The following is a 72,089-nucleotide window of genomic DNA, read 5'->3' as shown; positions in this document are numbered from 1 at the left end:
ACATAAAGAATTGAATAACAACCATAATACAGGGTTACACAACTTGATCAAAACATCATTTGGACCACTGAAACTTTTGTTGAATCAACTAGAGATAAGTATCTCTAAACCTATTAAACCACTTCAACTCATCTATAACACAGTGTCCAAACCAACTTATTTAATCTGACTGCAACACTGGAATACATAGAAGAATATGTTGACATCAATAACAAAACCATTCCAACAAACTTCTCAACAATATCCAACAATCTCCTCCTTTGGTATTGATGGAAACATATGAATGTGAAAAAAAATCAATGGACAAAGAAAAAAAGCAGCAACCCATAACTCTCAACAATCTCCCCTTGAGATTAGACTAGGATATAGTAGTTTTTCACATGCTTCTCTCCCCCTTTGACAATAATGCCAAGGACACATACAACACAAATATAGATTCTCTACCCTTTACATAAACACACAAATCTAAACTTTTGAACCACAACAATGACTACTCCCCCTGAGTAGCAGCCACACTCATCAATTTAGATCACAAAATATCTCTATGAAGCTCACCGGACTGATGTAACTCCATGCATCTTATTTCTCATCAAGAGGGGAAATCACCCCTAGATTCTCTTTTAGATACTCAAAAGTATCTTTAGGAAAAGGCTTCATGAAGATATCTGCAATCTATTCCTTTGTAGATACATACTCCAATCTAACTTCCTTCTCATTCACCTTCTCTCTCAAGAAATGAAACTTGATTGATATATGCTTGGTCTTTGAAAGCAATACCAGATTCTTAGAAATAATTATATCACTTCAATTATCATAGTATATAGAAGTAGGATCATAAAAAATAATGGATATATTTCAACATCTACTTCATCCAAATCGCTGGCATACAATTGCTAGTAGCAACAATGTATTCAGCTTCTACAATAGACAAAGATATAGGATTTTTCTTCTTACTTTCCCATGAAACTAAGCTCTTACCCAAGAAAAATGCACCACCAGTAGTACTTTTTCTATCATCAACATCACCTGCCCAATCAACATCAGTAAAAGCACTCAAAGTGAAATCATTATCTCTAGGACACCATAAACCATAATCAACAGTCCCTTTCAAATATCTAAAAATTCTTTTCATAGCAACAATAGGAGATTCCTTAGGATCAACTTGAAATCCAGCAACAAGACAAACAACATGCATAATATCAGGTCTAGTCTGAGTCAAGCACAATAATCCACCAATCATAGATCTGTGTCTAGTCTAATTTGCTTTTGGAGAATCATCATCCTTAGTCAGTTTGCATCTAGTCACTATAGGTTTACCTATTGGAAAATGCACCCTCCAATGATAAATTGTAGGTGATTGAAGGTATTGTCATTTATGGCAACCTTACAATCCTATGGCATTGGCAAACACCAACACAAGCACAGACACCGGTAGCGGCAAAGATGTTTACCAGCACCATTGGTGACAAGATTTTGTTTATTGTATTTTGTATTTAATGTTGGCATATGTATAAGAATCAGATGACATGATGATATTCTTTGTTGTCATTGATGTCAATATGCTGAGAAGTGAACCAGTATATTGAAGTTAAGCAACTGGCAAAGAGAACTGGTATGGTGGTGTAAACCGGTATATGTGCAATAAGTGAAGTGGTATGCTTGTCCAAGTGAACCAATATGATGTTGTGAACCGGAACCGGTATGTAGGAATGAGAACCAATACATGGAATGTGGTAGGACTACCAGTTGGTAGTCTTAGCTTCAGGGTTTCTGGTTGAAGTGTTTCAAGCCTGTGTGATTCAACCGATGACATTATGTGATGAGTTAGCATTGTAATGGAGATTAGATCATGTTGCCACGTCAGTCTTGTGCACATGAAGGATCTTGCATGAAGGAGATTGATCCTATCTACCTTAGGAATGTGCAAAGTCTTTGCAAATGATGGAGAATGCGTGATGGGTTATCGCCTCCATGAAGTGGTAAAGAATGAATGATGGAGAATGTCTTGAGATCTGTTCAAGATCGTTGTATTCAAATGCAAAGTTCTTAATGGTTAGGATTGAATCGATCAATTACTCAACCTAAGTGTTTAGGGTTTAGGGTTTATGCTGCCGACCTATCTGTGTTCTATAAGGTCAATGTTGTGTTTCATGTTGAGGGTGTTGGCAAATGTTGTGTGTGTATCTAAGTGTAGAGATACTTGATTCTTTCCAGACCAGATGAGAGGATTGATACGTGCATAGTGTGTGTGTAGAAGGAAGGAACTAAAGTGGATCTACATTGGCATTGAGTGCTATTACCAGATCATTGTAATACCTGTTGATCTTTAACTACTTCAACAGCTGTAAAATCCCTTAACTGGGCAGCTTTAACCAGCTTGCTGTAAATCCTTTAACAGGGTGACTCAAAGCCATTGAGTTCATAAAATCCTCTGACAAGGTAACCTCTAAATGGGTTTAACCCTTAACCAGGTATTCTAGCCATCCCTTAACCAGGTGATCCCTAACAAGATCGGTTCCTAACAGAAGCTGTTGTAACAATCTTTAACCAGACTAGGCTCCTAATAGAGAGAACTTCTAAAGAGTTCAAAAATAGCTTGTGGGTATTCATCCCCACCGTGGTTTTTCCTAGTTGGGTTTCCACATGAAAAATATGTGTGTCATGTGTGATGCCTCTTTCATGTGATGCTTTGTTGTTCTCTGTTAAGCGGTGAATAATGTTGTACTAGTAAGTTATTACATTTCTGATGATAGATTATGTGTTTATGCATAAGGACAAAATGGAAATGAGGAAGTAGGTTGTGTGGAAAGCTAAGAAGATTGACCGGTTCATGTCTTTCATAGTCGCACTATGTTTAGTCGGTAGTAGTTTGATTTGAACTGGTGTTAGAGATTGCCAGTAGTTTATAGTCTACAATCAAACCAGTTAGGAAAAAGATTTTTATGCCTATACTGATTCACCCCCCCCCCCACTCTTAGTATCAGTTTGGTACTCACCGTTCATCATTGAGTTATCAATTGGTATCAGAGCATCCTTCAGGTCCTCTGTGTTGTAAGCTTAACCGCTTGAGGGAGAGATCCTATTGTAATGATGAAGAGGGAAGGTCCAAAGTTCAACAGAGACAACTTTAAAATATGGAAGGACAGAATGAAGATATACATCAGAAGCATGGGTGCTCAACATTGGAGCTATGTTGAGAACATTTATGTTATCCCTACCAGTACTCTCACCGATGACCAAAAGAGAGAGATTCAAGAGAATGGAAAAGTCATGGAAGCCCTAATTAGTAGCTTATCTGACATAGAGTTTATTGATGTCTAGGATAAAGACAATCCCAAAGAAGTATGGGATACTCTTGAGAATATCTATGGCGATAATGAGCATGTAAAACAAGCTAAGGAAGAAAGCCTTAGAGGGAAGTTTGAAGACATGCAGATGGTTGAAGGTGAGACCATTCAACAATATCGTATACGAATCAAAACTGTTGTTGGAGATATCAAGAGTGAAGGTGGTAAAATGGAAGATTCCACCATTGTTAGTAAAGTTTTGAGATCCTTATTACCAGTCTATGCAATAAGGGTTGCTTCTATTTAGGAGTTGAGATCTATAGACAAGACTAAGGTATCCCTAGACTCCATCATTGCAAAGTTGACAGCCTATGAGCTAAATAGTTTTGATGGCAGTGTTCAGAAGACTAAATCAACTTTTAGAGCATCTATTGCATCGTCCAAAAAAGGAAAAGAAGCAAGGACCAATGGTGAACCAAGATAGAGCAGAGAAATGGATGATGAAGAGATTCTGATGGAATTTGAAGCTCTTCTTGCCAAGAGACTTCCTAAGGGAACCGACAAATACAAAGGTAAGATTCCTTTGAAATACTTTTCTTGTAACTGGATAGGACACATTACTATAAACTGTCCTAATGATGATAACAAGGACAAACTAGAAAGGATCAAGAAATTCAAAGGAGGAAACTAGAGAAACTGTTTTGTAGCAATTGATGAAGGTGTCACAGATGAGGAATCAGAAGATGAAGAAAATGCAGATATTGTGTTTGTTGCAGTCAAGGAAGATGTGTCAGACAAAAAGGCTCTTGCCTCCCACTTTGATAATTAAAATGAGTGGATTATTGGCAGTGGTTGCTCTCACCATATGACTGGTGATCAGAGTAAGTTTATATCCCTGGAAGAGTATGATGGTGGTGTGGTTCATTTTGGTAATGATGCACCATGTATGGTCAAAGGCAAAGGGTCCATCTCTCTAAATGGAAAGAGCAATGTTGACAATATGTATTGGGTGGAAGGTCTCAGACACAATCTATTGAGTGTTTCCAAGCTAAATAATGGTGGGCTCACTCTAGAATTCAAAAATGGAGTCTGCAAAATCAAAGGAAAGAATGGTGAACTCATGGCCACCGGTATGCAGACCAAAGGTAACTTATTTCAGCTAAATGCAAACATAATTTCATGTCTTATGGATAAGTTTGATGATAGCTGGATATGGTATAGGAGACTCTGCCATGTAAACTTTGATAACATAGTCAAGGCCAGTAAGATCAAGGTAGTTAGAGGACTACTGATGCCGTGCAAACCTAAAAAATCCTTTGTGCAAAGAACGTCAACTAGGAAAATGTCTTCCTCAACCTTCAAAGGTAAATCTTTCACTATAGACAACTTACTTGATCTTGTGCATACTGATTTGTGTGGTCCTATGAAAACTAGGAGTGTGCAAGGAGATAGGTATTTTATGATTCTTACAGATGATTTCTCAAGAATGATATCGGTCACATTCTTGAAAGACAAATCTGAAGCCTTTGGAAAGTTCAAAGCCTTCAGAGCACTGGTAGAAAAGGAAAGTGGTAGAAGAATCAAATGCCTTAGAACTGATCAAGGAGGGGAATTCACTTCCGATGAATTCAACAAATATTGTGATGTGAATGACATCAAGAGGCAACTGTCTGCCCCCCAGACTCCACAACAGAATGGCCTAGTAGAGAGGAACAACTAGATTGTGGTTGAAGCGACTAGAACTATGGTGATGCAAGGAAAAGTTGCTCACACCTTTTAGAGAGAAGCGGTGAGCACTGTAGTCTACACAATGAACCGGGTACTCATCAAGAAAGGAAAGGATAAGACTCCTTATGAGTACTGGACTGGTAAGACACTAGTGGTGAGGTACTTTAGAGTGTTTGGTAGTAAATGTTACATCAAGAGGAGTGAACATCAGAGCAAGTTTGATGCCAAACGTGATGAGGGAATATTCCTAGGGTATTCCACTAAGAGAAAAGCTCTCAAATGTTTCAACAATAGGACTCAGAGAATTTTTAAAAGCATCAATGTTAGGGATGATGAAAACTTTGGGAAACCTGAGGAAACTGGCAGTGAGCAAGTAGGAGATGAACTGGTTGCAAATTTGCCCAGTACCAGCAACTATGCTCCTACACCAGTAGATGCTGATGAAGATGAGGATGATGAAGAAAAGAAAGAGGAAGCTATTAAGAATATACCTAGGTATGTCAAACTCAATCATTATCCAAAGCAAATCATAGGAGACAAGGATGCAGGAATCCTTACAAGAAGAAAGGTCAGAGAAAATTCATGTATGATCTTTGAATTTGAGCCTAAATCATTCAAAGAGGCACATAAAGATGAATATTGGATCAAGGCAATGGAAGAGGAACTTGATCAGATAGAAAAGAATGGTACATGGTCCCTGGTACCCAGACCGGAGCATAAAATTGTCATTGGTACCAAATGGGTTTTTAGAAATAAGCTGAATGAAGATGGGATAGTGATAAGAAACAAAGTCAGACTAATGTGTAAGGGGTATACTCAAGAAGAAGGAGAAGACTATGGAGAAACCTTTGCTCCAGTATCTAGATTGGAAGGAGTTCATATGCTTCTTGCATATGCAGCTTTTAAAGGATTCAAGGTATACCAAATGGATGTAAAATTTGCATTCCTAAATGGAATACTTGAAGAGGAGGTATATATAGAGCAACCAAATGGGTTTTCCCTATCAGAAGATAGTGACATGGTGTGTAGGCTACATAGCACCTTGTATGGAATAAAGCAGACACCTAGAGCATGGTATGAATGCTTGCATTCCCATCTTGTGAAGATTGGATTTGAAAGAACGAGTGAAGATAGCAATATCTACTTGAAATCAGAAGGAGATCAGATTCTGATTTGTGAAGTATTTGTTGATGACATCATCTTTGGAGGAGATGACAAGATGAGTTATGATTTTGCTGATGAGATGAAGAAGGAATTTGAGATGTCACTCATAGGGGAGATTAAGTTATTCATTGGACTGCAGATTTGTAATGCCCCGTCAGGAAACCCCTAAGGGTTTAAGTTAAAAACACTCAATTAGAGTGTAAATATTTTTTTTTTATAATAATATTTAAGAGTATTACTGATTAGTTACAACATTAAGATAATTTGGAGTTATCTAACACTTAGATAACATAGCGGAAGGCTAAATGAACCTATTGAGTTTCCCAACGCGATTACGTAACCTTACTCCCAACTCAACTCGCGTCAATAGATCCAATAAGATGGATAACTTAATTAAGAGATAATACATAAGACTTGATTATACATATGTTCAATGATTTGACATCTCATAATTTTAGGAAGCATTCGTTTACTTTGGGTAGTTAGGAGGCCATTGTGAGGTTGTTTACTCATCGCACTTTAAATCCTAATTACATTAAGAGGCCTCCCAAAAGGATCAAGCGTTTAACATAACGAAGTTCATTCATTGATTTTAAGATAATCACCCACAACTGATATCTTTCTTTATAATTAAAAGTATGGCTAATAAGATGAGATTCATTCATTAAGGATTAAACTTCCATTAATAGAGTGAGGTTCCCTCATTAAAGTTTAAGCATCACCAACTAAAGAGTCGTAGTTCTTTTAAGGAGGGTAAAATGTAATTGGTCATAGGGTTCATTCATTGGAGTTTTAATAATGCTAATAGATGGACTAAATTCATTAAGGTGGGAATGTATTAGGACACATGAGTTCCTTCTTTAAATTAAAATATAGTTAGCAAGATGAAAACTCATCATTACAGGATTAAAATATAAGTCCATAGTGACGTTCTTCCATTAGGATCAAAATACAATTATCTTATTGCATGTCACTCTTTTTAGTTAAATGAAGTTAATATGAGAGAGATACTTTTACTAAGATTTAATGTATAAACAACTAAATGAATCCTTTTTTTTTCAGTTCATTTTTAGCAAACATAAAGAAATTCATTAATTTGGGTTATAATTATGGAAGGCTAGTTGAGTTCATCCTTTGTATAAAATTAATCTGATAAAGATTATTTGTTAAGATTAAAACTTAAACAACTAAGTAAATTCATCTGATAAAGCGAAATATAATTAACATGGCGATACACATTTACTAAGGTAAGAAGGTAAATACCCATATGAGGTTCATCCTTTAAACTCCATCTTATAATTTATAACATTAAATCTAACTTTGTTTACCATTCACAGTCGTTCATTTTACATGCTTAATAACAAGTTAATCCAATGATGTAACCCAACAAGATTCTTTCCACTATTACTACTTTTAATTAACATTATCAAAATACTTTTACATAATCTTAATTACAACATTTTATGAACCTGATTACTACATTTGTCAAGATGAATAATTTTATGAACTTTGATTTAAATTCGTTAAATACCCACCATACACTTATACAAAATTACAACCATACATGATAACTTAAAGCATGAAACAAAGGAAGCTAAAACATCGCATAACACAGATATGACCTCGGAGTTCACCCCTAAAGGGCTACATCTCCGGGTCTGCTCAACTGCAAGACCCCTTTGGTATTTAATATCGTTAGGAACACATAAATTACATGTCTTTTACATCTTTGCCACTTAGGCGAATACAATCAAAATACAACAGACACCTCGGTCGGAATTTACATAATGATCCCTTTTGAAGCAGATTCAACTGAACACTTCAAGACAATTACAAGTTCAATGACTGACGATACTCTGACTAGGGATGAAATCGGCTATGATCAACACAAATAACCAAATGACAAGGTTCAAAACAAACCTAGCAAGACGTGCTACTATGACAGACGCATCGATTACTAAAGTAATAATAGGCCGAACTCTAGCGTTAACGGGTAATTACAACATTTTCCCAACTTGACTTAAGCATCTAAATAGATTAATTAATCCTTAGAAAAACACTAATGACAAGTTGGTTTGCAACATTAGTCTAGCCCATTCTCTAACGACACAAAAATTACCCTTTTTCTATAAGAACAAATTACATTAATAGCGAATGAAGAAATGGAAAAGCATTACCAAGCTAAATCAAGCTTCTATTGCATACATTTAAAAACTAAAGACGATTAACTCCATTCCATTTACTCATTATCTTAAAATCAATTATCATTCATTTTTTTTAAAAAAATACATTGAAAGTCATTGCTATATTAAAGCCCAAAAATCTATATATATAATTGATAATATATGCTAAATAGATGTTATCTATAATAGCATATATTTTAATATATACATTTATCTTTTTTTTTTTTTTTAAACATTATTTACTAAAATAAAAGTCCAAACTCATTTTTATAATACATAATATCACTTAAAATAAATTTGCTTAAATAAGCATCCCTTTTTTTTTTGTAAACAATGAAAACCCCAAAATCACATTTTAACTGTAATAATAAATAAATAAAAACATTTAAAAAAAAACATTGAGGGTGGCCAAACCCTAGTCGTGCCCTAGTCGAAGGGAACTGCGGCCACCATGATGGGCGTAGCCCCTCAGCCTCCACACACAGTGGAGTCGGGGGTTACTGCGGCCGCCATGGCGGACGCAGTCCCTTCGGCTCCCCCACACAGTGGTGCCAGAAGGAACTACGGCCTCCATGGGAGACGCAGTCCCCTTTCGGCCCCCACTGTGTGTGGGCACCAAAAAGAACTGTGACGGCGTGCAGGGAGGGGCGGGTTGAGCTTTGGCTCCCCCCCGGAAACCCCTTTTTTTTTTTTATATATATATTTTTTTTTATGCAGTCCAGTTCGATCCAAGCATTTTTTTTTTGGAAAAACACAAAATGAAACAACTAAAATACCATAAATCCTCCATTAACCATTTATCACAGATCCATTCATTTTCTGGATTTTACCAAAAACTTCATTATGGGAAAAATATTTCCTATCAAGTTTAAAATCACAAAATCCATTAAGAACAAGGATTTGATTCAAGAAACAACCAAGTTTGAAAGAAAACTAAAACTAAACCTCAAAACATTCATGGGTAATACTATTTTTTGTATTCAACAAATAAATAAAGGAGTAGATTCGAATCCTACCTTATAACACATTCCGGGCAAGAATCTTGATGAAGAGATCCACCTGCAACTCAAAGCCAATCTCCCATTTTCCAAAATTTTCCCCCATCTCCATTTTATTTTTTTTCCAAAAAAAACAAGCTCTCCAGCCAGAACCCCAAAAATATTTCAAAACTCGGTTAAATGAGAAACCCTAATTTTGCCCTAAATTTCCATTTCGAATTTAAGCATTTATTTATTTATTGAAAATAAAAGGAACATGAAAGTGGGAATCATTATTTTCCACTACTCAACAAATCTAACTTGTTTTATCCTAATTAAAATTTACATGCTCCTATTTCTTATTTAATTCTAATTTTCATCTTTCTAAATATCAATTTAGGCCTACATTTATATTTTGAACTGTTAACAAGGATAATGCATTTTGATTAATTTAAATTTCCAAAATTAAACCTTTTATACTATATCAACTTTACAAGTAAAAAGAATAATTTTCTTTAAATAATAATATTTACCCTTTTCTCTTCCAAAATGCGAATGTGAATTAATTTATTTCTATTTCACGAATGACTTTAAATTTTCCCTTTCTAAAACGCATAACTTCATTAAATTCATTATTATCAAATTTAACTATTAAATTGACTCGCTATAACATAATTAAAGCGACCTTTTTAATAAATGACTAATCTTATGAAAGAAATCTATTTATTTTAATTCCTCAACTTTTAATGCATAAATGAACACATTATTTCAATTTAAATGCTTTAAGCTTGCTACAATTATAATTAAAGCAATCTCTTTTTAAATTAACGATTAATCATATAAAAGAAGCTACCTATTTAAATTTATAAATTACTAATGCGTGCATCTACTCATTAAATTGAATTAAATACTTAGGATAACAAACTCCACTTACCCCGCGCAAGGCATGCAAATCGAGGAAGTCCACCCAATCTCACGACACGCAACCCAATGAAGAGAGAGCCCTATGAATCCACACACGATGCTCACCTGACCATGGCTAAGGCAAGACGAGAGTTTAATGACCACCAAATCTGGTTTCTAAAGATGAAGGAAGCATACTCAACCTTGCAAATCCCAAAGGAGATGAACCTCACCCTAAGCAGTGTTGTACCTGCAATCTCCTGCACCCATGAATTCATACAAGCATACATATACATACACATATTTAATGAGGGCATTAGCTCAAGATTTATTACAAGAGTTAGGAACAATTACATTTACACAAGAATCGACGTAAGAGCACAAAAATAAGTATGCACAATTATTTATATTATCTAAACTACACATTGCATCACGGTTAACCTACCATTCAAGAATGCCACATAGGAAGTCAACCAAGGTCAAATGGGTTTTACAAGTCTGACTAGGGTATGGGCATTACATTCTCGCCCCCTAGTCTCCGACTTACTCCTGGAAGTCGCAAAGCTAAACGGAAGTCATCCAACACTTATTAGCCCTTAAACTCAATTAACAATTATCCATTTGCACAACCAACTATTTTGCCATCATCTTAGAACATTATTTATAAATCCTCTACGAATGTCATTATCCATTAATAGAAGGCATCTAACATCATTCACATCTTAAAATATTCTAGAATTTACACACAATCAAAGTAGAGAAATGAGAATTTTTCCCTTTTTATTACACCAAATTTAAAGTAGTTAAAATATATAAGCACAGTTATCATACTCATTTATCAAACATGACAAGAAAATATGTTCTCAAGGTCAATTTCTTTCACCAATTCATCTCTTTCACAAAACTTTATTGCATAGAACTAGCTTCAAATATCATTTTTTTTACAACCAAGTTAACTTTCGACAAATAAGAGCAACGTAAGAACTCAATTGTTTACACTTTTCAGACATACAAGAACCTTTCCAATGACTATGCCCCATAACATAGTGACAAGTTAATACCATTTAATCCATGATTACACATAATATCCATCCACAAGACTGGATTGCACAACACAATAGGCCACATGTGAGCATGTCTAATGCTCAGTCAAAGGTAACATATATGATCCACATCTCTATGCCTGCTCTCAGAATAAATACATGATCAACAGATGTCCAACATCTCACTCGAGGGCTTGATGGTGCTAGGGTACACCATAGCGGTGCTACCTTCCATACAAGTCCCTCGTGAATATCTCTTGTTGTGTAAGGTGTTTAGCCTCCAAGAGATAGTCACCACTCATAGGTAGGTAGTGGATCCTAACTATTTCATAGCCTCACATACCTCCATCCTCAAGGTTCCCTGCGTCTACTTCCTCGTATACACTCATCCAAGACTGTCTCCTACGTTCTTGGAGAGGAATTCACATTGCAACACCAGACCAGCATACGAAAACAACAAGGATAACCCGGTTTAGCCACCAAAGTACAAAAGAATAAAGATAATAATTGTCAATTCCAATAATAAGACAAGAAAATAATTTCCGGATTTGCAACATCAAATCAAGTAAAATCAAGATTGCAAGATCATGGCTAAACTATCAAGGTCAAAGTAAAATAAATTGCTGGCCCATAAAGAAATAAATAAATAATTAAAAGAAAATCATAATTGCACATTACATCACTACGTGACTAGTAGCTAGCCACCAATGAGGAAGGAAGGAACAATCGTCTAGCTATCCTAGTAGCTCATCATGTGGTGTGGCCAAGTCACACATCCGCATAGCATGGCAGTGTGCACCTTGGCATCACCCTGCATCACGTCGTCACGTGGCATGGCTCTACCCTACACCTAGCGGTAGGCCGCATGGAACTGTCTACTACATCCCGCATCGTGTCTCAGCACGGCATGGCAATACTCCAAGCGGACAAAGCACGCAATGGACGTATCCCGCATGGCAGTGTACCCCATGGATAAGGCACGTGCTGGTCACACTCCGCATAGCGATGTTCCTCTCAGGATACTCGCCGTAAGCCAGAGGTATACATGGCTAAGGTCTACCCACAAGTCTACCAACACTAGTTAGTTGGCAACTTATGTAAGAAAATAACATGCCTCTCATGATGACAAGGCAATAGATGCTCCAATAAAATCCATCAATATGCTCAAAAAATGTCATCTATATGCTCAAAATAAAGGATAGGAATTAGGCTGGCACACATGAACCTCATAAATTGGTTCATCACAAGGGGAAGTATAGAGTACACATATGTTACAGTTCATTACAAAACTATACTTTTCCTCAAAATAGGGAAGCTAAAGTCGCTTCGCGTCGACATTACTCGTACGCTGTTCATACTATTCAAGGAATGGTGACTTCTACTACTACCCCTTCACATACTGACTTATCAACAATCCGTGGGTTGGCACTCAGCAAGGAAACAAATAAGAAACATCACATAGATAGGTATGGTTTCCCATACTCATAAGCAAACATATTCCCCATGGTTGATTACTTCACCATCCCATGGGCACACAAAACAAGTACGGGTTTTCTCACAACACACACAGAATAGCACCATTACTGGTTTAGTCACATTTATGGGGAGTACTTTACATTATGCTAACATATACTTAAGGGAAGTTTTAATTATGCTTTACACAAGAACCACCATACAAGGTTTACTCTAGATACACGTTCTGAATTTCTCAACAATTCAAATTTACACAAAGAAATAACATCATTCTGATATCTTGCTCAATTTCCCCTAAGCATTTCCATTCACATTACTAACTATGCAATTTCTTTTTCCAAGGTGAAAAACTTTCCCCTTTCAATTAGAAGCCCAAAGCAACATACAATTTCATATGCATTATAAGAATTTCTTTAAATCACTGCATTCTAAATGGTATTTCAAAAACAACAATTCCTATATTTTAGACAAGAGGAGGAAGAGAGTTGGAAAATCAACTATTTCCTACGAATACACAAGAATTTTCAAGATCACACCATATTCTCGGATATAAGTCTATAATTTTAGTTGCACGGTTTTCATTTCGCTATCTTTTAGGAAGATTCCAAAGCATCCTAACATGACATTTCTAATCATTATTTGTTGTACTATATTGTTCTAGTTTTCTGAACAAGAATTCAAGACAACCAATTTTTTTTTGTAATACAAGTCTTCTTGAGAACAATCACTATTCGTAATACATTACAATACAATATCACATCAAATCTAACATTGAAAATTCATAATACGACAAGGAGGTAAATGAAGAGCTATCTACTAGATTTTACACATTTAATGCATACAATTCAACAAGTCTTTCATTTAGTCTTTCTTAAACACAATAAGACAATTATCTATATCCAAAGTAAGTTATATGGTGCATCTCTTAATAGGTCCTAAATCACACTAGTTGAATAAGCACATAAAAATAATTAATACACTCTTGAAGCTACTACAACATGTCCTCTTTTGGTATTCCTTTCACATCAAGCAATTTTCACAAAATCACTATGCGCATATTAATGCACCTTACTTAAGATGGAATTTAATTATATTACTTCTACCAAGCACATGGAGAACCCTTTAATGCAAACATACCATTTTCTATCATTAACCAAAAATTAACTCTCAAACCAATTCCCCATTTGCAATCTAAAACACAAAACATTATAAGGCTCACACAAGGCTCAAAAAATATCATCCTTTCTCTTGCAATAAGAAAAATTAAATAAAAGATAACTACACATATCAATTCCTTTTAATTTACTAGAGAGAGAAGAGGAAGAGTCATAATCACTCAATTTACTACATAATAAACATTAACATTTGCTATACTAGTCTTTCAAGTGGACAATCATTAAAATCGATCAATACCATAAACAAGCACATATCGTACTTTTAGATTCAAGATATTGACAACCAACCCAGCTGGATTAATCAAAAGAGTAAAATAAATCGAAAATGAAGGTACATTCGACTCCCTTTTAAAGTAAGAGAAATCATAGACCAAGACCTCAATAAATAGACAAAACACCCATAATTATTTCCAAAACACCCACGTCAATAAGGTAAAAACAAGGTGTGGACGCACACATTTACACACGAGTAGGGTTTGTTAAATCACACCCTCACATCAAGGTGGACAAGCACACAACATAAGGTAGTCACACACACACCAACTAAGGGCACAAGCGAAGCCAGAGATCCCAGTGTTGCAACTTGGGCTCTGATACCAAGTGTAATGCCCCGTCAGGAAACCCCTAAGGGTTTAAGTTAAAAACACTCAATTAGAGTGTAAATATTTTTTTTTTATAATAATATTTAAGAGTATTACTGATTAGTTACAACATTAAGATAATTTGGAGTTATCTAAAACTTAGATAACACAGCGGAAGGCTAAATGAACCTATTGATTTTCCCAATGCGATTACGTAACCTTACTTCCAACTCAACTCGCGTCAATAGATCCAATAAGATGGATAACTTAATTAAGAGATAATATATAAGACTTGATTATACATATGTTCAATAATTTGACATCTCATAATTTTAGGAAGCGTTCGTTTACTTTATGTGGTTAGGAGGCCATTGTGAGGTTGTTTACTCATCGCACTTTAAATCCTAATTACATTAAGAGGCCTCCCAAAAGGATCAAGCGTTTAACATAACGAAGTTCATTCATTGATTTTAAGATAATCACCCACAACTGATATCTTTCTTTATAATTAAAAGTATGGCTAATAAGATGAGATTCATTAATTAAGGATTAAACTTCCATTAATAGAGTGAGGTTCCCTCATTAAAGTTTAAGCATCACCAACTAAAGAGTCGTAGTTCTTTTAAGGAGGGTAAAATGTAATTGGTCATAGGGTTCATTCATTGGAGTTTTAATAATGCTAATAGATGGACTAAATTCATTAAGGTGGGAATGTATTAGGACACATGAGTTCCTTCTTTAAATTAAAATATAGTTAGCAAGATGAAAACTCATCATTACAGGATTAAAATATAAGTCCATAGTGACGTTCTTCCATTAGGATCAAAATACAATTATCTTATTGCATATCACTCTTTTTAGTTAAATGAAGTTAATATGAGAGAGATACTTTTACTAAGATTTAATGTATAAACAACTACATGAATCCTTTTTTTTTCAGTTCTTTTTTAGCAAACATAAAGAAATTCATTTATTTGGGTTATAATTATGGAAGGCTAGTTGAGTTCATCCTTTGTATAAAATTAATCTGATAAAGATTATTTGTTAAGATTAAAACTTAAACAACTAAGTAAATTCATCTGATAAAGCGAAATATAATTAACACGGCGATACACATTTACTAAGGTAAGAAGGTAAATACCCATATGAGGTTCATCCTTTAAACTCCATCTTATAATTTATAACATTAATTCTAACTTTGTTTACCATTCACATTCGTTCATTTTACATGCTTAAAAACAGGTTAATCCAATGATGTAACCCAGCAAGATTCTTTCCACTATTACTACTTTTAATTAACATTATCAAAATACTTTTACATAATCTTAATTACAATATTTTATGAACCTGAATACTACATTTGTCAAGATGAATAATTTTATGCACTTTGATTTAAATTCGTTAAATACCCACCATACACTTATACAAAATTACAACCATACATGATAACTTAAAGCATGAAACAAAGGAAGCTAAAACATCGCATAACACAGATATGATCTCGGAGTTCACCCCTAAAGGGCTACATCTCCGGGTCTGCTCAACTGCAAGACCCCTTTGGTATTTAATATCGTTAGGAACACATAAATTACATGTCTTTTACATCTTTGCCACTTAGGCGAATACAATCAAAATACAACAGACACCTCGGAATTTACATAATGATCCCTTTTGAAGCGGATTCAACTGAACACTTCAAGACAATTACAAGTTCAATGACTGATGATACTCTGACTAGGGACGAAATCGGCTATGATCAACACAAATAACCAGATGACAGGGTTCAAAACAAACCTAGCAAGACGTGCTACTATGACAGATGCATCGATTATTAAAGTAATAATAGGCCGAACTCTAGCGTTAACGGGTAATTACAACATTTTCCCAACTTGACTTAAGCATCTAAATAGATTAATTAATCCTTAGAAAAACACTAATGACAAGTTGGTTTGCAACATTAGTCTAGCCCCTTCTCTAACGACACAAAAATTACCCTTTTTCTATAAGAACAAATTACATTAATAGCGAATGAAGAAATGGAAAAGCATTACCAAGCTAAATCAAGCTTCTATTGCATACATTTAAAAATTAAAGACCGTTACCTCCATTCCATTTACTCATTATCATAAAATCAATTATCATTCGTTTTTTTAAAAAAAATACATTGAAAGTCATTGCTATATTAAAGCCCAAAAATCTATATATATAATTGATAATATATGCTAAATAGATGTTATCTATAATAGCATATATTTTAATATATACATTTATCTTTTTTTTTTTTTTAAACATTATTTACTAAAATAAAAGTCCAAACTCATTTTTATAGTACATAATATCACTTAAAATAAATTTGCTTAAATAAGCATCCCTTTTTTTTTTTAAACAATGAAAACCCCAAAATCACGTTTTAACTGTAATAATAAATAAATAAAAACATTGAGGGCGGCCAAACCCTAGCTGTGCCCTAGTCGAAGGGAACTGCGGCCACCATGACGGGTGCAGCCCCTCGGCCTCCACACACTGTGGAGTCGAGGGTTACTGCAGCCGCCATGGGGGACGTAGTCCCTTCGGCTCCCCCACACAGTGGTGCTGGAAGGAACTGCGGCCTCCATGGGAGACGCAATCCCCTTTCGGCCCCCACTGTGTGTGGGCACCGAAAAAAACTGCGACAGCGCGCGGGGAGGGGCGGGTTGAGCTTCGGCTCCCCCCCGAAAACCCCTTTTTTTTTAATTTTATTTAATTATTTTTGTTCATTTTTTTTTATATATATTTTTTTTTGATGCAGTCCAGTTCGATCCAAGCATTTTTTTTTTGGAAAAACACAAAATAAAACAACTAAAATACCATAAATCCTCCATTAACCATTTATCACAGATCCATTCATTTTTCCGGATTTTACGAAAAACTTCATTATGGGAAAAATATTTCCTATCAAGTTTAAAATCACAAAATCCATTAAGAACAAGGATTTGATTCAAGAAACAACCAAGTTTGAAAGAAAACAGAAACTAAACCTCAAAACATTCATGGGTAATACTATTTTTTGTATTCAACAAATAAATAAAGGAGTAGATTCGAATGCTACCTTATAATGCATTCCGGGCAAGAATCTTGATGAAGAGATCCACCTGCAACTCAAAGCCAATCTCCCATTTTCCAAAATTTTCCCCCATCTCCATTTTTTTTTTTTTCCAAAAAAAACAAGCTCTCCAGCCAAAACCCCAAAAACATTTCAAAACTCGGTTAAATGAGAAACCCTAATTTTGCCCTAAATTTCCATTTCGAATTTAAGCATTTATTTATTTTTATTTTTTTTGAAAATAAAAGGAACATGAAAGTGGAAATCATTATTTTCCACTACTCAACAAATCTAACTTGTTTTATCCTATTTTAAATTTACATGCTCCTATTTCTTATTTAATTCTAATTTTCATCTTTCTAAATATCAATTTAGGCCTACATTTATATTTTGAACTGTTAACAAGGATAACGCATTTTGATTAATTTAAATTTCCAAAATTAAACCTTTTATACTATATCAACTTTACAAGTAAAAAGAATAATTTTCTTTAAATAATAAAATTTACCCTTTTCTCTTCCAAAATGCGAATGTGAATTAATTTATTTCTATTTCACGAATGACTTTAAATTTTCCCTTTCTAAAACGCATAACTTCATTAAATTCATTATTATCAAATTTAACTATTAAATTGACTCGCTATAACATAATTAAAGCGACCTTTTTAATAAATGACTAATCTTATGAAAGAAATCTATTTATTTTAATTCCTCAACTTTTAATGCATAAATGAACACATTATTTCAATTTAAATGCTTTAAGCTTGCTACAATTATAATTAAAGCAATCTCTTTTTAAATTAACGGTTAATCATATAAAAGAAGCTACCTATTTAAATTTCTAAATTACTAATGCATGCATCTACTCATTAAATTGAATTAAATACTTAGGATAACAAACTCCACTTACCTCACGCAAGGCATGCAAATCGAGGAAGTCCACCCAATCTCACGACATGCAACCCAATGAAGAGAGAGCCCCATGAATCCACACACGATGCTCACCTGACCATGGCTAAGGCAAGACGAGAGTTTAATGACCACCAAATCTGAATTCTAAAGATGAAGGAAGCATACTCAACCTTGCAAATCCCAAAGGAGATGAACCTCGCCCTAAGTGGTGTTGTACCTGCAATCTCCTGCACCCATGAATTCATACAAGCATACATATACATACACATATTTAATGAGGGCGTTAGCTCAAGATTTATTACAAGAGTTAGGAACAATTGCATTTACACAAGAATCGATGCAAGAGCACAAAAATAAGTATGCACAATTATTTATATTATCTAAACTACACATTGCATCACGGTTAACCTACCATTCAAGAATGCCACATAGGAAGTCAACCAAGGTCAAATATGTTTTACAAGTCTGACTAGGGTATGGGAATTACAAGATTCAACAAATGAAAGATGGAATCTTTATTCTCAGTCCAAGTATGTCAAAGAGGTGTTGAAGACCTTTGGCATGGAAGATAGTAAAACCGGTTGGTACACCAATGGTGACTGGTTGTAAACTATCAAAAGAAGATGACTCAACATTGGTAAATGAGAAGGAATACCGATCAATGATTGGTAAGTTGCATTATGTAGTGCATAACAGACCAGACATTGCACATGCAGTGGGTATTACCACTTGGTTTCAGCAAAGCCCAAGAGAATCCCACTTGGTAGTAGTGAAGCGGATTCTTAGATATCTAAAAGGAACTATTGACTATGGGTTATGGTATCCATACAATAATGAGTTCACAGATGCTGATTGGGCTGGTAATGTAGATGACCGGAAGAGCACAACCGGTGGTGCATTATTTCTCGGTGGTAGACTAGTCTCATGGATGAGTAAAAAGAAGAGCTGTATCTCTTAGTCTACAGCAGAAGCAGAGTATGTTGCAGCTTTTATAAACTGTACCCAAAATATTTGGATGAAGCATGTATTGAATGGCTTCAAAGTTCTTGTATCTAAACCGTTAAGTATATTCTGTGACAATACAAGTGCAATTAACATTTCCAATCATCCAGTTTTACATGCTAGAACCAAGCACTTTGAACTCAAGTATCATTTCTAGAATGAAAAGGTTCAGAACAAAGAGGTGGCATTAGAACATGTTTCTAGTAAGGAGCAGTTAGCAAACATATTCACCAAGCCTCTACCAAAGGCTATTTTTACCTATCTAAGAGGTGAGTTAGGGGTGATGTCCCTTCAAGAGGTGAACTAAAGAAATGTGCTCCACATCAGTCAAGTATTGCAGTGTCCAATCTTTTTCAGGATTGATGTGTTGAAGGATGCTACTCCTCAGGGGGAGCAACATAGTGGAATAGGGAAGCTTGTGCCTCCACTTTGGCATTGTTGTCAAAGGGGGAGAAGATGTGAAGCGGAGAAGATATCTGCAACAATAAGGAGAAGATGTAATGCTCAGTGGTATCTTTGTATATTGCCATCAATGCCAAAGGGGGAGATTGTTGGCATATGTGCAAGAGTATGATGACATGATGATATTGTATGTTGTCATTGATGTCAGTATGCTGAGAAGTGAACCGGTATATTGAAGTTAAGCAACTGGCAAAGAGAACTGGTATGGTGGTGTAAACCGGTATATGTGTAATAAGTGAAGCGGTATGCTTGTCCAAGTGAACCGGTATGATGTTGTGAACCGAAACCAGTATGTCAGAATGAAAACCGATACATGGAATGTGGTAGGACTACCGGTTGGTAGTCTTAGCTTTAGGGTTTTGAGTTGAAGTGCTCCAAGCCTGTGTGATTCAACCAATGACATTATGTGATGAGTTAGCATTGTAATGAAGATCAGAGCATGTTGCCATGTCAGTCTCATGCACGTGAAGGATCTTGCATGAAGGAGATTGATTCTATCTACCTCAGGAATGTGCGAAGTCTTTACAAATGGTGGAGAATGCATGATGGGTTATAGCCTCCATGAAGTGGTGAAGAATGAATGATGGAGAATATCTTGAGATCTGTTCAAGACCGTTGTATTCAAATACAAAGTGCTCAATGGTCAAGATTGAACCAATCAATTACTTAACCTAAGTGTTTAGGGTTTAGGGTTTATGTTGTTGACCTATCTATGTTCTATAAGGTCGATGTTGTGTTTCATGTTGAGGGTGTTGGAAAATGTTGTGTGTGTATCTAAGTGCAGAGATACTTGATTCTTGCCAGACTAGATGAGAGGATTGATACCTGCATAGAGTGTGTGCAGAAGGAAGGAACTAAAGCAGATTTGCATTGGCATTGAGTGCTATTACTAGATCATTGTAATACTTGTTTATCTTTAACTACTTCAACAATTGTAAAATCCCTTAACTAGGTAGCTTTAACCATCTTGCTATAAATCCTTTAACAGGATGACTCAAAGCCATTGAGTTCATAAAATCCTCTAACAAGGTAACCTCTAACAGGGTTTAACCCTTAACCAGGTATTCTAGCCATTCCTTAACTAGGTGATCCCTAACAAGATCGGTTCCTAACAATACCTGTTGTAACAGTCTTTAACCGAACTAGGCTCCTAATAGAGCGGACTTCTAAAGAGTTCAAAAATAGCTTGTGGGTATTCATCCCGACTGTGGATTTTCCTAGTTGGGTTTCCACATGAAAAATATGTGTGTCATGTGTGATGTCTCTTTCATGTGATGCTTTGTTGTTCTCTATTAAGCAATGAATCATATTATACTATTAAGTTAATACATTTTTGATGATAGATTATCTGTTTATGCATAAGGACAAAATGAAAATGAGGAAGTAGGTTGTGTGGAAAGATAAGAAGATTGACCTATTCATGTCTTTCACAGTCACATTGTGTTTAGCCAGTAGTAGTCTGATTTGAACCGGTGTTAGAGATTGCTAGTAGTTTATAGTCTGCAATCAAACTAGTTAGGAAAAAGATTTTTGTGCCTATACTGATTCACCCCCCCCCTCTTAGTATAGGTTTGGTACTCACCGTTCATCATTGAGTTATCATTTAATTGTAAATTTTGTAAGCCGACAAGGCAAATTGTATTAGGACTCATATAAGTATGAGATCTTGTAAATCATTTGTAAGATGTGAAAATACATGGAAGGAATGTAATAGGAGATGTGAATATTAAGGCAGACCTTGGAATAGGGTTTTGGAAGTTGTTGAGCTTAAATCGGTATTGAACCTGGCATAGCAGATGCTGAACCAAAGTAGTACATGACATTGGATTTACATAATCCACTTTTGTAAGTCAGTGAGACTTCCCTTTTTATACTTAAGTAGTGAGCTTTAGGTAGTTGGCCTTCCTGCATGTGCAGGCCCCTATTGTATCAATAATATTCACTTATTGGCCAATGAGCGAATATTGTGGGTCACAAATCCCACCGAGGTTTTTCCCACACTGGGTTTCCTCATTAAAAATATTGTGTTATGGTGTGCTTTCTATGTTGTGGTTATTGTTCTTGTTTAGTGCATTAATTCTTGTTTATCAATATACTATTTTGAGATGCAATTCATTTAATAAGTTAACAAAATCTAGTAATGGAAAAGATACTGATTCACCCCCCTCTCAGTATCTTAGGGAATCCTAACAATTGGTATCAGAGCCTGGTCCTCTATTTTTAAAAGCCTAACATCTTGAGGAAGATTTTGACACCGGTACAGATGGATAATCTGAGAATGAAACTGGAAACATCACTTGCAGATTATGATGCAGAAAAGTTGAAAAATATAAAACTTGAAGATGATCTGAAGGCTGCACAAGAAATCATTCAAGGACTTCAGGAGAATCTTAATATTGCTAGGAACAAAAGAAGAGAAATTCATGAGAAGATACAGAGTGATGATGATGAAAAAGAGACTCTTAATGATCTAGTAAGCAAACTAAAACAAGAGAATATGTCTTTGAGAAATGAGATGCAAGACATGACCATGAGATTTTGTAAAGACACTAAAAATAGAAAGAAGAATGAAGATGATTTGTCTAGAAGAATCAATCATGCTACAAATGAAAATATAAGACTCGGTCATGAGAATGATATGTTAAAAATAGATATGATTCACTTGGAACATGATAAAATTGAACTCATGAGATAGAAGGATTTCTTGGAAAATGAGTTGGCTACTGCAAATCAACACAAGGAGAAATTCAAGAAAAGTTTAGAAGAACTTGATGACATGCTGAAAAATCAGAAACCTAATGGAGACACTAATGGACTTGGCTTCGAAGTTGGTGAAAGCTCTGGCACTACAAACCAACTAATAGTTCTGATACTTAATATAAGTACAGATCCAATAGCCAACAAGATGAGAGGGGGGGGTGAATCATACAAACTTAATCATCCATAAAAACATCGGATTCAACCTCGATAACATATATATCAGTAATATAACCAAAACTGTTAAACATGCAAACTCAAAAGCATATGAACAATATAAACCTCATAACACCAAATTTAACGTGGAAACCCAAATAGGGAAAAACCACTGTGGGATTTCAGACCCACTAAGAAATATACTCTTCTAGAGTATGCTCGGTTAAAAGAAAATCCTGTTAAAGATTACAAACACATTGCTAGATGTGACCCGGTTAAGGGATTTCCCTCAGATCTGTTAGGATCTTCACTTTGTTAGAAGTGACCTTGTTAAAGGATTTCAAACACTCAATCAAAATGTCACCTTGCTAGAGGATTTACATATAAGACTGTTAAGTCCACTCGGTTAAGAGATTTTCTGTCACTTTCACAAAATAACAGTAATTAAAATCTATCTGCAACTTCACATCTAAAATGCTAAAGTAGATTCTTATTTGTTCAATACAATCTAGACATAGAACTAATCTTGTCTATCTGCTGGGCTTCTATACTCTGTTATTCAAATAGGTCTTCAAGCTTCTGTGCTTGGTAATCACTATGTAGAATCCCTATCCATACACTTGCCTGCATACATTGTTTATCAACAGTTTCCTATTTATAAACTATTAGATAACCACTTAATCTCCTTGATCACATTTCTCATGATCAATAATAGCCATCAGATCTTCAATCTTGTCCAGGTTTAATGCATCTTTCGATCTGAAAATGTTCTACCCCACCTTGGAACTTGCATACTAGTCTTGGAACTTGTGCCAGGGTATTACAGTTCAATTTGAGCTGTAGATCTTCATGTCAACTTTTCATTGCCTTAGATTCGTTAATAAACTTCTTCCACGGCTTACCAATCATTTAATCTGCTCTAGCTCATCAGTTTCCTTCATTAAATAATGCATGTAAACATTTAATACATTTTTTTATAGCTCGGTTACAACTCAGTAACAACTCGGTGAATACTAATCTTCACTCAGTAGACATTCCACTTTCATTAACCGATAGCGATAACCTTAGGGTTTACCAACTAGGTTCTTTAGGGTTTACCGACTAGGTTCTTTGGTTGATAACATAGTATAGTATTAACCTTTACAATTTACAACATATGTATGATGTTAAAACAATCTAAAACATCATGATCTCATCATTGTCTGACTTGGTAGTAGTTGCCCATTGAATACCTTATTCATCCCCATATTCATCATATTCTTTCCTGTGTCTTTTACCGACATCTTTATAATCTTCATATCATACTTCTCAAGATATGGCAACATCATACTCAATTAGAAAATCAATTTCTTGACATCAATGATAAAATAATAATATCAAGACAGTAAAACATCTTTAATCAGTTATATCCATAATCATCAACAACCTTCTTAATATCCCTATAAAATGCCAACAATCTTTCATTGTCTGTTATAATGCAATATTGTCAACAATCTCCCCCTTTGGCATTGACGGCAAAACCAATTGATTTGACCTTAAAAGATTCGGATTGTTGTGATTCTAAAATGCTGAAATGCTCTCCCCCATACATTAGACTTCTCCTTATTTGCAGTCTTCTCCCTTGATAGGTCTTCTTTTAGTTGTCTCTCCTTCATAGTAGTCTTATTCCCCTTTGTAGGTCTTCTCCCCCTTTGACAACAATGCCAAAAAGTAAAGAACTAAACCATAATTTCTTTTTGTAAGAAGTTATTTCCTGCTATTGTGTCTCAACTGAGTCTCGGTCAGAGCATTTGTCTTCAATTCCTGTTCCCTATAATATTTCCTATATTATGTCTTGTACACCTTTAGAAAACATCCTAAAGTGTATAACTCAGCATCAACTCCCAAAATATATTCAATAGTCATCGGATTGATGCTTTCACTGAACTCGGCTAGTGAGTAGAAGATAGGGGTAGGACCCCTAACTTACTTCTGAGATATTCAAAAGTGTCCTTTAGTAGTGGTTTGGTGAAGATATCTACTATTTTCTCCTTTGTGCTAACATATTCCAACACCACTTTCTTCTCTTGAGCTTCTTCTCTAAGATAATGATATTTGATAGATATGTGCTTCGTCTTAGAGTGCATAACAGGATTCTTTGAAATATTAATGGCACTAGTATTATCACAAAATATAGTTACTAGCTCGGTAACTCTTTCATTTATACCTTCCAACAGTTGTTTGATCCATGCAATGTTGGTACAATTCAATGCTGCAGCAATGTATTCAGCCTCTATTGTTGACTGTGAAACACATCCTTGTTTCTTGCTAAGCCAACTCACTAGTCTTTCTCCTAAAAAGAAAACTCCTCCACTTGTGCTTTTCCTGTCATCAATGTTGCCTGCCCAATCAACATCAGTATAAACTTTTAAATCAAAATCATTTCCTTTCTGATATACTAAGCCATAATCCTCTGTGCCTTTCAAGTATCTAAAGATTCTTTTGATTGCTATCATGTGTGTTTCCTTAGGATCTGCAAAGAATCTTACAACTATACCTACTGCATGTGCTATATCTGGTCTGCTGTGAACAACATATTGTAGTTTTCCAATCATGGATTGGTAGAGTGTCTCATCAATAGATGCAGATTCATCAGTCTTTGATAATTTGCAGTTGGTAGTCATAGGAGTACTTATTGGTTTTGAATCATCTATTCCAAATTTCTTCAAGATTTCCTTTATGTACTTGGATTGAGTAATGAAAATCTCATTTTTCATTTGTAGTATCTATAAACCTATAAAATACTTTATCTCACCGATTAATGACATCTCAAATTCTTTGCTCATTTCATTTCCAAAGTTCTTGCATAAAGAGTCATTTCCACAAAATATAATATCATCAACAAATATGGCTGAGATCAGTATTCCATTTTCATCATTCTTCATGTACATGTTGTTGTTCTCACTTGTCCTTATAAAACCGATCTTAATCAAATAAGAGTGCAATCTTTCATACCATGCTCTTGGTGCTTGTTTCAAACCATATAAAGCTTTGTTCAATTTACATGCCTGATCTTTATTATTGTCTTCAACAAATCCTTTAGGTTGTTCAATGAAAACTTCTTCTTCTAATATTCCATTCAGAAGTGTAGATTTGACATCCATTTGATATATCTTGAAGTTTTTGAAAGCAACATAGGCCAACAATGTTCTAACTCCTTCAAGTCTAGCAATAGGTGCAAAAGTTTCACCATAATCAATTCCTTCTTCTTGAGCATAACCTATGCAAACTAGTCTTGCTTTGTTTTGAATGACTTCACCCTTTTCATTTAGCTTGTTTCTTAAAATCCACTTCGTACCAATTACATTTTTATCCTTCGGTCTTGGGATTAGTGTCCATGTGTCATTCTTCTTGATTTGATCAATCTCTTCTGTCATAGCATTTACCCAATCTTCATTGTTAAATGCCTCTTTTACTATTCTTGGTTCAAATTCAGATATCAAGCATGTGTTATGTCTCAGTTTTTTCCTTGTCATCATTGGATCATCCTTATCTCCTATAATCTGACTTGGTGCATGATGTCTTTTGACATACTTGGCTAATACAGGCTCGGTAGGCTCTGTATGATCTTCTTCATCACTCGGTAACTGGATATTCTCTTCATTTTCTTCAACAGTCTTCTTGGTAGGACTTCTCGGTTGAACATAGACAAATTCATCATAGTCTTCTAGTTCCTTGGAATTCATTTCATCATTTCTTTGTGCAAATTCATCAATTTTCACATTTGCACTTTCTACTATTTTGTTAGATGATTTGATCAGACATTTAAATGCTTTGCTTCTAGAAGAGTAACCTAGAAACACTCCTTCTTCACTTTTCTAATCAAACTTGCCATTTCTATCATCTTTATGAACATAGCATCTACTTCCAAAGATTTTAAAATAACTAGCATTAGGTTTCTTATCATACCAGATTTCATATGGTGTCTTCAAAGTACCTTTCTTCAATTGAACTCGATTCAAGGTGTAAACTGTTGTGCTTATTGCTTCTCTCCAAAATGTTTGTGGCACCTTCTTTTCAATCATCAGTGTTCTAGCACAATCCACAATAGATCTATTTCTTCTTTCAGCTATTCCATTCTGCTGTGGAGTTATCGGTGCAGAGACTTGTCTTTTAATACCATGATCATTGAAAAATAAGTTGAACTCATCAGATGTGAACTCTCCTCCTCTATTTGATCTAAGACATTTAAGTTGTCTTCCTGTTTCATTTTCAACTCTTTCCTTGTACCATTTAAACATTTGAAAAGCTTCTGATTTTTCTTTTAAAAACATTACTGACATCATCCTTGAATAGTCATCCACAAATAATATGAAATACTTATCACCATAATAACTTTGAACTTTCATAGGACCACAAAGATCAATGTGCACTAGATCTAAAATTCTGTTAGAAGTGTAGGACTTACTTGTAAAGCTTGATCTTGTCATCTTACCCATCTGGCATCCTCAGCACATAGCATTGTCAGGTTTTTCAAAACTCGGTAGACCTCTTACTCTGTGCTTCTTACTTATTTTGATCAGATTATCAAAATTGACATGACAAAACCTTTTATGCCATAACCAATTATCATCAATCTTTGCATGTAAACACTTATTCTGAGTTGAGTCAAGGTGAAATGTATTACCTTTTGTTTGTATCCCGGTAGCAGCTAACTTTCCATTTTTGTCATGAACTTTGACAATTCCTTTCTAAAATTCTATTCGGTAACCTGTGTTGTTTAATTGTGCTACACTCAACAAATTGTATTTCAAACCTTCAACCCAGTAAACATCATTGCATCTTGCATTATCAAGAAGTGTTATAGATCCTTTACCTCTTACTGGACATGGTGCATCAGTACCAAATCTAACATAGCCTCCATCATAATCTTCTAATATAACAAACTTGTGTTTATCTCCTATCATATGATGTGAGCATCCACTATCTATAATCCAAGAATCATTAGTGTTTATGTAAGATATTAGGGATTTTTCTTCATACCTTTCTTCATCTGATCCATCCTTGATAGCCACATAAACTACTTCCTCTGTATCAGTCTCATCTGATTTATCATTGTTAGATTCCACATCAGCTAATAAGCATGTCTTTCTATCTCTTCTTCTGAAGTCTTGATGTCCTCTGTAATGATTATCTTTTTGTCTGTTATCCCGGTAATCTCTTCTTTCAGTAAAATCTTTGTCAGGACAGTTAGAAGCCATATGTCCTATCTTATCACAATTGAAACATTTCAAAGGTAGTTTTCCTTTATACTTACCTTTGCTTCCCGGTAACCTTTTGGCTAATAGTGCTTCAAACTCTTCTTGCTTTTTTATTTCTTCATACAGTTTGTGTACTTCTTCCATGTTCTTCCAAAATCTTTCACTTGCTCCACTGTGATCTCCTTCAAAGTACTTATACTTTCTTTCATTGTAATCATTAGATTCATCAAGATGAAAAGAACTAAATGCAGATTCAACTTTATTTACCGAAGATCCACTGTTATCAAAATTACTTAACTCAAATGCGTGTAGCTTACCAATAGTAGCATCTAAAGAAACTGGCATATTAGGTACAGACCTCAATTCATTGATTGCGGAGACTCGGATTGCATAAGCTGGTAGAAGGGTTCTCAACAACTTACTTGTTATATCCTTTTCTTCAATAGTTCCACCTACTCCTTTGATTTGATTGACAATCTCCTTTAGTCTTGTACTGTACTGAGTTATGTTCTCACCTTCATTCATTCTCATAGATTCAAGTTGTCCTCTCAGACTATCTACTTTTTCTCTTTGAACATGTTCATCTCCTCCATACACTGATATGAGCTTATCCCACATTGCCTTTGCATCATTGCAGCCTTCTAGATCATTAAACTCTGAATCGGTCAATGTAGAAGTTATTTCAATCATTGCTTGAATATGTTCTTGCTTTGCCCTTATCTCTTCCATAGTCAATGGATAGGTGCTTGGTGCAACAAAATCATTCTCCAGATAGTATACAACATATTCTCCAACTCTTGATAGATGTAGCTTCATCCTTTTCTGCCATGTGGACAAACTTGACTTGTTCAGCTTCAGTGCATCCCTCTTATACATCTTTGGATCTTTAACTCAAGTGCCTTTAAACTTTCATTTCAGAGTCCAAAGCTCTGATACCAATTGATAGTTCTGATACTTAATATAAGTACAGATCCAATAACCAACAAGATGAGAGGGGGAGGGGTGAATCATACAAACTTAATCATCCATAAAAACATTAGATTCAACCTCGGTAACATATATATCAGTAATATAACCAAAACTGTTAAACATGAAAACTCAAAAGCATATGAACAATATAAACCTCATAACACCAGATTTAACGTGGAAACCCAAATAGGGAAAAAACACTGTGGGATTTTGGACCCACTAAGAAATATACTCTTCTAGAGTATGCTCAGTTAAAAGCAAATCCTGTTAAAGATTACAAATACATTGCTAGATGTGACTCGGTTAAGGGATTTCCCTTAGATCTGTTAGGATCTTCACTTTGTTAGAAGTGACCTTGTTAAAGGATTTCAAACACTTAATCAGAATGTCACCTTGCTAGAGGATTTACATATAAGACTGTTAAGTCCACTCGGTTAAGAGATTTTCTATCACTTTCACAAAATAATAGTACTAAAAAACTATCTGCAACTTCACATCTAAAATGCTAAAGCAAATTCTTATTTGTTTAATACAATCTAGACATAGAACTAATCTTGTCTATCTACTAGGCTTCTATACTTTGTTATTCAAATAGGTCTTCAAGCTTTTGTGCTCGGTAATCACTATGTAGCATCCCTATGCATACACTTGCCCGCATACATTGTTTACCAATAGTTTCCTATTTATAAACAATTAGATAACCACTTAATCTCCTTGATCACATTTCTCATGATCAATCATAGCCATCAGATCTTCTTTCTTGTCTAGATTCAATGCATCTTTTGATCTGAAAATGTTTTACCCCACCTTGGAACTTGCATACTAGTCTTGGAACTTGTGCCAGGGTATTGCGGTTCAATCTGAGCTATAGATCTTCATGCCAACTTTTCATTGCCTTAGATTCATTAACAAACTTCTTCCGTGACCTACCCATCATTTAATCTACTCCAGCTCATCAGCTTCCTTCATTAAATACTGCATGTAAACATTTAATGCATTCTATTATAGCTTGGTTACAACTCGGTAACAACTCGGTGAATACTAATCTTCACTCGGTAGACATTCCGCCTTCATTAATCAATAGCGATAACCTTAGGGTTTATCGACTAGGTTCTTTGGTTGATAACATAGTATAGTATTAACCTTTACAATTTACAACATATGTATGATGTTAAAACAATCTAAAACATCATGATCTCATCATTGTCTGACTTGATAGTAGTTGCCCATTGAATACCATATTCATCCCCTTATTCATCATATTCTTTCCTATGTCTTTTACCGACATCTTTATAATCTTCATATCATACTTCTCAAGATATGGCAACATCATACTGAATTAGAAAATCAATTTCTTGACATCAATGACAAAATAATAATATCAAGATAGTAAAACATCTTTAATCAGTTATATCCATAATCATCAACAACCTTCTCAATATCCTTATAAAATGCCAACAATCTTTCATTGTCTATTATAATGCAATATTGCCAACACAAACATGATCGCAGCAAACCGGTAAGACAACCTAATGCCTACAAATTTAATGGAAAATTCTTTAACTATAACAAGTATGGTCATAGAGCAAATCAGTGTAGATCTAGAAACTATCAGAACACCAATGCACCCACCGGTCAATGTTCTAAATACAATAAAGTTGGTCATAACTCAGAAAATTACAGAATGAATGTAAGATGTTATGTTTGTGGAAGATTTGGACACTTATCTAATCAATGCAGAACACATACCGGCATAGGATATGGAAAAGAAATTTAGAAAAACACTGTGACTTGTTATGCTTGTAACAAAATTGGACATATTGCAAAATTTTGTAGAAGGTATCACCGACAAATAAAAAAGGACCCAGTTTGAAAGGTAAAGAAAAGGTTGAAGAAGTAAAACAAGAATTTTTAAAACAATGGATCAGAAAGTCAGATATGAATGTTAATGAAGCTATCCCTTCACCGATAGAATAGAGTATCACTCCACCGGCAGGAGATTCTTCATCTAACTAAAAAGAAATGTTTTGGGGGTATGGCAACAAATGTAAAACATGCTAGTTTACCCTCGGTTGATGATAAGAAGATGAAATGCTTCTTTACGAGAAGATGAGTTAAGTTTTCACTTAACCGACAGACATTAAATGTGGTAGTTGAAGGAAATGACACTATAAAGTAAGTGTTTTGGCTCTTTTTTCATTCACCAAGCATTCAAATTTCCTGAGAGTGCGAAAATCCTAAGCGAAGGCATCCACAGCGAGAAGTGAAACAAATCATTCAAGCATTCATACCTAAAGGCAGATTAAGGTATTTATAACAATGGCTTCCTCCTCTGCACCTGAATTCATTGCAAACCCTACTGTAATTGAAGTTGTTAAGCGCCCTAGGCCAGTATTTAAAATCATTCTAGAAATTGCGAAGAAAGATGATACCCTAGGAGAATTCCCACAAATACCCAAAGGAGTTGTATATGTTGAGGATCCTAGAATCTACATACATTGTCATATAGATAAACTAGGAGATGATGAGATTAAGAACATGAACAGGACGGTTATATGTGATAAAAATGGAAATGTTAAACTGGAACATAAGATAGTTGAAACCCTAGGTTTTGTGGAGATTCTTAGTATCCCTGATTTTCCAAAGGATGTTATAAGGATTGTGTTAAGCAGAGTTCATGGGGAGTTCTTTTGGTTGGATTCAATTCACAAGATAACCAAAGAAGCAGTTAGGGCAATGACAGGCTAACCTTCCACCGGTAGCAGGCCTGACAAGACTAAAAAGGTTCCAAATAACACTATAATAATTCTAACTGGTGCAACCTTTGATAAGAGATCCCTAAGAGTAAATGATGTTAAGGATATCAACGTAAGGTTCATAAGCATGATTATTGGATACAAGGTTACACATGCCAATAGATTAAACTCTATTTCCAGCCTATGTATCAAAAGTGCCTATGACATGGTAAAGAATAATGCAAAAATTTATATTTGCGAATGGTTGAAAGATGAACTGATAGATAATCTAGGGAAGATAAAAGGTGATAAGAAAGGTACATTCTGATTTGGCAACCTACTTGTATGTTTAATGTTATATATTACCAAGCAAGTTCCCGGTATTGGAAGAAAGGATTTTGGTTTTGACATACCAGTAGGAAAACAACTTTTGGACATACTCAACAACATGGGAGATGATAGAGAAAAGAATATAAATGAACATTTTCAAACACTAAAGGCTAGAATGAAAACTAGGATAAGGCTATCTCAAGCTATTGTTGACAAATATCAAAAGGAGATATGCTTTGTAATTAAGAAAGATGAAATCTGGATGGAGGCAGAGGTCCCAAGGACTATTTGGGTTATGGAAATGGGATATGAGGTAGATGAGAACATAATTGAAACTTATGCAAAAGCCCTCCTAGAAGCTCCTAAAGAACCAAGTGAAGAAATATTTGGAAATGTGGAAATAATTGAAAGCAAAATTCAATCATAGAAAAGAATAAAGAAAACTGAACAGATAGTTAGAAAAGGAACAAGGTAGACAAAAGCAATCAAGGAAGATGTATTGAATAAAACTGGTATTAAGGAGAGTGACCTGGAAGGATAACAACTGGAAACACATCTTTCACTGGTTGGTACCTCCTCTGACAGTGAAATACCAACAAAGTTCAAAAGGGTAGAGAGAAAAAGAAAACCCTCACCAACACCTGCTCCTACACCAAAAAGAACAAGACATAAACAACAGGCAGTTAGGCCTCTGGCAAGGAAGTTGACACCAAAGAAGAGGAAACAAAAACAAGTTGTTCCTCCACTTGACAAACTTTTGAGTGAGATAACTGAAGATGGGAAATTGTCAAACATCAACAAGTTGTATAACACACTATCAAATGATGAAAAAGAAAGTATAGAAAATAGTGTTATTTTACACCTTGATATCTATAAGAAATTTTTGATGGAAGTTGTAGATGATATACCCAATGACTTGTATAGAAGGTTAGAAGCAAGAAGGGTAGAAATTGTTGAATTGGATAAAAAGATCAAAATAGAAAAACTACTTGCAGTTCACCCAGTGAACTCAACACAAGAGATAGATGAATTAATAAGTGAGGCAAACCGAACAGTATTCTCAACTAGTCACCAACATGTAGCACTAATGGCAGGAAGAGTTAATGAGATATCAAAAGAAACTACAAACAAGTGGGATATATTCTTTGTTGAAAAAGAAAAACAAGAAGAGCTTAAGAGAGCAAAAACTACCAGTCTATCAAAAGGACAAGGATAAGGGGAAAGGCAAGGTAGGTGGAACTCCGAGCATAAAGGTGATAGATAACTTACCCCCACCTTCCTCTGATACTCCACCAACATAAACTACTGATACTTCACCAGAAACAAAGAGTATGGAGACAACACATGAAGATACAAATCTTGATTCAGAAGTGTTGTACACAATGAATATCGACACACAGGAAGTAAACATTGTGGTTGATAAGGATTCAAGTGAGAAAAGAGATGTGGCAACTGAGCCACTGGTAGAAGACACAACAGTTGAGACAAATGTCAAAGATTCAGTTGGAGACATTGAAATTGGGAGTGAGCAACAAGCTGAATAGACAACGGATACAGGAAAAGAAGATATCACTGGTATACATAGTGATGTATCTACTAAGCAACTGACAACTGATAGCAATGAAAACCTATCGAGATACCGGTTGTAGACATTTCAGGAGTAAGCACAGAGAAACTGGTAGTAAACATAGAGTCACAAATAGAAAAACTGACAGTGGATATCACTAAAAAATCATCAGAGGCACCATTAGGGAAACCATCAGTAGAGAGTATAGAGAAAAAGGTAGAGCAACAGGATTCACAGGTACATACAGAAACAGTACCACTAACTACAATTGAAAAACCTAAACCTTTGGTAGTTGAAATGCAGACACAAATTGACCCTCCAAAGAAAGAGGAAAGCAATGCTATTACTACCACCGACGGATTACAAATTGTGAAGGTAGTTGAACAGTCATCTGAAACCTCTATGACTGAATTTAGACCAACTAATGTGATAGAGGTATTATTAGATTCAATCAAGAAAATAATAGATTGTAATGCACTAGCATATAAGGCTATTGATGACACTATACCAATTTTGAAGATGATTCCACCCAAGTGTAACATAGAGAATAAAGATTATTTAGGCCAATTAGACACATTGTCTAGGTACATAACCGACAACCTACTAACAATTGATCAAATCAATGAGGAGACTTTCAAATAGAAAATGATTAAAGAGAAGGAAATATTCTTTGAGGAGACAGTAAAGAAGAGTAAGGAACATATGGATACATTATTACTAGTACTAGGCAAGACAATTTTGGATTTCAAGAAACTATACAAAGATACATGCAAAACAAACAATTTGACAGAAGATATAGATAAAGAGATCAGCATAGCTCAAAAGGAAATCAATTATATTACTGACAATTTAATAGGTTCATCAGATTCAATATCGGTAGTAGAATAGGAAATTACCAGATTTGAAGAGAAAATAGAAAAACTTGAAAAAGATAAGGAAAGGTTAAAGTTTAAAGCAAAAGAACTTAAGTACAGACTAAGTCCTAAATTGAATATCCTCATCTCTTTGAGAAAAGAGATTTCAGAGGCTCTCACTCCAGGGCTTAAGACACTGGAAGAGTAAATGCACTTTCTCACCGGTACAATCCAGAGGACTGAATCAGCACTAAAGGACAGTGAGAGATTCTACAACAGTCTGAATGTTGCTTTTGTAGACCCACCAGGGATCATAACATGAACTACACTCAATTGACATTGAATGACAACCTTTGTCAATGATTCCAAAGGGGAGTAGTAGAGGATGAGAAAAAGGAATAAGGATAAGAAAAATATATGACAGAAGAGATCATCTGCTCAAGGGGAGCACACAGTTTTGACAGTTTTGGTAAGATAGTTTTGGACAACACTCCAATGAGAAATTATAGGTGATTGAAGGTATTGTCATTGATGGAAACCTTACAATCCTATGGCACTAGTAGACACCAGCACAGGCACAAACATCGGCAATGGCAACGACAAAGATGTTTACTGGCACCATGGCCAACAAGATTTTGTTTATTGTATTTTATATTTAATTGTAAAATCTTTTTGTAAGCCGACAAGGTGAATTGTATTAGGACTCATAAATATGAGATCTTGTGAATTATTTGTAAGATGTGAAAATACATGGAAGGAATGTAATAGGAGATGCGAATATTAAGGCAGACCTTTGAATAGGGTTTTGGAAGTTGTTGAGCTTAAACTAGTACTGAACCTGGCATAGCAGATGTTGAACCGAAGTAGTACATGACATTCAATTTACATAATCCACTTTTGTAAGTCAGTGAGACTTCCCTTTTTGTACTTAAGCAGTGAGCTTTAGGTAGTTGGCCTTCCTGCATGTGCAGGCCCCTATTGTATCAGTAATATTCACTTATTGGCTAGTGAGTGAATATTGTGGGTCACAAATCCCACCGAGGTTTTTCCCACACCGGGTTTCCTCATTAAAAATATTGTGTTATGGTGTGCTTTCTATGTTGTGGTTATTGTTCTTATTTACTGCATTAACTCTTGTTTATCGGTATACTGTTTTGAGATGCAATTCATTTAATAAGTTAAGAAAATCCAGTAACCAGCAAGATACTGATTCACCCCCCACCTCTCAATATCTTTGGGAATCCTAACATTACCAACAGGCTTTTCATCATCCAAACCAAACTTCTTCAACAATTCCTTCACATACTTAGACTAAGATATGAAAATACCTTTACCCAATTGAGTAATTTGCAATCCCAAAAAGAATTTCATCTCACCAATCATAGACATCTTAAACTCATTTTGCATATCATCAATAAACTTCTTGCACAAACCATCATTTCTGCCTAAGATAATGTCATCAACAAAAACTTCAACAATCAAGATGTCATCATTATTAATTTTGAAGTATAGATTGTTGTCAGCAACACGTTTATTGAATTTAAGCTTTATCAAATATGTATCCAGTCTGGCATACCAAGCTCTTGGAGATTGCTTCAATCTACAAACCATATATTTTTCTTCTGTCAACTGAAATCCATATGGTTTCTCATTTTAGACTTCTTCTTCCAGCTCACCATTTAGAAAGGCTGACTTGACATCCATCCAATACACCTTAAAATCTTTGTAAGTAGCATAAGCAATAAATAATCTAACATCTTCAATTCTAGCTACCGGAGAAAAAGTATCCTCAAAATCAATACCTTCCATCTAAGAATAACCCTTACAAACAAGACTTGCTTTATTCCTAACAACTTCACCTTGCTCATTCAATTTATTCTGAAACACCCATTTAGTTCCAATTACATTCTTATCCTTAGGTCTAGGAACAAGAATCCATGTATTATTCTTTTCAATTTGATTTAGTTCTTTTTCCATTTCTTTAACCCAATTTTCATCTTTACAAGCTTTATCAACATCTTTAGGTTCAATCTTAGAAATCAAGCAATACTCTTCAACAACTCTTCTCCTAGTCATCACACCTCTATTCTTGTGACCAATAATCTGATTTTCTAAACGATTAAATCTTACATACATAGGAGTCCTAAGATTTTCATGATTTTCATACTCTTAACCTCTTTCTTCTATACTACCATTCACACCTTCTCCTTCATTCTCAGGATTTTCTGGTATATTCTGCACTTGGTTCTGGATCTACGCTTGCTTTTGTTTATCTGCACTAACATCTTGATCATCTGAGTCATATCCACAAGATCTAATCTATCTCACATTTCATTCATCATCCTTCACATTAGTACTTTCAACTATCTTTCTCAATCTCTTATTATAACATTGGTAGGCCTTACTCTTAGTAGAATAACCAAGAAATATTCTTTCATCACTTCTAGCATCAAACTTCCCTAGATCTTCATCTCTTTTGATATAGCATTTACTACTAAAAATTCTGAAATATCTGACTATAGGAGCATGACCCAGCCATAACACATAAGGAGTTTTACCACTATCACCTTTGATATGCACTCGGTTGAAAGTATACACTGTAGTACTCATAAATTCTCTCCAATAAATATGTGAAACATTTTCTTCAATCATCATGGTTCTAGAAACTTCTTGAACTATCCTATTCTTCCTCTCCACAACACCATTCTATTGAGGGGTCCGTGGAGTAGATAACTATGTCTTCACCCCATGCTCTTCACTGAAAGAGTTGAATTCATGGGAGGTAAATTCACCACCTTTATCGTATCTCAAACTTTCAACTTCAGACCAATCTCTATCTCAACCATAGCGTTGAAAATCTTGAACTTTGTCAATGCTTTAGACTTCTCCCTTAAGAAAGTAATCCACATCATCCTTGAATAGTCATCAATCAGCAACATGAAATACTTGTCACCCTGCAAGCTTCTCACTCTAGAGGGACCACACAAATCCTCATGCACAAGATTTAATAATCCATTAGAAGTATACTGTTTGGTTTTGAAAGAAACTCTTGTCTGCTTCCCTAACTGACATTCCTTACATACTAAATTAGAAGGCTTTAAAATCTTAGACAAATCTATTACAGCTTGAGTGGAACTTATCTTAAGCATGCGATCAAATTTCACATGACACATCCTTCTATATCATAACCGAATTTCATCAATTTGATCAATCAAACAACTTATACCACTAGAATTCAAGTGAAAGATATTACCTTTAGTCTATGTACTTGATGCAATCTCAATTTTGGAGCTACTCAAGATCTTACATTTTCCATTCTTGAATTGAAAATCATAACCCTTATCAGCCATTTGTCCAACACTCAAAAGATTATGCTTTAGACCTTCAACATACAAAACATCATCAGTGTTATGCTTACCATCAAGAGAAATAAAACCTCTGCCATAGGTTATACCAACTTTGTCATATCCAAACCTTACTACACCACCATCGTACTTTTCGATACTCACAAACTTACTCTTATCACCTATCATATGATGAGAGAAACCATCGTCAATAACCCATTCATCTTTCTCTTCAACTTTAGTAGCTAAAGCTTTCTCTTCAATAATGTAGCTAGTAGAATCAACAATCACCATATCATCTTCCTTGATAGTAATTGACACCCATTCATCTCCTAAATTTCCCTTCTCAAACTCATCATCTGTCACCCCTTCATCAGTAGAAAAATAACACTTCTTATGATGTTTAGGCTTATATGGCTTCAATGGCTTCTTAGGATTTCTATCTCTTTCCAGACACGAGGCAAATTATCGTAGCTTATTGCATGAAAAACATTTAAGAGGTAATCTTACCCTCATACTTATCGGCACCTTTAGGTAATATTCTCACAATCAAGGCTTCAAACTCTTCAATCTCTCTCTCTTCTTCTTCAAGATCTCTCATCTCTTTCTCATATTTGGACACCCTTGTATAACTTTCTCCTGAATCATATTTTTGCTTCCTAGATACAATAGCTTTGAATGAAAATTCAAACTTAAGAGGGGCTTCACTAAATTCACTCAACTCAAAAGCATCAAGATTTCTAATTAGCATGTCTCTAGTCACATTTGTCATAGTCTGAATCTCTTCAATAGAAGCAAACTTGTGCTTGTGAGTAGGAGGCAAGGATCTCAAAACCTTAGCAACAATATCAGATTCTTCCAATACTCCACTGACACATTTGATATTCAATACCATCTCATTAACTTTCTACATAAAGGAGGTAATGTTCTCATCTTATCCCATCTTTGGCATCTCATACGTTACTTTCAAGCTCTACAACTTAGCAACTTTCACATGACTATCATCTTCATACAAAGTTTCTAGCTTCTTCCAGAACTCATGAGCATTCTACAAATCCATCACATTAGTCATCTTAGAATTAGACAAAGCACTCCGCAATGCTTCCTTTGCTCTAATATTGAATTCAGATTCCTTAATCTTATTTGGCAATGTAGGACCATTCTGAGGAACATTATAAACACTTTTAGTAATCTTCCAATAGTTTTCATTGATGCATCTCAAATGACATTCCATCCATTTTTTCCAGAGTATAATTCATTCCATCAAACTTCAGACTATCCTTCTTAAAAGAAACGGTTTTCATCCTGGATCTCCTCAAGAAGTCAACCTTCTTCTAGAGGATCTAGCTCTGATACCAATTGTAAGAAAAAATGGAGAAAACTAAGAGGGAGGAGGGGTGAATCAGTTTGCACACAAACTTACTGCAATTTAAAGCACAAATCAGATCTGATAATTAACATTTTAAAGCATGAAACAACACCACATCAATAAAAGACATAAAACCAATATTTTTGACGTGGAAAACCCGGTTAAGGGAAAAACCATGGTGGGAAACTACCCACAATGAGATAATCCTATTAGGAGTAAGTGAAATATTATAATGGGGAATGCACATGCATTTAGGCACACTACCAAGAGCTCACTGCTCAAATACAAGAAGGGCTACAACCCTAAGGAAGGCTCACTACCTTACAATATTCAGACAACATTTTGAATTACATAAATTGATGAAATAGCATCTACCAATGCCTAATTACAGTTCTAGTTAAGCACACATATACTCAAACTTTTCTCTTCACACTTCTGCACACTTTTTCACACCTCTTCGCTTTTCTCCTTTGCCACTAAAAGATCAAAACAATATTCACACACACAAATACCTCTCTCAAATGAATATTTCATGCATTTACACAATTCATCAACCTATATTTCAAGGTCAGCTAAACCCTCAACACAAACAAAATAATAACATCACACACTACAACACATGCAAACCAAAACAATGTCAGCTAAGACATAGTCTAGACCCAGATCGCCACCACAAACATGAAACACCTCCAAGAATTATGCCTTGGTTATTTGCAACACGCTACAATCACTATAAATGTCACATAAGACAAAGAACACCACCGAATCAAGAAAATGATCAATATCATACACAATGATCAATGCAGAACAACAACATGGATAGAACATGATATAGAAACATTCACAAGAAATGTGAATCACCATAGAAACAACCGAACATCACCACTTACTATAATCTTCATCATCATTATACCAAACCTCAAGAACATCAACATAACTATCTGTCAAACTGAAAGATTCACTTGCGGACTTTCAAATCATGAACTATCTGAATTGAGGACACACCAAACATCCCAAACACTCATCCAAATCCACAAACCAAGATATAGAAAATCCAGAGCAATGCGGAGCACAAACAAGAATACCAAATAACATGAACAACTAGATAACAACCATAATACCATATCACACAACTTGATCAAAACATCATCAGACCCCTAAAAATTATGTTGAATCAACTAGAGATAAGTATATCTAAACCCATTAAACAACATAAACTCATCTGCAACACACTGACCAAACCAACTTATTTAATCTGACCACAACACTAGAATACATAGAAGAATATGTTGACATCAATGACAAAACATCATTCCAACAAACTTCTCAACAATATCCAACAAACCCTAACTCTAAACCCAATTAAACCCAAATCCTAAACCAAATCAAATCTTAACTCTAAAACTAAACTAAATTGAACCCTAATGCTAAACCAAATTGAATCGTAATGCTATCCATAAATAATATTCAACCTTAACCCTAAAGCGAATTGAACCTTAACCCTAATTTTAATTGACCCTAACCTTAACCTTTTAATTTTATTTAGGATTAGGGTTAAGGCTAGGATTAAATTAGGTTTAGGGTTACAAGGTTCAATTTTATCTATGGATAGGGTTACAATTCAATTTGGTTTAGGATTACGGTTCTTTTTGGTTTAGTTTTACAGTTAGGTTTGATTTGGCTTAAGATTTAAGTTCAATTATTTTTACAATTTAGATTTTATTTGGTTTAACGCTAGTGTTCAATTTAGTTTAATGTTAGATTTTATTTTATTTTAGTGCAAAGGTAGAGTTTGAATGATTTAGGGTAGAATTAGATTTGAGGTTAGGGTTCCATTTTTTTTAGAGTTAGGGTTATGGTTTAATTTGGTTCAATATTTGGGTTTGATTTGGTTTATAATTAGAGTTCAATTTCTTATCAATCAAAGATGAAGGACAAACACACTTCCCACCAAACTGCTACCTTTCAATCAAAGATGAAGGACAATTTGAATTAGTGATTGGAGACAATGCACTATGGCTTTCACCCTTGTCTGTTATTTCTTCACACTAATTAAGTGATCCCCTAAATTAAGTTTCCATGGAAACATATTTCTTTGAGGCATAATGTCAAATAGTTCATGTGATGGCTTTCCATTAGATTGCATGTCTTTGAATCATTTAGTTAAATTGTTTATGCATGGCCTATGAATCCACATTTCACATACATGCCTACAAATCCAATTTCTTATGCTTGTTGATTCCACCATCTTCACATCACAAATATAAAGATAGATGGATGCTAAAATCACAAATTGAAATAATCCAAGTAGTTCTCATACACAAATAAATGGACAACTCCCTCTTCTCTTTTTATAATTTAACAAAATTGTACAAGTTCGTTTGACCTTTAAAGTAGGGAGAATATTTTTCTACAGTTAATTTACACTTCAAATGCCTAACTTCCTCCATATCATGGTGGAAAATCTACTAAAAATTTTATTCCTTGGTTTTCTTTCAATCATACTTTAATGGATGTCGATTCCTTGATCAACAACTCTGATTTTATCAAAGGTGTAAGAGATACTAGCTAAGACCATATAATTTGGCTTTAACATAGCAATTGAAATTTCTCCAAAGTTTCTAAAGCCTTTTGAACCAATACATTTTGAGCATATCCTTCAATCTGTCCCGTCAATGGCATTCCATGAGACCACATTTCTTGGAAGCATTCAGTCAAATAGTTCGCACCCTTATCTATGATTCCATGCTTCACACAAATGTAAATTGAAGCATTTCCAGTCATAATATCTAGTGTGAACATCCTTCCAATATGTGCAGATGTGCATTCATACTCCATTTACAATTTTTTTCTTGGCATTTAACAAGGATTAATTCTAATGGGCTCATTAAGAACCAATCAACTTCACCAATGGACTAAAAGACTATTCACAATTTATATATTTTCATAAATAAATATTTAGATAGATATATTGTGTTATTCTTATGTGTTTATACTTTGGATACATAAGATGTTTTATGGATGTAACACCTACAATAGATTCACATGATTTCCTTAAGTTTTGTACATTTTATTTTTCTATGACATGGTTATTATATTTGTATGATATACACATGTAGTTACATTTTATAGGATTTTTTATTTAGGGGATTGTGAGTTGACTAACATAGAATAGTTTACTAATATTTTTCAGACAGATAATTTAGGGAATCAAGTGAGAAGAAGCAATTGAAAGGAACAATTTATCATTAATTTTGCAAAATGAAAATAAGGGATATTAATGTAGAGTAACTAGTTAGGCTTGAGTTATATGTTGAGAGAAATATGTTTTATTAGTACCATCTAAACTTAGACCAAAAGATGGTGGTCAAGCATCATATAAAGAAAAGCATTCTCAATAACAATGGCCTTTGAAGGTGAGTTAGTCTTATTGTTGTTTAACCTAATATGTGTTTGTGTGTGGTTAGTTTGTCTTTGTCCTTTCCCCAATCTTTCTTTTTTAATTTTTTAAATATTACCCTTGTAGATTTGATTGGGTCTTCACTTGAGAGAATACATATTGTGCAATTTTCTATTGTTCTCTTTTTATTTCAATTATTCTAGATTTTTTACCAACCATTGACCTAAATATTAGGTTAGGAGAATAAGGGGCTAGGTGCAACGAAATGCCTACATGTTGTCTTCTCATACTTATAGCTTACTATGGAGAATTGAGGATAAATGTTTGTTACTTCTAGAAGTTAATGTAGGCTTGGAAAATTATTCAATGTTGGACTAAACTAAATGACAACCAAGAATGGGATTAGTTTTAATTTTTTTTTTTTTGATCGGTTGGATTAGTTTAAATTTTCAAGAGGATCTATTAAATTGTGCAAATATAAGGTAAAATGATAGAGATTATTTATGAAATATGTGGTTTAGTAAATTAAAACTAAATTAGCAACTCAAAACTCTTACTAAATAAAAATTGGATAAGAGAAAACCAATCAATAAGAATGGAATAAATAATGCAACACATGTTTTTTTATATGTTTTAGTTTTCAATTTTTTTAATTTATCAAATACAATACTTTTTGAGATAGAAATCATTAATAGTTTTGCTAAATTTATCACCTTCAATCATGTACAAGAGACAAATATCATTATTGATATCTTCCTTAACCAAATAGGGATCCTTCCAATATTTTTTGAAATACCTTTCATTTTTTATATTTCTTGTTCTTTATGTTTCCTTTTATGAGGACAAGGTTCCTTCTTTTGAAAACTTAGAATAAGGATACCCCAATTTCCATCATAGTAGATCTAAGAGTCCTAGTTTTCCCAATGTATGCCAGATGTGATTTCCATTGATTAAAAGAATATTCAATAGAAAAAATATTTTTGAGATACATCTAAATGTTAGAAAGATACTTGATTGATTCTAAGAATAGATTAAAGTCATAAGGAGTTTGAGGCTTCCCTTTTCCCTCTAAGGATGAGTTTGATTCTTGATTTATTGTTTGGCTCAAACTTTAGGCCCATTGAGTAATCAACATACTCTTTAGGGATTTCTAAGTGTGAATCAAAATTTTTTTTGAAGAATCAAAACAAGGAATTCAAAATTTGCCTATGAACCAACAAATCCACCTTGGCAACAACCACCACACCCAGATTTTCATACCAACAACAAAACCACACTATTCCTCTAATATTAATCTATTGAGACATGGGTTAAGTCATTTCTTATTCAACTTAGTAATTATCTTGTAAACCACACTAAACTTTTAAGAATTAGTCCCTTCTCTTTTAGGAATAAGATCTATGAACATAGAAAATTAAGGGCTTTCAAAATCTATTTATTCCTTTGTGACTCTTGCACAACCTCCAAAAGATCAAATTTTATTAGCTCCCAAAATTCCTAATAGTATTCAATTAGGAAACCATCAAGATCGAGGTCTTTCCATTTCTTCATCTAAAACACAATATCCTCCAATTTAACTAAAGAAATGGGTCTAATAATATGCTTATTCATCTCATTAGAAACCAATGAAGGAATATAGTCCAAAATAATTATGTTTTCATCCATATTAAGGAGAGAGTCCTCCATGAACAAGGAGTAATATAATTGACAAGTGTCCCATGAAATCTCCCAAAAAGAAGAAAGTTGGATCACCTCATATAACATCAAAGAAGTGATCATGTTCCCTTGCCTTTTATCTTTGACAAAATTGTGGGAAAAAGTAGTTTTTTTGTCTCCTTCTTGAAGCCAATTGATACATTAATTTTTTTCCCAAAGATCTATAATAATTCCCACTACTCAAGATCCTTCACAACTTCATATCCTTCTATAAAATTTCCCTTAGTGGAACCATGATCTCTAATATGATGGGTAATAGCATCCAAATGAGATTGAGCAGTTGATTGTAGTGTCCCTCCTTGACCTGTCTTTTATGTCATTCATCATAGACTTATCTAGGGTTCTATTTGATGTTTTGGATTATGCTTATGACTCTATCTGTGTTTCATATTCTCATTGAGATGTTAGATATTATTTGGACATATGCTATTTGATGACCTATGTGAATGTTGATACTTCTATTATTGATCATGTGATATGATGGACATATGCTTGATGGATCTTATATGCATTTCTACTTTGATGGATTATATTGATCATGGTTTGATGTCATTATGGATATACTAACCCTATTTCATGATAACATGTGATGATTGACATTATGATATGTTTGAGTGTTTTATGATAGTCTTCATGATAGGGATGATGTCACATCACTCATTGCAAGCAGGATGTGTCGTTGTGATTCTCTATCACTTGCTTGTCTATGATATATTTGTATATGTTGTATCATGGCTTTGCAGATGCAAGATTTACAGGTACTAGACATCAACTCCACCTGGATCCACAAGTCTGAGTGTGTCTTTAATCTCAATGGCAAGTTGTTGGAGATGATACGAGTTCCCTTCATATACTCTAGGTTTAAGATGTCTACCCTGGTTGTCAACTGTCTTGGCGTGATTCACCATGTTAGTAAGTGGAGTCGTGGTCCTTTTGGTGGTTTGTGAATATGCAATTATTTATTTAATTAATTAGAGTTTGATTTATATTGTTTATTAATAATTAAATTAATTGGTGGATAATTATTATAGTTTTATTTGATTAATTATTATATGATCGATTTATTGTTTAATTGGTATCTATTGGTTTGTTGTTTATTTGATTTTTATTTTTTAATTTTCAATAGTGTTTTTATATTTTAATGTTGATTTATATTTTATTGATGGCTTATATTTATTTATTTGAGATTTAATGTTTATTTATTTATTATTGATTTATTGTTTAAATGGTATTTATTTATTTATTATTTATTGTTGAATAGTGCTTTTATATTTTAATGATTGATTAATATTTATTGGTGGATTTTAATTTATAATTAAGCCTTTGGTTATTTTATATTTATTTATTTTGCTTTTATTTTATCAAGCCTTGGCTATTTGTATTTAATTGTTCAGTTGTTTTATTTGGCTTTATTGTAATTATTAGCCCATAATATTTAATAGGCATGGTTATTATTATTTGTGCATTGGTAAATAATAATTTATATTATTTTATCAATATTCTCTTGCTGCAAGGGTAAATGAGTTTTATTATTTTCTACCTACCATCAATTGTTATTGGCTAAATATGTATTGGGGAAATAAAATATTATGAGGTTGGGTAGGTAAGATTTATTAATTTTTGGATTATTTTGATTGGTCGGTTTTGAGGCTAGGGTTTTCTATGAATTTCTTTTATTCGGTAGCCTAAGCTGCATTGGGTTACCATTCTTGAGGATTTTTTTTCTGCAACTTGTTTCTGGGGGCTTGGATTCTTTCTTGGAGTTTGTTTGGATTTTTGTGGGCTCTTCTTTAGATTTCCTTACCATCACTTATAATCCAGGTTGGAGGTCTTCTCCTTTGTATTTTTATTTCTTGCACTTGTTTCCTCCATGTCTATAGAAATGGTTGTATGCGGGTGTTTTGGGGAAAAATATTCTTTTCTATAGTTAGACGATAGTCTGGGAATGAAATATTTGGTTGCATAAATTATAATATAAAGTTCAACTTTATGGTTTGGGAAAAATATATTTGGGGAAATGGCTTTTGATGTGAGTGCATGGCTCTATGGATTTCCTGAGTGGGATTTCATTTCATTGCCTTGAGATTTAGATTTAGTATTTGCATTGTTGAAATATTGATTTAGTTTTGGAGTTTTTTTTGGTGCTGTTGGGATTATCCCTGTGAAGCTCTCGGTCTGACAATGTTGTAAGAGAGTTCTCTCAGATATTTTTCCCTTTCTTTCTGAGTGTGCCTTCTTGGTTGAGTATGAAAACTCTCATGAACTTATCAGAAATGTAAATTCATTTTGGTTTGAGCTATTGTGCCAAGAAAGGCATTTTCTTTGAGAGTTTCTTCCTGTAAGATTGAGTGAGTGTTCTGAAGCTTTGGATTGAAAATATTTGGTTATGTTTTATGTTATTTTGATTCATTTATGCCTTTCATTCGGTATTTTCCAGGCATCCCTTTTGGGATTGATTTCGGGACTTAGAAGATTTTGTGTGATTTTATTTTTGAAGTCATAATTCTTGTCATTTCCGTCAAAATTTTCTATCTGAGTCATATGCACTAAACATTTAATCATATGCGCTATTTAGTATGGTATATGCACTAATTTGTATGCTATATGTGTTATTCTATTATTTGCATGCGCTAAATGATTTTCCATATGCACTGAAGGAGTATTCATATGCGTTGAAGGATTTATCAAATGCATTGTAAGAATTGTTAGATGTGCTATAGGGATAGTCCTATGGGCTACTCTGTGTGTCAAAAGTGTTAATTTGTATTGTTTTAGTAATTGTCTAGTTTGATCAACCTATGAGGTCATTTTTTGATTCGTCCCTTGTACTAGAGGCTTGATTGAGGGTTGTTGATGTTTTACAGCTTGTAATTTATCTAATTTGGTGTTATTAAATGAATTTGAAGATTTGGTATGTTGATAAGCCATACCATAGAGGTTTTGTGCGTCTCCAACATGTTGATAAGTCGTGTTGAGAGGATTGTTTTTATTGCTTTGTGCTAGTTGATGTGCCTTGTTGTTGATGATTATTTGATGATTATGGAAGATTTTGTTTGACTTTGATATGGCTTTTGAAGCACTATTTTGATATGAGGCTCATTATTGGTTTATTGTTGTTGTTGGCATTGGATTGCTACAGATGCTTCATGATTATGTGATGTTGTTTATGGATCATTATTGAATGTTGTATTAGATCCTTCTTGTTATTATTGTTGTTTTGGAACATGCTAGGGGGAGTGGGCTTCCATGTGATGATCGGGAATGTGAGAGATAGGCGGTGAGTTGATAAGCCTCATGTCTAGATTGCCAGGGCACATTGGAAGTTTTCCTTATTATAAACAAGTGATAACATTAATAATGAATTAGATGGGTTTGGTAATTAGGATTCACCTAATAAAGATAATTAATAGCTGAGACCCAAGACTTGATCCTAGGGAGGATGTTTTAGGATAAGCTTGGGAAGGCCATTGCGGTGGCAAGTCAATCTCCCTTGATTCTCTCATAGGTTTAGATGGCTCCAAATATCTATCGGGGTTATGCCTTGAAGGGTTGTGCTTCTATATTTTGGAGGATAGCATGTGATGACACTCCACTCCTACATGTGTCCTTTCTTGTTGTATTTATTCCTTGACTCTTGTTACACCTCTAGGAGTTTCTATTTGTGGTTGCCACGTGATTGGTTGTTGTGTATGTGTAGTTGTGATCCTTGAGTTGTGAGTCTCCTTGGTAGTTTGGTGTCAACTTAGGTCTAGAGTGTGTATTGGGACCTTCTATCATCTCCTAGCATGGGGGTGGCTCCTTTGGTTTCACATGGTTGGGTGGTTGGTGCCTTTCTACCATTAGGATGTTCTCATTGGATTCTTATGCATGGATGTGGATTCTTCTTCATTACATCTTTTGGATGATTATTGTAGTGGTTGAATGTGATCAATATCATGGGTTATGTAATGTAATCATATTATAGAGTTTTTAGATGAGACCATATATTAGTAGAGCTATGCTCTTGTTGAAATGATCATGTAGTTATAAAGTAAATGATGTTTAGGAAATGGGCCTATAATTTGTAACATGGATATTGAGATGTATTGAAATCTAAATTATCTTTCAAATGGAATGCAATTCATGTTAATAGATATGTTGTAGATTATCTTATTTTGGTTCGTAAAGGGATTCATAAGTTTTGATATCAAGATCATATAAAAGGAATTTATGTTTGTGATTAAGATAGAAAAGATTAAGAAATCTGATATGATAATTTAGATGATAATGTAAATGTAGCTATGTAACTTGCATTTAGTGGATATGAGTATTAGGACTCATAGTATGATGAAATATTTATATGTTGTAAGAGATTGTAATAATTACATTGTAATAGGATGATCTTTGAGTATGTATGTATATGCAAATATTGAATAAATGATCTTATTGAAAGATTGATACATTTGATGAATGAATACTTCTAGATTGTAAGAATGAATGGGTAATTGGTAATATAAATAGTTAACCTTAAGGAAATGATATAGATTGTTTAGTTAATGAGGTATGAGGTTATGACTCTAGTAGTATAATAAGACACAAGTTAATGGAAATAAAGTAGTTGTATCTATTGTGTGTGTTTATCATTATGTGTATGTTATTATTGTTAGATGAGCTTGTAGATTAAATATGGAAAAGGACCTATGTAAGTAGGATTGCTATAGTGTAGGACTTGTAGTTGATAAATGATATTGTGTATGTGATAATGGCATTTATATTTATGGTTGTGCTAGAAAGAAACAAGGGATCATGTATAGCATTTAATATATTTGGTTAAGAAGGACTTTATGATTATTGCATTATGCACTTAAGAATCATGTAAAGGAAAAATGATCAGGCTAGAGTTATGATATCATGAGTAGATATGGGAGTAATGGATAAGAAAGGAAAAATAATGTCTATGCATTATCATTGTAGAAGAGTAGAGATCATGTTAAAAGAAAATGATTAAGGGTTTTAGGCACATTTGGATTTGGTGCAAAAACATGAACATAAGAAAAAAGGGATTGGTCTTGCATTGAAAAGAGTAGCATATCATATTAGATTAATGAGTAAGTAGGTTGCATACCATGAAGGATAGAAGTAATTGAGTTGCATATGCATAGTTAATGATTAAGAAATACTAAGTGTATTGCATACATGTATGAATAATAATTAAGGATGTTAAGAGTCATAATGGAAATGGTTAGATTGTTATTTCCTATGTTAGTAGAGTAAGTAATGATGTTGAGATACCCTAGGGAGATGATAGTGAAGATTATGCTATGTTTAATTCCGCTTACATAATTAGTTTATGTGACATGTTCAAGTTCATAATGATTATGAGTTAATTGGTGTTAATTTATATTTCATAGATGATGTTATGTGTTGCATTATATGTTATTTAAATTTTTTATCTCCATTAGTATGTTAGTTTTCTTTATTTTCTCTAGGGTATTTTGGCGGGCATTACATTGATTTAGCCAAAAATAAATTACCAAATAATTTCATATTCCTCTTCTTAAGCTTAAAGTTTACAAAATATAATCTCTTGGAAAAGGAGTACATTTTTGTACCATAAGATAGCTCCCCTAAGCACCACCACTCTATCATAAGATCCAAAAGAGAGGGATCTTGAAGCCATATAAGATAAAACATAAAAGAAGGATTATTTGACTCCAAACAAAGTAGCCAAAAATTTAATGAGCTTATGTTCTAATCCTCTCCAATATATTTTTTTTGATTTGGCTACCCCAATGTCACCAACCCAATATCTCAACATAGAAAACCTGCCCAAGCTCTTAGAGATGGAATCCTTCACACATATCTTGTTATTCCAAATATACAAACCATTTCTATGTCCACCAATTTCAAGTGGATTATACTATCCCTAAGAAGCATGGAAGAGGTTCTAACCTATTTACACCAAATTTCATTCAATATAGAATATAAAAAGAATTAAAGTCTCCCTCTACGATCCAAGGATAAAAAGGGGCAAAGGAACAAACATATTGAACATGAGACCAAAGAAAGGTTTTTCCTAAAAGACGTGTCAAAACATACACCTTAGTAAAAATTAACTTCTCTTGATTCCATGTTTAAGGTGGCCAAAAAAATAGAGGATCTACAAGAGATCCCCAAAATTGGTAAAACTTTGCATGGGTTCCATAAGAAAGCTATACCACTTGAACAACCGTGTGCCCTAATGCAATTCTAATGACCTCTCACCCATATTTTGGAAGCAATTGTTAAGATTAATGATAGTCCCAAAGATACTAAGAGGGGAGGGTGAATCAGTATCTAACCAGTTAATAGAATATTTAACCTTATTAAGTATTTTGCATTCCGAAATAGTGTACCGGTAAATAAGAATTAATGCAGTAAACAGGAACAATAAAGACAACATAGAAAAAAAACCATAACACAAGATGTTTAATGAGGAAACCCAGTGTGGTAAAAACCTTGGTGGGATTTGTGACCCACAATATTCACTCACTGGCCAATGAATAAATATTACTTACAATGAGGGGCCAGCACATGCAGGAAGGCCAACTACCTAGAGTTCACTGCTCAATCTACAAAATAGAAGTCTCACTGACTTACAAAATGGATTATGAAAATCCAATACAATGTATTGATTCAAATCAACATCAACTATGCTAGGTTCAGTACTAGTTTAAGCTCATACTATAACCATAAACCTTATACAAAATCTACCCTTATTATTCGCTCATTCCTATTTCATCTCCTATTCCATCCACTATCCTTAATACAAAATGATTTACAAGATCTCATACATATATGAGTCTATTACAATATTCCATGTCGGCTTTACAAAAAGATATTTACAATTAAATACAATAAACAAAAGTTTATTCCTGTCGGTCGGAGTGCCGGTATGCATTATAGCCGCTGCCAGTACGGGTGCCTGCCGATGGTTTACCAGATGAATGTTGAGTTACCAGTAGGTTGCCAGTAGGTTGCCATCAATGAAAACATCATTTCTCACTAGAGTGTAGAGTGCCAATAATCTCCCCCTTTGGCATTGATGACAACACTCATGAGAAAAATCCAAAAACTGTTTCCAAAAATGAAGTCCAAAAATTTGCCAATAATATGTGCTCCCCCTGAGCAGATGATCTCCTCTGAATAGCCATTTTTCTCTATCCACTACTCCCCCTTTGACATCAATGACAAAGGTTGTCAAAAATTGTCAAATGATTGCAAAATTTCACCTTAACGTTTGTAACCGGTTGGTTACAATCTGAAATATATCAGCCAAAACCAAGTTTAAACTCTGCATGAATTTGTTGCTATCATTCATGGTTACCTTAGTTCATTGGATTGTGCCGGTGAGATGATGCATATTCTCCTCGGGTGATCTTTCTCCTTGAATTAATGCCTTAGAGATCTCATTCCTCAGAGAGATAAGGTTATCCAGTTTAGGACTAAGTTTATACTTCAGCTCTCTGGCATTTGCCTTGATCCTTGTTTTTTCCTTCTCAAATTTCTCCAACTTTTCCTCAAATCCTGTTATTTCTTGCTCAATAGCTGATATAGGTTCGGATGAACCAATGCTGTTATCAACTATATCATCAATTTTCTTTTGCACTCTGCTTATTTCCTTTTCAATGTCTTGGGTCAATAGATGTGGCTTGCATGTTTCTCAGTACAATTCCTTATACTCCAAAATTATTGTATTCAGTGCTGGTAAAAGTGTGTTAATATGCTCAGTGAACTTATTTATTGTCTCCTCAAAGAATTTTTCTTTTTCTTTTTCCATTTTCTCTTTGAATGTATCCTCATTTACTTTATCCATTGTTATTACATTTCCAAAAATAAATTTAGACAATGTGTCTAACTGACCTAAAGAATCCTTTACATTATCTACATTGCATTTTGGTGCAATCATCTTAAGAATAGGTATGGTATCATCAATTGCCTTGTAGGCCAATGCATTATAGTCAGTTATCTTCTTAATTGAGTCCAAAAGTACCTCTGTCACAATAGTAGGTCTAAATTCAGATGTCTGACCAACTGCCTTTATTATTTCAGTGCTTCCAGTGTTAGTAACCAATTTACTTGTCTCAACCTCTGGTGGATCAGTCTGAGTTTGTGTTTCAACCTATAGTGGTTTGGGTTTCTCAGTGATTACCAGTTTTGCTAACTCAACATGTACTTGTGCCTCTACCAGTTTCTCTATTAGTTTCTCAGTGTTATTAGTTGTCAGTATCTCTATGTTATCAACTGTTGGTATCTCTCTCTATCAGTTTCTCAGTTTACACTACCAGTATTCATTCCAGTGTCCAAAGGTTGCTCTGTATGCTCTGTTTTCTATATTTGTACTTCAACCTCTACATTTTCTGTTGGTTGCTCAGCAATGTTTCCACTGCCAGTAATATCATCCTGTATCTCTGTGTTGTCCTTGTCCACAATAATGTTCACTTCCTGAGTATCAACATTCATGGTGAATAGAATTTCTGATTCAGGGTTAGTGTCATTATGTGTTATGTCAACATTTTCATTAGTTGGTGTATCATCAGTATGTACCAGTGTAGTACCCAAGGGTGGTGGTAAGTTGTTAGTTATTTGGATGTTTGGTATTCCACAAACTTTACCTTTCCCTTTGTCCTTGTCCTTTTGATAGACTTTGAATGTTTTATTGGGTTGGTTCAATTCTTCATGTTTTTCCTTTTCTACAAAAAAGATATCCCATTTGTCAGTTGTTTCCTCTGCAATTTCATTTATTTTGCTAGCCATTAAGCTCACTTGTCAGTGACCACTAGCAAAAACTGATCTGTTAGCTTCACAAATTAATTCATCAATCTCCTCTTTCGAGTTAACTAGATGAACAGCTAGAAGTTTTTCAATCTTAAGTTTCTTGTCTAACTCCATTACTGCAATCCTTTTTGCATCTAACCTTCTATATAGATCATTTGGTAAATCATCTACAACTTCAATTAGCACTTTCTTGTAGATGTCCAGATGTAGAATAATGTTGTTTTCAACACTTTCTTTTTTAGAATTAGTGAATGTGCTATACAACTTGATCACATTAGCCAAGTTACCATCATCAGTAATTTCATTCAGTAAGTTATCCAAAGGTCGTATAACCTGTTTCTGTTTCTTCTTAGGTGTCAACTTCTTTGCTAGTTGTCTTACTTCTTGTTGCTTTTTTCTCAGAGTTCTTATTTTGTTGGGTGGAGGAGAGGGTACCGATGAAGGTTTTCTCTTCCTATCAACTCTCTTAAACTCAGCAGGCATCTCACAATCAGATGATGTGCCAATCGGTGAGATATGTGCCTCTAGTTGTAATCCTTCCAGTTCACTTTCCTTTATTCTAGTAAGGTTCATAACATTTTCTTTTATTTCCTTTACTTGTTTTGATGCATCTCTTATATACTTTTCTCTTCTCTTGCTTTGTTTCAATGTTTGTACACCACTTTCAATTGTTTCTACACTACCAAACATTTTTTTTGTTGGCTCTCTAGGTGCTTCTAATAGGGCTTTAGCATAAGTCTCAATAAAATTCACATCAGCCTCATACCCCATTTTGGTTACCCATATAGTTCTAGGAAGAACTACATCCATCCATATTTCATCTTTCTTAATCACAAAGTAGTTTCCTTATCATATTTGTCTACTATACTTTGTGGTAGTCTCTCTCTGGTTTTCATGTTGGCTTGGAAAGCTTTGAAATATTTAGTTATATTGTTTTCCCTAGCAATACCCATGCTAGTGAAGGATTCTTGCAATTGTTTGCCTACCGGTATGTCATATCCAAAATCTTTGTGTCCAATACTGAGAATTTGTTTTTAAAAATACAACATAAGGCATACCCAAAGATTACCAGAATGAAATCTCCCTTTCTTGTCTCATTTTATCTTCTTCAAATTATCAACTAGTTCATCCTTCATCCACTCACACATCTATTTTTGCATCATTATTTACCATATCATAAGAACTTTTAATGCAAAGACTAGAAACTGAGTTAAGTCAGTTTGCATGTGTGGTCTTATAGCCTAAAATCATACTTATGAATCTTACATTGATATCCTTGATGTCATTTACTCTCAGAGATCTACTATCAGATGTTGCTCCTATTAAGGTCATGACTATGTTGTTGGGTACCTTCTTTGTTTTGTCTGGTCTGTTGCTGGTAGAGGGTAAACCTGTCACTACCCTAATTGCTTGCTGGGTGAATTTGCAAACTAAGTCTAACCAAAGAAATTCTCCATGTGCCCTACTTAGGACGATTCTCACTACCTCTTCTGGAAATTCAGGGATGTTCAAGATTTCTACAAAACCTAAGGTCTCAATAACCATGTGCTCAGGTTTGACATTTCCATTTTCATCACAAATTACTTTTTTAAACATCTTTAACACTTCCATAGAACCTAACACTTCAATATTACAGTGAATATAAATTCTAGGGTCTTCAGCATAAGCTACACCTTTAGGAATTTTTGAAAATGCGCCTATGGAATCATCTTGCTTAGCTATCTCATGAATAATTTTGAAAACGGGCCTAGGGCATTTTACAATTTCCACAACAGTAGGGTTTGCAATAAATTCGGGAGTAGAAGAGGAAGCCATTTGAAAAATACCTTAAGTTACCTGATAATGTTTGAGTGCTTGAAAGGAGTCACTTCACTTCTTCACCTTGAATTCCTTCACTCATATTTTCATGCTTTCTGCTAGTTTGAATGCTTGGTGATTTGAAAAAAAGGGAAAACTGATGATTTATAATGAAATTTCATTCAACAACCACAATAAATGCTCATCGGTTAAGTGAAAACTTAACACATCTACTGGTAAAGAAGAAATCTATCTTCTCACTATCTATCGAGGGTAATCTGCATGATATTCAACTTGCTGCAATACCCCCAAAGGGTTATTTCTTAGTTGGATGAAGAATTTCCTGCCGATGGAGTAATACTCTGTTCTACCAGTGAAGGAATAGTCTCATCAACATTCTGATCTATCTTTCTAATCCATTGTCTTGAAAATTCTTCCTTTACCTCATCAACCTTTTCTTTGCCTTTCAAATTGGGTCCTTTATTGTTTGCTGGTGAAGTCTTGCTTTTACAAAATTTTGCAATATGTCCAATCTTGTTACAAGCATAACAAGTCACATTATTCTTCTAAATAGCCTTTCCATATCCTATGTCGGTTTATGTTCTGCATTGATTAGATAAGTGCCCAAATCTTCCACAAACATAACATCTTACATTCATTCTATAGTTTTCTGAATTATGACCAACTTTGTTGCATTTGGAACATTGACCAGTGGATGCATTAGTGTTCTGATTATTTCTAGATCTACACTGATTTTCTTTATGACCATACTTGTTACAGTTAAAGAATTTCCCATTAAATTTGTAAGCATTAGGTTGTCTTACCAGTAAACTATGATCATGATTGTTTCCAGTACTAGAACTTTCACCAACTTCAAATCCAAGTCCATTAGTATCTCCATTAGGTTTCTAACTTTTCAGCATATCATCAAGTTCTTCTGAACTTTTCTTGAATTTCTCTTTGTGTTGATTTGCAGTAGCCAACTCATTTTCTAGAATTCCCATTTGTCTCATAAGTTTAGTTTTATCATGTTGCATGTGAATCAGATATGTTTTTAACATATCATTTTCATGACTGAGTCTTAGATTTTCATTACCAGCATCATTGAGTCTCCTAGTCAAGTCATCTTCATTCCTCTTCCTATCTTCAATGTATTTACAAAATCTCATAGTCATATCTTGCATTTCATTCCTCATAGTTGTGTTTTCTTGTCTCATCTTGTTTACAAGCTCATTAAGAGTTTCCTTTTCATCATTGTCATTCTACATCTTCTCATGAAGTTCTTTTCTCTTATTTCTAGCAATAGTAAAATTCTCCGGAAGTCCTTGAATGAATTCATGTGTAGTCCTCAGATAATCTTCAAGTTTGATATTATTCATCTTCTCTGAATCATAGTCTACAAGAGCTCCTTCCAATTTCTTTTTTAAGTTCTCCATCTGTATCGGTGTCAAAATCTTCCTCAAGCTATTAGGATTTTGAAAATAGAGGACCAGGCTCTGATACCAATTGTTAGGATTAATGATAGTTCCAAAGATACTTGTAGGGGGGGGGGGTGAATTAGTATCTACTCGATTAACAAAATATTTAACCTTATTAAGTATTTTGCATTCCAAAACAGTGTACCGGTAAATAAGAATCAATGCAGTAAACAGGAACAATAAAGACAGCATAGAAAACACACCATAACACAAGATTTTTAACGAGGAAACCCAGTGTGGGAGAAACCTCGGTGGGATTTTTGACCCACAATATTCAATCACTAGCCAATGAATAAATATTACTTACAATGAGGTGCCTACACATGCAGGAAGGCCAACTGCCTAGAGCTTACTAATCAATCTACAAAATAGAAGTCTCACTGACTTACAAAATGGATTATGAAAATCCAATACAATATACTGCTTCAAATCAAAATAAACTATGCCAGGTTCAGTACCGGTTTAAGCTCATACTATAACCATAAACCTTATACAAAGTCTGCCCTTATTATTCTCTCATTCCTATTTCATCTCCTATTCCATCCACTATCCTTATTACAAAATGATTTACAAGATCTCATACATATATGAGTCTATTACAATATGCCATGTCGGCTTTATAAAAAGATATTTACAATTAAATACAATAAACAAAAGTTTATTCCTATCGGTTGGAGTGCCGATATGCATTGTAGCCACTGTCTTTGAAGTGTTTGTCGGTGTTGGTGCCTACTAGTGATTTACCAGATGAATGTCAAGTTACCAGTAGGTTGCCATTAATGACAACACCATCATTTCTCACTAGAGTGTAGAATGCCAACAACAATAATGAGAATACCTTCCTCTGACAACTTAGATTCCTAAATGGAAACAATATTAGGCAAGTGAAATCAAATAGACTTTTGTCTAGGGATGTTATTCAACCCCTTACATTCCAAGAAAGAATAATTATCTTTGGGAAGGAGTGAAATAAGAATCAATGGTTTTAATTGATCCTAATTCTACCAATGTCTCACTTATTAATTTTAATTTCTCCTGAACATTCTTACACCCCATCTTGGAGGGCTTTTCTAGAGCACCCTTTTTAGGGCCTTTTACTAAAGACCTAAAGAAATTTGATTTCTTCTTCCATTCCCTATAATAAGAATTTCCCTCTAAAGAAGAATATAGCTAAAGGAGATAGACCCAATCCATACACTACCTTCATGTTTCCAACAACCTCCAAAACACTAGAAATGCTAGAAAGTAGATCAATTTTCATCTAAGCCTACTATAGTTGTAGCTTGTTGAATAAAAATATCCCATGTTATATCTTGTTCAAACCCACAGACTCTAATATAGATTGAATCCCTTCTTGAATCAAGAATTGATTATCATAATATTTCGAAGCCTTAAAGTGGTTCTATAAATTGTGTGATTACCTATCCCTGAGGGTTGTTATTAGCCCTCTTCCCTTATTATGAGGATTTACTCAAACAAAACCATATTTATCTACTACCTCCTCAGTGATTAGAGATTTCCCTTTATACAACTTTGTCACTAGCTAAGAAGACTTATTAGTTTGAAAACCAACATGATTGGTCCTAGGAAACCTTCTCTATGAATGACCATATTCATGGCATTCTCAAAAATGAAATGGAAGGGCATCATAATCTAGATGTTGAGTCCATAAAAAAGATCACAATCTAATTTATATAAAAATTAATAAAGGGTTATTTAAATCATTTTCCACATAGATATGCACATAAGAGATTACCTTTTTGTCTAATGTTTATTGAAAATGGCCCATGGGATTTCCTAACAACATTGCAAACATATGAAGAATATTATCTCCATAATTATAAGAACCATCAAGGGAGCCACATCCAGATAGGAGTTCTAGATGGAAAATCCTCTACTATATTAATGCCAAGGCTTGATAAATAAATGAGCCTAGTTATAAAAATATGTCCCCCCTTTGAAATCTTATTATGAACCACCATATTAGATAACATTAAAAAATAGCTATTAGCTTCCAGCATCACCTCCATATCCCCCTTAGGGTTCAAAGTAAGCCTATTATAGGAATTGAGAAAGAGAAAAGAAACATGAATCCCCATGACTTTGCATATTTAAGTGTAATTGACCAAGTCAGAAACAACATCCTTTATAGATTCCAATTAAATCACTAGAAACAACATTTATTGGCTCCTTTCAAGACACCCATTCACATTATAAATGCAAGGGCCTTTGATCGTAGTGTTTTTTCCTATACCCATCTTGTCCTAATTTGGAGAGGAAAGAATCTCTTTTGATTGAGACCTTCTCAAAAAGAAAACTTAGAGACAACATTTGGCCCTTCCACATGCCCTAGGATGAAAATGTAATAAAAATAAAACCCCACCCCAACCAAAACATAAGAATCAACAAACAAGATTCTAGAAGAAAAAACCCATGCCACCAAAACCTTGATCAACACCCAAATACTCAAGAAACAATAAATAATTTCTCAAACCTGATGTAGAGCCTTCACTTCCCCTACCAAACAATAAACACCTAGCTTGCAGTCACACACCTACTATTGAACCCAAGGCAGGACTGAGAGGTAGGGTGAATTAGTCTAAACCAAAATTAAAGCACCATATAAACAATTAATTAGCAGTATAAAAACCAACACATCAACACCAAGATTTTTACGTGGAAAAACCAAACAAGGAAATATCACGGTGAGAACTTTCCCACAAAATTTATAGCCACTATATATATCAAATTACAATAAAAGAGCTCACTACTCTAGACTTGCTAAACAAGGCTAATTTCTCTCAAGGCAAGATACAAAATTTGACTTGCAAACCTAATGCTAACTACAATAGGGAAAGATACAAAAAAATGATTTGAAAAGAAGGATCACCTAATCATGAAGTTGTCCTTGAACTCTACATCACACAAATATGACCTCATCTATCAACACACTATCTCTTATTTCTGCTATAGTCTCAAACAACTTGTATATCATTTGAATAGAACTCTTCTTCTCATCTCTTCATCAAATTTCACTGGCTATCCCCACATCACACTCTCTCATGCTCATGCACAACTCGATCACATACAATTTCTATATACAAAATAGGCTTCAAAATCTGAATCAAGTCGGCCTGAAACAAAATGCACCTTCCAGTCCAAAAAAAAACACATTGATCCACTTCAGGAGATAGAAGTGACTAGAACACATCTTCCTAACTTCAATCCACCAATCCACAAACACCAGAACATGAACCAAAATATTCCAACATGTAATGTGTCCATATAGACAATTAATGAGACAAAACATATTCTCCAATGCAAATGACTCTCATCCAGATATCCACATGCTACAGTGAGACCCATGACCTATCAAATTACCTTCCACAAATCATATCTAGACCAAAAAGTAGGATTAACACAAAATATCACAACCGGCTATGAAATATACCACAAAAATATGGAGAACACAAATATGTTTCTGACACAATGCCCACAACATAACCAAAGAATATAACAATACCAAGCAACATCAACAACACTTGTCAGAACTGGACACTTTTCAAATAGCTAATAGAATAATTGCAAGACCAATACAACAAGATATCTCTATACCATAGACTTTCCAAACCAAAAACTATTTGGAACAACAAGTTTGACATCAATGATAGCCACAACAACACATACTTCCAACAATCTCCCTTTTTGTCATTGATGACAACACTTGACCAATTTGAACAGTCAACCAGTCTATTAAACATACTGCCCTATCATAAATTGTATTATCTTTCACTTCAAATTAAATTTTCTCTTTATCCCCCACTTTTCCATCAAAGATAAAGGCTGTAACACCAAAACATACTCAATTTCTCCCCCTGAGAGTAGCCACAACATCAATCCAGGAAAAAAAATAGTCATGAAAGTTTCCCTTGGAAAGATGCACCTCCATAATGTACCTAGCTAGAAGGAGGGGCAATAACCCCAAGCTTATCTTGAATAAACTCAAATGTATCCTTTGCCAATGCCATAGTGAAAATATTTGCAACCTGTTCTTTTGTAGAAGTATATTCCAACTAGACTTCCTTCTCAACAACCTTCTCCCTTAAGTAGTGATATCTAATTGAAATGTGTTTTGTTCTTGGATGCATAACCAGAATTTTTTAAATTTTTATTGCACTTGCATTGTCACACTTAATAGGAATTTCTTCATCATATGTTACTTTGATATCTTTAAGAGTATGTCTCATCCACATTACAAGAGTACAAAAAGATCATGTTGCAATATATTCTACTTTAGTATTAGATAGAGAAATTGAATCCTATTTCTTACTAAACTAGGAGACCAATCTATTTCCTATAAAGAAAGCACCACCACTAGTACTCTTCTGGTTATCAACACTTCCAGCCCAATTTCCATCAGTATAAGCTTTTCACATAAAGTATCCACCCTTTTTGTAACAAGGTTCAAAATCCATAATACCTTTCAAATATCTAAAAATTCTTTCCATGGCTTGATCATGTCTCGCCTTTGAATTACCCTAAAACCTAGCCACTAAACAAATAGTCTCCATGATATCTAGTCTAGATGCAATCAAATAGAGCAATCCACCAACCATTGATTTGTGCTTCTTTTGATCAACCTCCAAAGACTCGTTATTTTTTCTCAACTTACATCCAACAGTCAAAGGAGTTGTAATAGGTTTACAAACATCAAACTTAAATTTCTTCAACATATCTTTCACATATTTACTTTGTGAGAAAAATTCCATTTTTAGATTAAATAACTTGCAATCCAAGAAAGAAAGATACTCACCAATCATTGGTATTTCAAACTCTTTTTGTATATCTTTAGAAAATTATTTACATAAGTTATCATTTCCTTTGAATAAAATGGCATCAACATAAACTATAACAATTAGTAACTTATCTCCACCAATCTTGAAATTAAGATTACTATCTATTGTACCTTTCCTAAAATTTTGTTGTAATAGATACTTGTCTAATCTTTCATACCAAGCCTTGGGTGCCTGTTTGAGCCCATACACTGATTTCTTCAATCTGCACACCATATGTGGATCTTTTGTCAATCTAAACCCACTCGGTTGTTCAATGTATACTTCATCTTCTAGATATCCATTCAAAAATTCTAGCTTGACATCCATCTGATAAACTCTAAAGTTCTTGCAGGCAAAAAATGCAAGAAACATATGTATAGCTTCCATCCTTGCTACTGAAGAAAAAGTTTCTTCAAAATCTATACCTTCCACCTGAGAATATCCTTTACATACTAGTCTTGTTTTATTTATTTTGACTTGTCCTTGCTCATTTATTTTTTTCTTGAATACTCATTTAGTTCCTATCACATTATTGTTGATCGATCTAGGTACCAACTCCCAAGTATTGTTCTTCTATATCTAATTTAGTTCTTCTTTTATTGCTTTTACCTACCTTTCATCTTTACTTTCTTCCTCATAATTATTTGACTTGGTCATTGATAGAAAATAGTAGTTTGCGTTCTTGTGCTTTCACAATTTTCCTTCTTGTCTAAACACCCTTTGTCTTATCTCCGATTATTTGATTTTTGAAATGATGCTTCTGGACATACTTAGTAGGAATTTTTATTGTGTCTTCCTCTTCTTCTTCTTCATCATTTCTTTCCTTCTCCTTGTTTTCTTTTGGATCACTTTTCTTCTCTATAATTGTTGGAACAATCTCAACCTCGGTTTCATTATTACTCTATGTTAGAAAACATTTGCTCTCTCTTTTATCCTGGATGTAGTATACATTTCCACTTATTCTAACCCCTTCTACAACCCTTTTACCAATATTTTCTTTTCTAATAGCACATCTGGTACTACTGAACAAATCTTCATAGCCTTTTCTACACATCTGACTAACACTTAACAATGTCTTAACTGTTCAACATTATAAACATCATTAGTTTTATGCTTACCATCAATAATATCACTTCCATGACCTCAAATAGATGCACCATCTTCTCCAATAAATTTCACTGATCCACCATCAAATATCTTGAGATTAATAGACCTATCTTTGTCATCAGTCATATGGTTTGAACATTTGAAATCAATGATCCATGTATTTGGTTCTATTTTGCATAAAATGTAGTCTTGACTATTTTCTCCTTGTTTGATTTCTCTAAAGCATTCTTCTTTTCTTCAATTGCTAAAAACAAGGATTCTTCATTTGATTCATCTTCAAATGAGTGTTCCTCTATAGAGCATAAGCCCTTTTCTCTCTTATGTTAACGTTGTGTCTTCTAGTTTTATTTTTATTCTCATCATCATATGGTCTCTTATAGTCCCCCTTATAACTGTAGTGTGAAGCATAATGTCCAATTCTACCACAAGAAAAATATTTCAGAGGTAACTTACCTTTGTATCTTCTAGTGCATTGTTGCAATCTTCTCACAATTTTTTCCTTGGCTTCATCCATGTCTCTACTACATTCCAGATCATCATGTCTTGAAATATTAAATGTTGCCTCTTTCTTTTCTCTTTTCTCTTCCTCCATTTTTGAAATTTACAAGGTTGCCAAGGTATTAGTAAGCTAATCAATGGTATACTTTCTTAAATCAATATTTTCCTATATGCCACAACTCATTTCTTTGTGGGATTTTGGTAGGTTAAAGAATATCTTTTGAACAAAATCACCTTCATACAAATGTCCATTGACAACTCTAATACCATCAAGTTCAGTCACTCTATGTATTAACTTCTCAACACCTTCATCTTCCTACATTCTCATATATTCATACGTTTTCTTTAGATTCATTACCCTAGCTTGTTTTGTCTATGGATCTCCTTCAAATTCCAAACACAACTTGTTCAATACAACTTTGGCTTTTTTTAATACTCTCACTCTTCCAAACACTAAATCACTTATACAACTAAAAATTATAGCTCTAGCTTTTGGATTAGCCTCTTATAACTTTAACTCATCCAGAGTTTGAGGACCACCCTGCATAGGTGTATATCTGGTTTGGATGATACCCCATATTATATTTTGTAAAGTCTCCAAATATGCTTCCTGTTGGCATTATGGATGAATTTATTATGTGTTGCATTGATGGTTTGTCATTGATGTCAACACTAGCTATTATGGTTGGTTACCGACAGACAGGTTTTTGGTTACTGGTAGAAGATCTAGTGTTACTGATAGAAGAGACTATCTGTTGGACACTTCAACATGCTTGGATCTATGGAATGTGATTGGTTACATGTGGTACATTCTTCTAGAGAATTTATTGGTTAGTTGGTATTGACTTGGTAATCGGATGCTATCATACACTCTGGTAAACCCTTACCAGCATTGGTTTAAGGATCTACCGACAGAGCTTTCACTAAGGAATCTTGACAGGATGCATAATTGGTGTTGGTGCAACTTCTAGATGGATTTCAGGATGCTAAAGATGTTCTTTGATCATGATTCAACTGCTTGAAGATATTGCTTTGGCCTGGTGGACCCAGAATAGGTTCAGTACCTATCTAGTTTATGGACTGGTATCATGATAACATGTACTCTACATGTTACTGGGATGTTTCAGGATGATCTATGGATTGGTTATTGTTGTTTTGGTCTTAACCTAAGATGGCATATCATTGTAATATGGATTTATGTAATGATCTTATTGTAATATCTTTTAGGTGGCTGACCTAATTGGTTTAGGCTTTAGGGTCTGTATAAAATGATGTAAAATCTCATTGTATATCGTGGCATGGGAATGGAATAAGTGTTCATGGTCTTGGAATGCAATATAATATGCGAAGGATATTTGGTCAATCATAGGTGATCGAATTGGGATTAAGGAAGAGGTCAAAGTCCTCTAGTATTGAGCTTAACCAGGACTATAATCAAGCATGGTAGATGCTATTTCTAGCAGTTCACTCTATTGGATTATTATCCATTTATCTTGAGATGGTTGTAGCCTCTCTGTAGTCAATGAGACTCTTTTGTAATGAGCAGTATGCTCTAGGTAGTGTGCCTTCCTGCAACTGTAGGCCCCTCATTATATCACATACTTTTTGCAGAAGTATCATCTGACTGTGAGTAGGCTTCCCACCGTGTTTTTTCCCTTACCAGGTTTTCCACATACAAATCATGGTGTTATGTAGTATGGTTGCTTTGCATTGATTATATGTTTAATTGTTAAGTTGTATTGTTTACTGATATTGTTCCTACCAACATCTGTATGTGCTTTACTGGTACTTGATCTGTTAACAACTAATTCACCCCCCTCTGAGTTGTTCACTAGTTATCCTAACAATTGGTATCAGAGCTTTGGTCCTCTTTTGTAGAAACTTAACCGCTTGAGGTAGATCCTATGGCAGCTAACACTTCTAATCCACTGGCAACTATTTTTTAGAGGAGAAATTTGAATGGAGACTCATCTTAGATGTCTTGGCAAGGATATTTGGGAGATCACTGAGAAAGGATATACACCTTATGATCCAACATCTGGAAATCCTGCTCCTGCAGACTTGGATAAGAATATTGAGACTGATTGCAAAGCTAGAGAAGCCCTCTTGTATGCACTTACTGATCAACAGATCATGGGATTGACTGATAAATCATCGGTAAAGGTTATGTGGGATAAATTGGAAACTCTGAATGAAGGTGATCCCACTATCAAAATTGCTAAACTTGATGGTTACTGGGTAAGATATGAAAACTTGAAGATGGAAGATAATGAAAGAATTGTTGTGTTTATGCAAAGAGTAAATGAGATTATTATGGGAATTCAATGTTGTAGATATTTTCTGAGTGAAGATGAAATAGTTTCCAAAGTCTTGAGAGCCCTTCCACCGGCTTATAAGATGAAGGCAACTGCAATTAATGAGCTGAGAACAATGGCAAACACTTCACTTAACATAGACATTCTGATTGGGAAATTATCTTCTTTTGAGCTTGAAGAATTTGGGTCTTCTAGAACTATAAATTCTGAACCTTCTTTTCATGCATCATCATCATCATCTATCGGCAAAAGTGATTAGAAAGTTTTATATGCAAAAGAATTGGAAGACATGAGGAAAGAAAATGAAGAATTTGAGCAACTTGAAGCCTTATTTGCTAGAAGAGTACCTAAATGTCCGATAGGAAGTAAGTATGAAGGAAAAGAACCTTCTAAATGTTTTTCATGTAATAAGATTGGTCATTTTTCATCTAGATGTCCTGAAAGGAATGCAAGGTTTGAAGAAAGAGTTAAGAAATCATTTAAGCCTAACTAGAACAGATATAGATTCAAGAAAAGTAAACAATGCTACATAGCGGATGAGGAAGGAGTAACTGATGAATTTGGAGATGAACCGATAGAAGACTCTGCTAGTGGATCCAGCAATGGAAAGGAATGGGTGTTCTATGCTTTAAAGGAAGATGAACCAGAACTGGCTATCAAAAATGAAGAAAAGGCCCTGGCAGAAAAAGTTGAAGATAAGGATGAATGGGTAATTGATAGTGGATGCTCACATCATATGACTAGAGATAAAGGGAAATTTTTATCCCTACAAGATACAATGGTGGTCAAGTCAGATTTGGAGATGACAAAGCATGTATGATCAGAGGTAGAGGCATTATTTCTTTGGATGGTAAGCATAATAATGATAATATTTATTATGTAGAAGGTTTAAAGCATAGTATTTTGAGTGTTGGTCAATTGGTAGACAAGGGTTTCCAACTTCAGTTTAAAGATAGAAAATACAAAATCATTAACAAGACTAGTTTGGAGATTGCAACCGGTATTCAGACTGGAGGTAATATCTTTCACTTGAATACTAGTAATAAGACATGTTTGATTGCTCATATTGATGAGAGTTGGTTATGGCATAAGAGGTTGTGTCATGTTAATTTTTATTGTATTGTTAAGATCATTTCAACTAAGGTAGTTAGAGATATACCTAAGATTATGAAGCCTCATATTCTAGTATGTAAGGAATGTCAATTGGGAATGCAGGTTAGAAGTTCTGTTAAGAGCACATGATAAATCTAATGATGTACTTGATTTGATTTAGACTAACTTATGTGGTCCAGCAAGGACTAGAATCTTTCAAGGTGATAGGTATTTCATGTTGATTATTGATGAATATTATAGAATGATGTGGGTGACTTTTCTTAAGGAGAAGTCTGAAGCCTTTGAGAAATTCAAAATCTTTAAAGCAAAGGTTGAAACAGAAACTAGATTGAAAATCAAATGTATAAGATCAGATCATGGTGATGAGTTCAGTTCTCATGAATTTAACATTTATTGTGAGACAAATGGAATCAGGAGATAGTTATTTGCACCTCAAACTCCTAAACAGAATGGAGTAGTGGAAAGAAAGAACAAAACCATTTTGGATGCAGCAAGATCTATGATTATGGAAGCCAAATTGACTCATATCTATTGGAGAGAAGCAGTGAGTACAACAGTCTACACATTCAACAGAGTTCACATCAAAGGTGAAACCGGTAAGACCCCTTATGAATTATGGTTTGGACATACACCTACTGTTAAATATTTCAAAATTTTTGGAAGTAAATGCTATATCAAAAGAGATGATTCTATTGGAAAGTTTGATCCTAGACGTGATGAAGAATATTTTTCTTGGTTATTCAATTCAAAGCAAAGCATATAGATGTTAGAACAAAGGATTATAGAGAATTGTGGAGAGTGCTAATGTGAAAGTGGATGATAAGTACAAAAATCACTCTATATCATATGATAGGGAACCGATAGTGGAAATGATCATAACTGAACCGACAATGCCTCAACCGGTACAAGAAAATGAGACACTTACACCAGCACAATCAAAAAATTCAACTATGACTCATGATCAGAGCAATGAACCTAAATTTCAGAAGACACCAAGGTATGTAAGATTAAATCATTCTAAAGATCAAATCACTGGATATAGGAACAAGGGAGTTATGACAAGAAAAAAACTAGCAAATGAAGAGGTATGTCTTATTTCTCAAATTGAACCAACAAGTATTATTGAAGCTTGTAAGGATAAACATTGGTTAAAGGTTTTGGAAGATGAATTAGATCAGATAGAGAAAAATAAGACTTGGTCTTTAGTTCCCCGGCCTAAAAATAAGAATGTTATTGGAACTTAATGGGTTCTTAGGAATAAACTGAATGAGGATGGTCAAGTTGTAAGAAACAAGGCTAGATTGGTTTGTAAAGAATATTCTCAAATATAAGGAATTGATTATGGTGAGACATTTGCACCTGTAGCTAGAATTGAAGTTGTTAGACTATGTCTTGCCTATGTAGCTTATCAGAACTATAAGGTTTATCAAATGGATGTTAAATGTGCATTTTTGAATGGTGAACTTGAGGAAGAAGTTTACATTGAGAAACCTAATGAATTTTCACTGACAAGTGATAAAGATATGGTTTGCAGATTGAAGAAAGCCTTATATGGATTGAAATAGGCTCCTAGAGCTTGGTATGCAAGGTTGGATAAATATCTTTTGAAGCTTGGTTTTACTAAAGGCAGTGTTGATAGAAATTTATATTATAAGATCATTGATAATGATATTTTGATTATTGAAGTATTTGTTGATGATATCCTTTTTGCAAGAGAAGATAAATTGTGCATGGAATTTGCTAACTGTTGGTGTAAATAATTATTCATCATGGATATTATTACACTTACTTAAGTTTACTTAGGATAATGCATTACATAGTAGTTTGGATATGAGACACTTGGGTGTTTGTGCCTCATTGGGATAGTGTGTGTAGGAGAAATTCCACCTCTTATGGTGTTGATCTTGTTATTACACTATCATATCCACTTATTGTGGAGTGATAATTCCACCTTCGGTGGGTGATCCACCTCATGTGGAATATTATATTATTTCTCCTACCTACCCACACCTATTTCCTACCTACCCTTGTTTCTCATTGAGCCACTTGTCATATTTGTGTGCTCATACATCCATATGGCCTTGCCTATATAAGCAGGCCTCTATTCATTGTATTGGTTAATCCAGTTGATCATTTTTATATTGATGAGAATACAGTTTGTTCTTGTCATTCTATTGTCTCTTTTATGCTTTTCATTGTGCCCTTGATCTTGGCAAAATCCAACATGGTATCAGAGCTATTGGGGCTTCGTTGATCAGTTTTTGGAGACATCGTGGAAGGCTTCTATTTTCGGATTTGGGGATCTTCATTTTTTGGAGGCATCATACAGCGATTTGGACATCACCGTTGAATCCGGGAGGCCATTTCCATAAATTTTGACTATAAAGTCGACCTATTTTGGTGAGGAAAAATTTTTTCCCCAATTTTGCTTATCGTACGGATTTTTCGAATATTCATTATATTTTTCAAAAAAAAAAATTTTCTTTATTCTGAAAATTGTTTCAAAAAAATCAAAAAAAAAATTGAAAAATTGAAAAATTCGAGCAAAAAATTGAAAAGCAAAAAAAAAATCAAAAAAAAAATACATTTTGGGGGGTCCGCAGACCCCCCCCCGTGCAGCGTGTCCCTGCAGGTGCGCAGAAACCGTACCTGTGCCGCAGACGCCGTGCTCCGTGCCTGACAGCGCCCGTACACGTCGTCGACCGTGCCGTGCGCCGTCTGTCCCCTCCTCCCGGCAGTGCCCTCCGCCCGTTCTGCGACGCCGGCCGACTATACCAGACACCTCCCGCAGCACGCGCTACCGCCCTCGGCCGCCGCTCCGGCTCCTGCGCCACCGACCGCCTCCCGGCCTGCGGCGCCGCCTCCCGTCCCGGCTCTGCTGCAGCGCCTCCTCGGCGCCCCCTCCCGGCCTACGGCGCCGCCTCCCGTGCAGCTCCCGGCTCGTCCAGCTGCTCCGCCACCCTCCGCTCCGGCGTCACCAGCGGCGCCCCCAGCCCGCCTCCCGGGTCTTCCTTCGGCGCCGCTCCGAGCCCGCGTCCGCTCCGGCCTTGGCTTAATTCCTCTCGCCGCTCCCCTGCTCTGCGCAGCCACGCGGACACCAGTCCCGAAGACCGGAGGACCACGCCCGCCACGTGGCAGGCGGCCAGTGGCCCGTGGATAAACACATCCGGACACGCAGGCAACCGTACGCACAGTCAGCAGTACGGACGCACACATCAGCCTGCACAGTCATCATTTCCGTACAGTACGGACTGCACAGTCAGCAGGCCGAGTCATCCGTCCGTACAGTACGGACGCCCAGTCAGCCAGGCAGCGAAGTTTTCGTGACGGTCATACGGCCGTCAAATTTAACACAGTGTTTTGCTGACGTCAGCGCCACATCAGCATTTTTTGAAAATTTTTAAACCCCTCTCCATTGGGCTTTTCAGTTTTGCAGTCCAACTTTGGAAGGCCATATCTTGCTCATTTTTGCTCCTTTTTTGGTGCAATTTTTTTTGAAATGGGCTAAAATTTCGTGATCTTCGCAGTGGTGTGGTTATTTTCTGATTTTGATGCACAGGTTTTTCGGAATTTTCGGATTCTCTCAGCTGTACCTGTCCAATCCTCAATTCTGCAACTTCAAAGGCCTCGTTTGAGCTCATACGACCTCCTTTTCAGGTGCCGTTTTTTTTGAAAGTACTTATTTTTTCGTCTACTTTCAGAATCTATGATCAGATTTCAGAGATTTTGAGTGAAAATTGTACTTTCAGATATTGGTCTTATTTGGCCTATTAGGTACTTGTAAATTGCTTGGATCTTAGCTAGATCTCTTGCATTTTCAGTTGAGTCTCTTTTGGCCTTCTTGAGGCAGTTGTAAAATTGTAAATCAGAAGTCCACTTTGCCATTTTTTGCAAGTGGCCCATTGTATACGCACTACTTATAAAGTGCCAAAATCATCACATTTGGGGGGGTTCTTTGATTGAGTGAATTTGGGGGGGTGTCTTGTGTGATTGCGCCTCTTTTGTGCTCTTTCCATTCTTGTTGCAATGAGTCCTAATAAGTTTCCACCATTAACTCCACATAATTATGCATCATGGAAAATTAAAGTATGGAGTAAACTAATGGAAAAGGGTCTCACACACTACATAGATGGAACAATAACAGCACCACCTGATCCTAAGGCTGATCCAAATGCTCACTTAGAATGGCTCACTAAGAATTGCATGGCTCTTGGAACCTTACGCAAGTATGTATCAGATGACCTCATTTTCCACATTGAGAAGTGTAAAACAATCAAAGAGGCTTGGGATATGTTTCAGAAATTGTATGGACAAGTTGATGAAATCAGAGGCTACCAGATTGATAATGAGCTCACCAACTTAGATCCCAAGAATTTTGATACAATCCAAGATTATGTAACCAAAGCAAATGAGCTAAGAGCAAAGCTAAAGGATTGTGGAATAGACAAAAAGGATGCTCAATTGATATTCAACTTGTTGGACAAGCTTGCACCAGAGTATGCAGCATTTGTATCAAGCTTCCAAACTCATCGTTTGACAGTGGGGAGTTCTTATGTTATGCCTTCTTTTGAAGCTTTCACAGAAATGTTGATATTAGAACAATCCAAGTTGTTGAACATGGGGCTTCTCAAGTCCTCAAAGTCCAAGGCTTTGGTGGCAAATCAAGGAAATCAAGGAAGTCAAGGCAAAAATTCCAACAAGAAGAAGAAGCAATCTAGGTCTCAACCACAACAAGAAAAGGGACAATCATCCTCTCCATCACAAGGCAATCAACAATCCTCTTCCAAGAAGGGGACAACACCTAAGAAGGATAAACCAACTTGTGCATATTGCAAAAAGTATGGTCATGATGAGCATCGATGCCACGCAAAGCAAGTTGATGAGTTAACCAATCTTCTCAAGAAAAACAACATCAACTTGCCATCCGCCTACACAAAGAAGGATTCATCTTCTTCCTCCTCACAGTCAAAAGGAAAAGGGCAAGCATTTGTGGCTAAAACAGGTTCTTCACAGCAATGGATACTTGACTCGGGTGCCTCCTATCACATGGGTTCTACAAAGGAGCAGTTTTCTTCATTAGAGCCATCTAAGGTACCTCACATTTACATAGGTGATGATACACAAGTAGAGGTTGAAGGGAAAGGTTCAGTTGACATGGATGATGGAACATTTGAGAATGTTCTCTATGTTCCTAACTTGTCTACCAACCTTCTCTCCATCTACCAAATCACTCACTATGGGAATGGGAAAAAGGTTGAGTTTACACCAGATTCAGTTGTGGTAAAAGAACTTGATGATGATGCCTTGGTAGCAGTGGGACAAGTCAATGACAACTCAAGGCTTTACTCATTTTCCCACTTTGTGCCACGTTCACCTTCTAGGGCCTTGCTTACTCATTCAAATTCAGAAAGTAAGCTATGGCATGAGCGGTTTGGTCACCTCAACTACCGCTATCTACAGCAGCTCAGCACTAAAGACATGGTCACAGGTCTTCCTCGAATCAGCTTTTCAGAGGGTGTATGTTCAGGTTGTTCCATGGGCAAGCATCCCGAAGAGAAATTTGATAAAGAGAAAACTTGGAGAGCTTTGGAAGTTCTTCAACTTGTTCACAGTGATGTAGCAGGTCCATTTCCAGCACCTTCATTTAGTAAGGCCCGCTATGTTCTTACCTTCATTGATGACTACTCCCGCTTCACTTGGGTCTACTTTCTCATTCATAAGAGTGAAGTATTTGACAGATTT

At 34.8% G+C, this 72,089-nt stretch overlaps 1 protein-coding gene across 1 annotated transcript; it reads right to left on the bottom strand.

The window, feature by feature from the left end:
* Positions 1-38,971: 38,971 nt before the first annotated feature.
* LOC131857462 (uncharacterized) lies at positions 38,972-69,563 on the bottom strand. The gene is made up of 3 exons (XM_059210087.1): positions 69,149-69,563; positions 68,997-69,100; positions 38,972-39,085 (listed from the first exon to the last, which is right to left on the bottom strand). Exons 1-3 carry the CDS (start codon positions 69,561-69,563, stop codon positions 38,972-38,974), a joined length of 633 nt encoding a protein of 210 aa, XP_059066070.1.
* Between the last annotated feature and the right edge of the window lie 2,526 nt (positions 69,564-72,089).

The sequence above is a fragment of the Cryptomeria japonica genome, chromosome 1, assembly GCF_030272615.1.
Source record: "Cryptomeria japonica chromosome 1, Sugi_1.0, whole genome shotgun sequence".
In the NCBI taxonomy this organism is placed as follows: Eukaryota; Viridiplantae; Streptophyta; class Pinopsida; order Cupressales; family Cupressaceae; genus Cryptomeria; species Cryptomeria japonica.
Note: the sequence above shows the minus strand (reverse complement) of the source record. Positions and strands in the feature narration are given on the sequence as shown.

What these genes read in the sequence shown, in the direction of transcription:
- LOC131857462 (XM_059210087.1), bottom strand. Translation starts at nt 69,563, where the DNA reads ATGTGTGCGTCCGTACTGCTGACTGTGCGTACGGTTGCCTGCGTGTCC. An exon ending in CGGAGCGGCGGCCGAGGGCG is followed by an intron (nt 69,101 to 69,148) that starts GTAGCGCGTGCT and finishes CCGGCGTCGCAG; the next exon opens with AACGGGCGGAGGGCACTGCC. An exon ending in GCACGGCGTCTGCGGCACAG is followed by an intron (nt 39,086 to 68,996) that starts GTACGGTTTCTG and finishes AATGTTCCTCAG; the next exon opens with AATGGTCCTACATTGCCAAA.